Below are 59,767 nucleotides of genomic sequence, written 5' to 3'. Positions count from 1 at the left end.
GCTGTCATTCCCCCCCCGCCTGCGCTGTGCTGGGGGTCTGGCTTAGGGGTCGGTGTGCTGCTCTCCTCAGTGGCCTCCTGCCACCGTGCCCCGGGAGGCTGGGAGAAGCCCTGGAAGTACGGTGCAAGCGTAGTAGGGGGTTGGTGTGGCTCAGTTGATTTTACTTCATTTTAGGTAAGTTTTAATCTAGTGGGGCGAGATTAAAGCTAGCTCACTGCACAATCTTTAGTGTAGTTGAAGTCTGGCAGGTTAAAGTGTCCTGACTCTGTAGACTTGTCTCCACTTTAGTGTGCTGGGCTGCTTTGACTAAATCATTATCTCGGGCTGCTTCAGCTCTTTGAGACTTAGCGGCGTGAGGGACATGTAGTGTTTGTGAGGTAACTTAAAGAGCTCACTTTAGCTTTAGTAGTTTCTACTCCATCACTGTATATTTTGTAGCGCTGACTCTTTATGGAAAGAAACACACACATGTGCTCTCACCCCCCACCCCACCCCAAGAAAAAAGCACAACCCACAGTAAAACACCAAGACTTCCCCTTTCCTGAACTTTTCAGTGTGATAGTAATGGAATTCCAGCCTCAATAAAGTCGAGGTGTTTTGTGCCAGTTTGCTAGTCTGCAAGCAGAGGAGGTCTGTGCAGCACAGTGGTAATCTGTTGGCTGGCACGAATTTCTTCAGTTATGTGGGAATTTGTTAGGCTAGTTTCAAGAACTTTGTGGTTGAGAGGTGAGCATTTTGGCTGCGGGAAGCTGAGCTCAAAACAAACAGCGTGTGTAAATCTGAGACCTCTGTATGTAGCTGGTGCATTTCAGCAGGTGCTTCAGAGCTGTTTTCTTTTACCTGCTTTGGGTAGTATGCAGATTTTAAAAGACTTAATGGTTCTTAATGGTGATTTGTTGCTTACTGCATGCTTATGGTATGCATCTTAGTAAGCCATTCTAGCACTCCTCTCTCTGCTAAAAATAAATGACTAATATTAGAACAGTTAAGTGATTATTCTTACTGGTAGCAAACAAGTTCACAGTAGCAGTCACTTCTGATTTTTTTCAACTGAATTATAGAAGAGCTTTTCTGGAGATCTTATATCAGACAACCTTACTTTTTGTCCACTGCTTATTAAAAAAAAAAAAGGGCTTAGACAAGGAAAAAAGAGATACAAAAGACTTCAGTGAAGCTGATGTGGAAATTTACTTCCTTTCTAAAGCCTTCAGAAGGTTTAACTGGTGCTGTGTAGTGGCTAGTTATATTTCCTAAAGTGTTAATCACAAACTTTTTGGTTTGTTACTTCATGTATTGATATTTCTTGAAACTTATTTTCTCACTACTTTTTTTTCTAGCTGGCTTTGACTTTTTCATGACTTGCTGTTTGGAATACTACTAAATAGTGCAAATTGAACCCTTTGGTTGCTTGACATGTTTCAGAGTATTTTAGTGTAGTAATACAGCCTGTAGTGCTAAAGGCTCTTCTCTAATCGAAGCAGCTTTTATGTGCTTTGGCACTGCCAGAATACTTGAAATTACTAGGCATGCTATGGGCATTTTAAAAATGGGGGGCGGGGTGGGGTGGTGGAATTATGTAGGAGGCTGTATAACAAGACCTTACAAGCATGTAGTGATTTAATCACTTGGAACAGACGTGAGGAAACTGTACTCATATATTAAGACTAAGTATTTTTACAAACGCTGTGCAGAGAATTAGCAGTTATGAAATAGGAAGCTCGTTTGGAGATCATGAGAAGTACTTAGGAGTCAGTGACTTGGTGTGTGATGTAACATGTGAGACAGGTTATCGACAGTCTGAACAAGATGCCCACGTAACAGCACACCAAGCTTAGAGGTGCCTGAGCCCGTGTGGCCTCATGGAGTACAGTGTAAGCTGTGAAGTCTGCTCAGGAAGCTGAGTTAATAGTCCTTAAGCCACATCAATTGGTGTGCCTGCATGCTTGGCAGTACTTGAACAAGCTGACTTAAAACTAGCTGTCATGTGATTAGGGAACTAATAGCAATTGCAGCATGGGTAATAGTTCTAGTTTCTCAGTAGTGCTAGAGCTCATTTCTCTCTCTGTGCTGAGTTCCAGGTCTGTTTTGCTTCTTAAACCTTACTTCCACTCTTCTACAGGGGCTTTTTCTCAGACTAGCGCTCTTCCCTTGGAAGCTCTCATGGGACTTAGAGGTGTGGTGTTGCTTGGGAGGGAGGGACTGAACAACTTCAGACTCTTCTCTTTCGCTTCTCAGTCTCACAGAAGGCATGGAGAAAGTGTTTGAAAGCTTCCTGGCTCCCCTTTTATGGAAAGAGAGAAAGGCATCCCTAAAGAAGAATTAATACAGGAATGCTGGTGTGTTTCTTGCCACTTAAAATCAGGCTTCAGCTTGTGACTTTTTAAGTGAATGGGACAGATGCAATCTAAAATAAACGTGTAGGCTGGTAACTTAAAAATGCTTCTTGTTAACAAAGTTTGGTAATGTGCATTTGGTGTTTACTTCTAGTAAGCTTAGGTGGATCTTTCATTTTGTGTATTTGAAACAGAGTTCTAAGCTTGCCTTCAGAGTATGTTTATGAGTGCTTAGAGGAAAGCCTTGGGGCTGTGGTCATACTTTCATGGCTTACTTGCTTAGTGTCTTGTAATAACCATTAGTGTCTCCCCAGTGTCACATAGTGTAAGGTATTGTTTACTGTTTGTTTTATGCCTAGTTTAACTGCGGATAGTATCATGCCTGTAAATAATTAATCCTTTGATTTCTTAGTGAATTCCACGTATTGTTGTTGTGTAAAATAAGGTTTGCTGCTTTAATTGCAAATGTGTTTCCCCTGAGGAAGGGCTAACCTGTGACTTTCATGCTGTTATAAGGGAACTAAGTCCTAGTACCTCTTCAGATACAAGGCATTACTCTTACTGAGACCAGTTTAGCCATTTACTCTTTTTGTCTTCAGGTAATTAAACACAAAGTCTGCAAGGATATCCTTTTGTAGCAGTGACTTGTTGCTGCTTAGTTCATTCAGGCACGTGTCTTCTACTTTTCTGAGTGAGGAAATCTTAGAAATTATCTAAAGTGCCTTATCTCTGAGGAGTTGTTCAATGTCTGTAGCGTCCTTTTTGTTTCTTGACTTCTACAATAATCTTAAGAGATTTCTTCTTTCATAAAAAGATAAATATGCAAGTATTTGTAGGAGTTAATTCATAACATTCTAGAAGTATTTTTCATTTTAATTACTGAAATAATAGTGGATTATAACTATGCATAAGTCAGTCTCCTAGTAATGATGTGGGGGAGTTACCAAACTATTAAACTCAATATTTAGGATGGTATGATGCTATGCTAATTGACGCCTCTCAAATGATATGAATAACATAGCTGAGGTAGCCGTTTTAATCCACTATTGGAATAGTGGATATTTGAAGTTTCTATTAAAGACTCCTTCCTTTAAAGATAGGAGTATGGGGCTGTCATTGAAAATCTTCTGGTGTAACTACTGAGGCTGATTTGTGGTGCGGTTGTTACTTGCACTGCTAAGGAGGGGCAGCATAGGAAAGTGTAGGCTGTTTCCTCTTAAAAGAAGTGGTGAGGATGCCTGGACAGCTGCAGGCTACTAAAATGACAGAATTGTGGAGGATAGATAATAAGCTAATGGTAAGAGTCAGTACGACTTTCATAAGAGAGAATCATGCTTCACATTTGTCAGTGATTTGAGGGAGTTTGATGTGGAGAAGACTTTATACCAAGTAAATATTCCTGGTTTTAGTTTTCAAAAGGAGTTTGTAAATGTCATCATGGAAAGCTTATAAAGCAGGCTTCCATGGAATGGTGCTGGTTATTTACTTGCTTGGGACTTTTTTTTTTTAAGGAAAGTTCCTGTATGAATAAATGATAACTTTTCAGAATTAGGTCCCATTGTGTTTTGTGCTGGAACTTTTTCTTAATGGCCTATGGTTATATTGAACAGAACAAGTGATTAATAGCAGGAAGAGTTCAGTTGTACTAAACTCCTGCCTGCTTTCAGATGACCTTCACTTCTTGTGCCATGAGAAGTACTTCATGTTTCTGCAGTAACTTGAGTCATACAAGTAAAATTGTTTGTAGGTGACTATTAGACTTGGAAATACTAATTTAATGTGGATCTTCTATGTCCTGGATTGTCCCTAAGATTTGAGATATTTAGGAATTTTTGAGGTTGTTTAAAACAATTTCATTGTACAGTAGTTGAAAGCTGGTGAATCCTGGGAAGAGAAAAATGCTGTTATACCACTGCTCAGTCTGTATTTGCAGTGCTGTGTACATCGCTGTTTCCTCTGGTCCTGCCCCCCACCCCCTCAATCCTCCTCAGAAGAAGGATGCAAGTATGAAATGACCTTATTGAAGGAGAAAGAACTTAATAGAAGACTTTCAAATTATGAACAGTCTAGAGAAGTTAAGTAGGGATTCGCCTATTTTCAGGCTGTTGTACCTAGTTTGCATTTAGGTAGAAATTGTGGCCACAAAGTAGCAGGCTCCAAACAAAAAGGTAGTTATACTGTGGATCCCTCTGCTGCAAGATGTAGTAGCTATGAAGAGTTTTAGGCACATCGAGGGGTGTGTGTAGGGAGTCCTTTACTTTTTTTTCTGTGAATATATACCCTTTGGCTCAGGGGACTGGTGAGGCACAAGTAACTGGAGGCTGAGAACATTCTGGAAAGAACTATAATAATGCTTGTCTTATTCATAAGCTTCTCCCTATTCATCTGCCACTTGTATCTTATCTCTGTACCAGGTAGGTCTGATAGCTTTGGCCTGATCTGTTATGATTCATGCAATGTTTTTGTCTGAATCACTGTGAACCCTTCAAGGGATGTTGAGGTACAGTTAGTGTTGAAGGCTTGCATCAGTAATTGCCTTGAACTTACTTTAAGGTGTCTAAATAAAAGCATAACTTTTTAAAGCCTGAGATTTATATGCGTATGTCTGTCAGGTAGTGCAAAACAGTGCTTGTGTTGGTAGTTTCATTTGCTTAACTGCTCACAGATGCAGTTCCACTAGCTTATGGAGCACCTGCTCAGGCTGAGTTCTTGCTAGGCAAATTGCTGTTTCATCCCAGGAGATGTGGCAGATTGGTCTCTTCAGTACTTCTACACAAAGTACAAATTAAAAACTAGTAGAAAGTGTATGACTCGGCTATGACTTGTCTAATTTCTAGTGTTGCTGTTATGGTTTCTGCTTTGCAGAGGCATACATCTGTTCATAAATGGTAGAGAACTTTACTAACTCAAATAGCGAAGAAGCTACAGATGCTAAGTACTTGTAAGCAAGAGCTCTTTCTACTGCATGTCCTCTCTTTTTCTGCCCCTTCAAAGCAAAGGATATTCTAGGGATTCAAGTTATTGAGTGTGTGTGCACAGTGCAAAATTAGACTAGGTCTTAATTTAAGACAACTTTTTAATAATGAGCTTCCCCCTTTAAAAGGTGTAGTTTATAGGGCTGTTATGTTTCTGACAACAAATGTTGAAACAACGTTCTCTTATCACATGTCTTTTCCAATAATAAATGCAGTATCAGTTTTATTCTGCCAATAGTATAGCTTACAAAAAGCAGTGATTACAACTGTTACTATACTGAATGCAGGTGGAAATAGGTTTTGTTTGTTCTGTAGATTTGAATTTAAATACTGGAAAAGCCTGGTTAAAGGAAAAAATGTTGTTGTATACAGAGAGCCATGGTAGCAAAAGCTTAGGTATTATTGTGACATTAGTACTTTGACCAGAATGTTACCACTATATATGATGCTGGCCACATGTTCTATTGTACACTACCGTCTGTGGTCTGACTCAGCACTGTTCTGCATTGCCAAGTCCCCAGGTCTAGGGAAGAGCTATGCGGCTTGTCTGTTTAGACAATGGAAGCAAGCAACGCTGGAGCTAGATTATCTTCTTATTATTTCAGCTGATGAGGCTAACCACTCTTGCCAGCAGAGAGTAGGTGGCCATGCATATATAAAATACCAGGAGGGCTTGGGGGAAAGGGTAGAAGAACATGTTGATACTCTGGAAGGCATGTCCTGGGACTAGAAATCTATGATGCTGTGGGAGCCGGAAAGCGGTAATGAACTTTTTCTTGGCCTCCATGAGCTGAAGCCCCTTCCAGCTGATAGTTTATTTTTTTGTGGTTTTTTTTTTTCCCATTCTCTCAAACATCAGTGAATTGAAATCAGTGTGAAGAGGGGGCTGATGGTTGGTTTACCTCATGCAGAGGTCTCTAGTCTGTCTCTGAAACTTTGCAGTATCATGATGCTTTCTTTTCCTGTATCAGTATTGCAAAATATCCAAATATTTCATGATACAAGGAGCATTTCCAATACAGATGGAAAGCTGAACTCTTTTGGAACTTAATCATATATTGTTCAAACAACATGGTGTCAGGCCTTGCTATCAAACTGGTGAATAATTTAGTAGTTATTATTTGTTAGCATAGGAGCGGTATATGCTGAGTTCTGCCTAAAATCTCACTAAGGTACTTGGATAACTAATTTCATCAGTTGCTGTAAGAAACATAGATTGTCTGTTAGATGCAAATGACATTGCTTTATAGATGTGCAATAAAACAAGGAAGGCTTTTTAAAAGGTCCAAGTGTTAAATACCAATTAAGAAGAATGCTGACAGCATGTTGTTGTTCCTCTATTGATTGTGCCTGGTTTTGGTCAGAAATGTGTATTAATGATTTGAATAGCCCCTAAATAATTGTCAGATAGCTCCCAGGAAAAGTTGCTGATCAGAATCGCAGTCAGTGATAACTTTGAGGGCTTTTTTCTACTGAACTCGTTGACCATTGTCACTTGGACAGATTTCCAGCATAACTGACTTCCAGCGTTCCTTCCATAAGGTTTGATGTGTAAGTCTTGTCCTTTCCTCTAGGCTCTGGTGTTCCACATTTAGCTCTTGGGTTCCTTCCTTACCCAGCCCGTTTTTTAAACTGTGTGTCTGCTCTGTAACAGTGGTGGGGATCGGTGTTACACAGCAGACACACAATTTAAAAAAATTGTAGATGCAAGCATTGAGAACATAGGAATAATTTTTCTTCCAAATGAATTGTAGGTGTTAGCAAAAAACACAGCAGGATAAAGCTTGAAGCTGTTTTTATTCATCTGCTTAGAAATAGTTAAATCAGTTGAAATGCTTATTTTTCTTATTGGTGATTCTGATGGTCCAGCATGTTTCTGGCAAGGCAGCCTAGTGATGTGCAGACCTGTAGGATCTGAGAATAGTGTTAAATTGCTGGCAGTGGCTTGGATTTATTGTTTGACAAGCTCTCGTCAACAGATGCAAACCCAACTTCCAAATCACAGTGTTATTGAAGAAAATTACACATGGAATCATAGGGTATTTTGGTTTGGAAGGGACCTTTAAAGGTCATCTAGTCCAACCCCCCTGCAATGAGCAGGGACATCTTCCACTAGATCAGGTTGCTTTGAGCCCTGTCCAGCCTGACCTTGAATGTTTTCAGGGATGGGGCATCTACAACCTCTCTGGGCAACCTGTTCCAGTGTTTCACCACTCATATTGTGAAAAATTTCTTTTCCATTTAGTCTGAATCTACTCCTTGTCCTATTGCAGCATGTCCTACTAAAAAATCTGTCCCCAACTTTGTTGTAAGACCTCTTTACACGTGAGATTGGTCAGTGTGTCTCTTTTGGATTGAAGCTCTTCGCTGCACATCTGTTACAGTCATAGACCATCTTAAACAACTTAAAACTATTAAAACATTGAAGCTGATCAAGGAAACCTGGTTGCTGTGCTTAACACTGCTATTTGGTTTGACATAATACCTGTTCTTTGAATGTGATACATTTTTTCAGCCTTCACCAGAAAATGATTTATGAACTAACATGTCTCTTCAGTACGTTCAGAGGCACAAGGGACAGGGAGTGAGGAAGGGAATTGGTTGCCGCAATTGCATTCTCTCTTTGAGTAGCAAGTTGAGATTTTTGTGTTAGATGGCTTCTGAGAAGTGAGTGTTAATGTCTGAGGACTATAATGAGATGTTCTTGAGCCATAAAACTGCTGATCTGGGTATTAAACTATTGTTACTATGTGAAAAACATAGCTGTTCTCTCAATAAAAGACCTTTAAAGTGGCAAATGCTTTGTCTAGGGAGGTGTAGTCTGTAAAAGCCTCCCTTTACTAACCTGATGTTGCAAATAGTTAAATGCAATTTATGTGTAAGTTGCATATCTGATTGAGTCCTTCTGTTTTATACATTAAGCCCTTCTGTTTTATAACTAAGTTTAATGAGCCATTTAGATCCCTGCTTCTGTTCATATTTAGTAGTGGAAGGAGGTTTTGTCTGTTTAAAGGGTGGAAGGGTTTTTGTGTCTTTAAAAAAAGATGGCATGACGCAAAAAATAAACTGGAATTTGTGAATGGCAGTTCCTTAAATAGAAGCAGCAAAGCACTCTGATATAGGATTAGTCTCCTTGCTCTTTATTGTTGTATCCTTGTTACTAGTATTTTTTACCTTTAGTTAGAGTTACTTCCTAGATGCTGTACCTATGACCTCTATGTAGAGGCACTTGATACTTACCTGGAAGTGCATAAAATGATGTCTAGCTTAATTGTATGGCAAAGTCTTTGAATTAGTGTTGGAAAAGGGAATAAACCAGGATGAGATGTTTGCTAGAGGTACCGTACTTCCAGGAACATCTGGTAGCAGAAGGTCTGGATAACATTTTGGCCTTGCTAAAATCTCCCTTTGAGGTTTTAAGCATGCAAACATATGTGATTTGGCTTCAGTTTTAGCAGGAAATTATTGCCATAAAAGGGTCATGGGGAGCCTCACATTAAGCAAAACAGATAAGGCTGTTTTTAAAAAAAAAAAAACCAACAAAACAACCTGGCATATTAGCTTGGGCTTCTAATATACCAAAGACTTCATGCAGTGGGACAGATACTAGTGAATGCATTTCAGCTATATTTGTCCTGATAGTACACAACTTTAGAATACATGTGGAGACATCGGGGTTGTTAACTATGAAATTCCCGTCTGTACTACAAAATGAGATGGTATCATATGGCATCAAACTCTGGTCTCCTGTAAATAAGTTACAGATGGAGCATGGTGTGCTCATCCACAGTTTTTGGGCAGACAAGTTTAAAAGCAGTCCATTCACAAAGTGTGGATGCTTTAAAGCCCCGGGTTTGTCCATGTAACTGAATCTGTAAGCCTGTAAGTATATCTCTATATGTTGATGATGAGAGTCAAATAATTTGCTTTGCCTAGCAAATGCCTTTTATCTTATGTTGGTATACATTTAAGTCAATGTATTGGTATAAATGCATAACTTATATATTTACAAATGCATGTGTGTATAAGTATGTATTTGGAGGGGAGCAGGTCTGGGAGTCGCTTTTGACTAACCAGGAAAGCTCATCCCATAAGCAGTGGAATTGCATAGAGTTGCATTTCCTACTGATTCATTATGTTTCTGTAGCGAGCCCCTCTTTTGTCTAGCAACTAGCAGCTGGGCAAGAAATGGTGTGGTTTGTGTCTAATTTTGAGCTAACCTGTTTATAAGGTCCCTTCCAACCTAAACCTTTCTATGATTGACACGTATGCTGGTTGTCTTATCAGCAAGTGAGACAACTGTAAATGTTGAACTCATGCTTCTTTCTCGGTGGAGAGCATTAACTTCCCTCTTCCATCCATCTGTTGGCCTTTGGAAAATGTGATCTTGTTTGTCCTCCAAAAATCTTTTTCTATAATTATCTAAGTTCAGTTCTTATTCTAGGCCTGAAACTGAACTCTATAGGATAAAAATGTCAGAACAAGGATAATAGATATCACTTCATCAAGTAGTTAATCTATTTTAAGTGCACACTTGACTCAAACAGCTTCTGTTCTATGGTTAAGCGTTGTTATATATTTGGAGTTTCAGTCAACATTGCAAGAGTTGTGGAATTGTGGATGAAAGTTCACTATTCCAGTACTTTTTTAGGCATACCTGAATAAATTTATAAAACATACTTAAAGAACCACAAGAAAATTCTTTAACAATGGTACTAAGTGTCTTTATATTAAGAAAGAAAAAAGAAAAAAAAAAAAGAAAAGATGAATAGGAAAACTTGACCTTCCCCTGGAGCGGACTCACAAGTTTTGCTGCAGCCTGGGTTATTTCAGATAAAGATGTGGAAACTAGTTCTCAGTTTAAAATTCTCAAAGCTTTTTGGTGCTGTTGTTTAAATGTTAATTGCCATAGTATAACTATTTGCCTCCCGATGGGAACACCCTGGCCGTCCTGCCAGAAGTCAGCCAGGCAGAGCAACCTGATCTAATATTAAGGTTAGCTCCCCTTTGTTTTCAGGGGTTATATAGGTGACCTCCAAAGGTTCCTGTTGACCTAAATTACTCTATGCTTTAGTCTCCACTTAATCGTGGTTAACTGCAAGTGTCTTGAGTTTCAGGCATCAAAGACTTTAAAACTGTCTGCAGTTAAGCCCTTTCCCACAGACTGGAGGAGGGCCCTTGTTTTGGCACCTTTGCCAGTTACCCAAAAGTGAGCATAGGCATGTTTCTGTATTGCTTGTACCTTGGGAAGCAATGTGATGATGTATTATGGCTGCAAAGGAGTAACTACACTCTGCATTGATTTAACATAGATTTTACCTCTGTGCTGGAAGATGGATGGAGTGATCAGTTAAAGTGCTCAAGCACATAACTGAAATGACATAGCTTCTCCTGAGGATAGCTGTAGCAGGACAATATACCTTATTAACTGAAAATAGTGCCAAATAAGCCTGTTGGGTTTTGTTTCCTTCAAGTTAAGAAACGAACTTAAATCACTTTTGTGCTTACTGATACAAGCATGCCTTTAACTGGCTTATGTAAACTTGTTTTAAAGTGATCAACTGTAGTGATCAGTAATTGATTTAGATTACTAAGACCTTACTGACTTACTAACATCAGGTAGTGTCTTTCCAAAGAAGAAAAGGGACCCAGGTTCGCATGTTGGTTTTGGTGGTTTTTTTTTTGGCTTGTGTTCTCACACTTGAACCGTATTGTTTGCCAGTTTACCTAGTGATTAGGTAAATGGTACCCTGAATAAATCTAAAAGTAGCCCTTAGCTGTGCTATTCCAGCTAGCCATTAGATTATTTTTTTTTAATTCACAGGTAAATTCTCCCTCCCTGGATCATTGTGTATAGACTTTTGAGGTTATAATAGTTCTATCCTACTTCATGGTTTCTCTCTTCCAAAAGTCTACATCGACAACAAGGAGAGTCTTCTGTCTGATATTTCTGACTTTGGGAGGTCACTAGGCTGGGGAGATGGGATCTTGAAAGAAGTATCTAGACTCATTAATACTGTCTCGTCTCAAAAGAATTTGATTTGAAGTAGACACTCCTACTTGCCTTTCCTATTTCTGTTGAAAAGGAATTACTATCCTTTTTATAAAAGGGAGAGCGTGAGGTAGAGCATTGGCTGCATGTGAATGATGGCAGATGCTGTTCTGAATGCTGAAAAAGGCAATGTAATATGAATAGTCATATTCAACTAGAGCTTGTTAGTGATCTGATTACCATACCTTACTGAAGGAACTACTGCACTTGTACTAGTATGTTGATGTACTCTGCTTTTAAATACATTTCAGTGATTGTATTCCACCTTTTTTCCAGAAATGTTACGAACAAAAGCAGTACAAAAATGGACTCAAGTTCTGCAAGATGATCCTCTCTAACCCCAAATTTGCTGAACATGGAGGTAATTGCAGATTCAAAAGTTGTTTTTTTTCTCCTGTCATGAGTTTAAATGTATATTCAATGCTATTGGGAAAGAAGGGAGCCAGTTGCTGAGTATTATTCTGTCCTTATGACTGAACAATTAATCTGGATTTTCAGTCTTTGTGCATTCAGACCAAGTTTCCACCCTAGCTTAGTCAGAAACACTCCTGTGCAGTGGGATGATGAAGATCGAGATACATGGTGGAAGCACACTTCAGTGAAGCTTCCAAGTAAGTTGCCTTTCTAGGTTTCTGGGTCAGAATGCTAGTGTGGGTTTTTCTTACATTCCTACTTAATAGCAAGCTCAGCCTTTTTTTTTTTTTTTTCAATATTACATGAAGGTAATCTGACAATGAATTAAAAATCTTGCTGCTTTTCTCAAGTACATATGCTACATTTTCTGTACTGCAAATTGTTACTTATAAGGAGCAAAATTAAGTGTAATACTGTTGCTGCTAAGACTTGAAGCTAATGACAGAATCTGGAGAACCTGTTCTGATAAATATTGCAGGAAACTGGACAGCAAAATGTTGCTTCTGTTTACATCTGTCAGAACTTAATCCTCAGTAGGATGCTCTAGTCTTTCTGTATTACAGGGTTTCTGTTGCATGGTTCAGCCAATCTTTCCTTCTGATGCAGTGAATCTTTCTTGTTTGTCCACTGTTGAAGCAACCTAACACTGAGTGTGCATGTACCGTGTCAGTAAAATTATTTTCCTATTTGACATTGTCAGACCTTGGCAAAACGTTCAAGTAATCCTTTTCATGCTTCTGTCAGTGTCTGCTTTTTCATCGTTGTCTTCATTACTTCCCTAGAGATAAAAGTACAGTTTTCTTGTTGCCTCAAAGCTAGAGCGGCTTGTCCAGCTCTGACCTAATGCGTTTGTCTCTACTAGCATTTGTGTTTTTATAACATCTCAGTATACATCTGTCTTTTCTGCTCTTGCTGCCTCTTAAACTTTTCCAGGACAACTAGCTGCCTTGGCAGTCCACATACTACTTGGGCTCTGAGCCACTAATGGCTTTGAAGCTTGGGAGCAAAGCCTGGAATGAACAGCTGAAGCAGAACTAAGCCAATGAAATGATCTGATGGGAAGCTGCTCTGTTGTCACACTTAGCTTCAAGAGACAAGGAATTTGAAAAATTTAGTGAGAAGGTGACAAACAGATGGATTGCTGTGGCTGGACAGTTATCTCCCTGGTGTGGGAAGGTAGGAGTAGCTTGCCCTCCTTCCCACAGTGCAGCTATTATTTTTGAAGCTTCCTGATATTATTGGGAAGGTATAATTCTAGCTTTCTCTCTTCTTACAGTGTGGATGTAGGACAAGTTAAAAACAAAACAAAAACCTTGACTTATTTTGGGTCATCATTCCCTTTATGTGTACTTTTACAGAAAACAGTGTTAAACAGGTCTATCAGTGAAACTTTAAATTGCTGTTAGGGCTGACTTTGAGATGATGGTCCATTGCCATTAGTACTGGGGAAGAGACTGCAACTGGAGGAAAATCAGAATACTATGATGAAAATGTGACTAATAATCTTCTGACAGGGACCAAAACTAAGTGGTCTCTTATTTATCAAAAAAAAACCCAAAAACCTGGAGCCGCTTTCAGGCATAGTGCATGTTACATGCAAGGTGTTTCCCACAGTGTTGCTTGAATAATGGGGCAAGAGGGGAAGTAATAGTAGTAATACCTATGTATTATTTGGAATTTTGTGCCTCTTGCAATGTGGATTAAAATGCTAGAATTTGAGAAGGTCTTTACCCCCCAAATACTGTAGAAGGAAATACACTTCTCTTAACTAATGCTTTGTAAGCAACGTGTAGTAGCAGAGCTGACTGTGACAGAGATGTTTCTTATGGTGTGCCACTACCTAATGAATCTTTTTTTCTTGTTCCACCTACATAGAACTTTAACACAGACTGAGAAGCTCTCTAAAATTCCTTTAGCTTATTGTTAACTCCCTTAAAGCCAGTTAAATGTATTTATTAATTAAAAAAGTTTGTGATGTCTGTGTTAATCACATCTGTATGATATTCTGCAGTGGTCTCTTTAAGACTAATTTCAAGAAAGGAAATCCTTCCATATAGCAGTCTTCAGCTGTGCTAGGCTGCTATCCTGATCTAAATTTATCATTTAATGGGGAACTTCACTGTGTAGCAACTTCAAAGGATATCTGCACTGTGAAACTGGCATATGGGAAGTCAGAAACATAAGTATATGATATGTCTTACAGAGACGCTTGCGATGAAAGGACTGACCTTGAACTGCTTAGGGAAGAAGGAAGAAGCGTATGAATTTGTTCGTAAAGGACTTCGTAATGATGTAAAGAGTCATGTCTGTATCCTTTGTAATTCAAAACCTGATCTCCTTGCTATGAGTTCTCACTTTGGTGTGTATGATTTTGTTGCTACATGAGCGCATACTTTTGAAGTACATAGTATGGTCTGTATAGAAAGTCTAAGATAAGGTATGTACAGGGAAATTAATTTGAAATTAATTTGCAACCAAATACTTGAAATGAGGTTTTATTTTCCTTTCTGCAATTTTGCAGAACCTTTAATGAAAATGCCTTTTAAGAAAAGACCATCCATGATGTTTACTTTCTGCAGAGAATAGGTATGGCTTGTAAAATTTGGCCTTCTCTAAAGTTTTCTTCTCTTTTAAAGGTATAAGAAATCCAGTCTAGACGTGCTCTGAAAATACCTATTTTGCCACTAAATTTTAGATAATGGTTTAGGTCAACTGGCTTGGTGAGTGCTACTCTATTCTAAACTCGTCTTCCAAAAGTTTATACCTGCGAAATACTCCTAGCCACTCAACAGCTTTGGGAGTAGCTGTCTTCTGTTTAAGCCACAGGTATGAGGGTGCTTCAGATTTGCACAGAATGCCTTACTTATTCTGTATGCATTTGAGTTGGATGTTATGGGGCAAATTTCACATTAAAATATTTGTTTTTAACATTTAAACAAAAAATCTTCTGTTAGTATCTCAGCTGAAAGACACTTTTTGATGGCCATCTAGTTAAGAAAGAGGGATGGCTGTTTATACTTTCTTATATTAAATGTCCAAGCAGCTTGAGACTGGGAAAAACCTCTAAGTGTATGGAGATCATCAGAGTTACTAGAGGTATGCCACAGGACAGGCAAAGATAATTTGTGTTGTCTTGATTTTTATAAGCTGGACAGCTAAGGAATACCAAAGCAGCTTTAATGTATGCGTGTACATTACATGTAATGTAAGTCTTGTGCCTTAAATTGGGGAGCTAAAGAATCTGGGCAAGTTAGTGGAGAGTTTGGGGGGATTCTGATTCCTAAACGAAATTCCAGGGTGGATTTGATTAGCATCCCTAATTCTTGTCTGCAGTTCATGCCGACTCTGACTTCCCTACAAATGCTGGAGGGATCTGTGCTTTTTCAGCTCTAATTGGGGCAGTGGGGTGGTGAAAGGGACCCTCTTGCTGGACAAGTTGGGGTTTTTTTTTGAGTTTTAGTGGATTTTATTACAGTTTTACTGACTTGTTAAACTTAATGTAAGAAAACTACAAGGTTGTTGTTGTTTTTTTTCTGAATTCAGAGAAAGTATAAACATCTAAATCCTATTAGGCACAAAAGTGTTTTGTATTTTTTTAAGCTGCATACATAGAACTAGCTCTGACAAAGCAAGAAGTTCCAAATTCTGCATTCAGGCATGTTACAGCTCTACAGAAAACCCCCTCGAGTTATCTGTCTATGCAGAATTACTTCTCTAGTGAGCACAAGCCAGCTGATACTGAATTAATTCCAGACTAGGCATCAGGTTTGTCACAGTACTTTCAGTTGTCATCTCCTGGTAAATTCTAAAGAAATAGCAAACCTCTTTTACTATTACTGTATGTCAAGCACACCTGATGTGCTAACATAATGTCACTACCCAAATATCTGAATCACTCAGGACACTGTAGGAACACATGTGAGGCTGTCCAGAGCTGTCTACTATAATAAATTGGTGGCACTGTGCTTTATTGCCTGTTAAATGTTAAAATTTCTTAGTCTTGACTACTGTACACACTTATTTCTGAATGGGTTTATGCTTTTCTTTACTTGATTGCTTGGTGAAGAATATGATTTATGAAGGATTAAGCTGTATTACTAATTGGGTCCAAGAATGGTAATGATGCCTTATAAATTACTCAAAGTATCCTCTTAGCTTAAGTACGCTGCTAAAGTGCGCATAAGTTCTTTTGGACTGCATTGTCTTGCTCTAGGCAAGAATTTAAAATATCAGTAGTTGAGGCAGGTGTATGAAGGTGTTACTCAGGACGTGGATCAAAGTTAAATGTACTTGAACTCAAATAGGCAAGGCAGGATCTGTAGAAAGAAGTAGCAGTAGTAGACTAACTGCTGTAACTGTATGCAAAATTGTTTTGTCCCCGTTCCACCCGTTTAGTCTTAAATTGTTACAGCAGCAATCGCAGCTCTAGAGTCTTGTATCTTTTATTACTGATAAGTACAAACCTGCTTTGGATCTTCATATCTAGAACATGTTTCAGGATGTGAGTCTTTCTTAGAAAGAGGGAACTTAGTTCTGTTTCTTTGACTAATTTGACCAGGTTAACCCACTGAATTTCTTATGTGCTTTCTCAACTCTTTGAGATACAAAGTTTAGAAATCATTGTATCTTTGGAGGGAATAATTGCTTCTGTTTCAATTCAGTAGCATAAGAACTCTTAATACTTTGGTTATTAGCACTATGAGTTATGTGTAGCATCTTAATTGAAAGGGGATGAAGGATGTATATACTGATCCCCAAGATTTGCTGTGTTTTGCTGCTTCAGGGGCACATGCGACAGCTTCTTGAGACAACTTTTGAGCCACTTCCAGTTTGAAAACATAGTAAGTTCAGATTGGCTATTGTGGAAGATGTTGCCTCAGTGAGCTACTAGTAACCTGGAGTAGCCAAAGGTAGATCATGTGAAGTAATCTTTCTTTTAATATGACTCTTGGAGACTGAGGTAAACGCACACAGTGTACTGCGTTACTATGACACATCGGTTTCATGCTTTGAATTCAGAATCTTTCCAGGGTAAAAAAGGATGCTTGTGAGAGAAAAGTCTATTGAAATTACACTACTGATGGAAATCTGAGATGCTGAGACTATGACAAAGACTTTTGGTGCACAGAAATGCTAAGGTTTCCTTTTGTCAATGAATAAAATGTAACTCTGTGTTTATCTCTTACTGTAAAATCTGGAGACTAATAGGGGTTACAGATAGGCAAGAGAGGAAAAGTAAAACTTGTACACCAGTTGTATTGTTAGAATAACACACTTGTAGGGCTAAGAATTCTTACTGTAATTACAGTAGTATGTTTTAAACGATCTTTAAGGTCCTTTCCAACCTAAACCATTCTACGATTCTATGAATAACTCTTCTGGAGTTTGTGGAGTTGGGATCATTTAGTTTGTATAACAGTTTTTTGGGGGGTTATGAATGTGAAGATTTTTAAATGAGACTTACTTATTTGGAAGCATTTAATATTTTAAAAGGTATCAGTAAAGTCTGGCTACAGTAATCAAACAATTTATAAGGGCGCTGATCTTCAAAGAAGGTGTCAAGTTGGTTGGTCTGTAACACGAATGCACTGCAGTTACACTCACAATTTTCACAAAGTATCTTCCTTAATGTGCATTAGGTTGGCACGTCTATGGTCTTTTGCAGCGTTCTGATAAGAAATACGATGAAGCCATCAAGTGTTACCGGAATGCACTCAAGCTAGATAAAGATAATCTACAGATTTTGAGAGATCTCTCTCTGTTGCAGATTCAGATGAGGGATTTAGAAGGCTATAGAGTAAGTATTCTCTTTGAATGCTGTTATCATTCTCTTGTTATTCTATACCATTATTAAGTCTTTTGTTTGTAGTAATTCTATTGCTACTTCTTTTTGCTTTTTCAAAAGTGTTTAAAGCTCTTATTTAGGAAAGCATGGAAACATATTGCAGCAGAGCTCCATGTAATGTAGAGAACAGAACTAGAAGTACAATTACTCTGTACAATTTGACTTGTGGATCACTTTGTAATACAAGCTCTGGTTCTCAACTTGTTTTTCACTAAAATAATGAAAATTAAAAGGATAAGACTTAAAGCTTAGCAAGTTAGAGTGCTCACTGGTTATTGTGAAGTACTGCAAATGGTGTTTGGGGGCCAGGTACTGAAGGTGTGGGGTTTGTTTTCTTTTTTTTAAGAAACATACTGTTGTGTTTCTTTGAGTGTATGGGGAAACTTGCCCCATGATGACTGATTTCTTGAAACCCAATACTGATTTTATCATAAATAAAACCTGAAAATCCGTCTAAAACCAGAGTTAATAGTTTCAAAATGGCTGAACTGATTTATCTGTGAAAGGGAAAAGTCCTGCTCCTCTTCCATTCTGTATTTCATGTGAAGTAGAGGACTGGATTGTGGGATTTGGCATTAGTTGGTCTCCTCCACTGAGGATGTTGAATTTGCTAACGCAAGAAAGGGGAATAACTGACTGGGGGATGTGATTTGGCTCAGGAAAGGGTGTCTAAGAAGTACTGCAGCAGTGTAAGTATGAGAACCTTGTGCCTGGCATGAGCAGAGTGGGAATTTCAGTGGTAGTGAGCTCATGCTTTCTAATGGAAGCCCCTTTTCTGACGTTTCAAAGCTATATCTTTGGAAATAATTTAGGCCCTTAAGAGGTACTCTTGAAAATGACACCTTTTGTGTACCAAGAAGTAGATTTTTATGTTTTGTGCTATGACTCCTATATTTAGAATGTAGCCCCCAGATTTGAGACAGAAATGTGTTGCTCCCCCCTGTGCTGTTAGAGTTTCAAAAATCGCCTAGGGCTTTTAAAAGATCTTTTAAAATATTAGCCATAGCAGTGGTAAATCATGAAAAAGATGTAGTAACTCTTTTTTTTAACATCTCTCTTATTTTTAAATTGCTTTTCTTTCAATGAAGGAGACAAGATACCAGCTACTTCAGCTGCGCCCCACACAGCGGGCTTCCTGGATTGGATATGCCATTGCATACCACTTACTAAAAGATTATGATATGGCCTTAAAACTACTTGAAGAGTTTAGGAAAACCCAACAGGTAAGACTTACTGTTCTGGAAAGAGAATGCTTTCTGTGTAAGAGACACAATCTGAGGAATTGGTTCTTTGTAATTAGGAAGAACTAATTAGGAACCAGGTAGGAATTAGGAAGAAACTTATTTGTGGAGCTTTCTGGTTTGAGCACAAAGATTTCCCGGAGTTTAGCAGCTGATGCGAATTATACAGGAATACTTTTTCCCCTTACAAATAGGCTGGTAGGGTTGAGGATATAAGGTAGACTGATGTGGAGTAACTGGCTAGCTTAATGTTTGTGAGATGTGTAGCTAAAGGAAACCTGTGATGATCCTGTCCCTTCACAGTAGGTAAAACTTCAGAAAATACTGTTTCATGGTGGGTGTGCTCATTTGCCCTCTTCTGCCATAGCCTGGATGCCATCACGTCTCTACAAAGAATGTGAAAAAACTTTTTCATTGCTTTGTATGCATCTGTGTATTGTGCACTTGAAATCAGTGCTGGGTGTCAAAATAACATGAAAGTATAGCTGAAAATTCTTTGTTTGAGAAGATCTGGTGTTACTGAAACTTGGAGTAAATCAAATGGTACAATGCTAGAATTGCTGAGTATAACCTTTTTTTAAGAGACATTCCCATGTTCTGTTATTGGTAACTCAGAACTAAAAAGTCTGAATTAACAGAATGGAATGGATCTGTTAATTATTCTGTAACAGGGAAAGATAAAACATGTTTATAGATGCTTGGGAGGCGTGCTGGAATTATCATGTGCAGATACCAAGATATTACCTGACCTATAGATTGTGATTTCTTTTTTTTTTTCCAACAAAAATCTTAACATCCTTTGAGAACTGCATTTGAGATCTTATACAGCCGGAATGGGACTAACTGTAAAAAAGGAAATTAATAATTGCTAGGAGGGACCAGTGTTTGTCTTCATCATATATCATGGTCAAACAAAGGCTGTTGCAAGCCGGGGGTATATAGCTTAATATTTTGAAAAAGCTGTAACTTCAGTGTTGAACAAAAACTGAAAACAGGAAGTTTAAATGAAAATTGGGTCACTTCTTAAGTGTTTGGCAGCCAAAAGTCATGGCTCTCAAATGAGTCAGTGGAGCCCAATCTGAGTTCAATGTCTAAATGACTGTTGGAATGAGAAAGAGTATATAATAGATGGAAAAAAAACAGCAAATGAAGTGTAAGAAATTGGGGCTTTTTTTAAGGACTAAGAGGGCTCAATACTGATACTGACCACTTGGAGAGAATGGAAGTGATGCAGTTAATGTCGTCTTTTCCAAAAGGTTGTGTGTAAATATGCTTGTTGAGGACAGTCATCACAATAGCTCTTTAGTCTAGAGACTAAGCCAGATTTAAATACCATCTGCCATAGGTGAACATATTAAATCTGTGGAGTTTGCTGTGGAAGTTATTATAATCTTATATCTCAACTTAAAGAAATCATGAGAAGATATCAGGCTCTGATGCGATTTTTTTTTTTAGTAAAACTGGAAATATTTGGGAAACTACCATAAATAGGAAAACTGTACTTGAACTATATGAGCTGTTTAGTTGTTGCTTAGCATAATACCAGTCACAGGCAAATGGTGAAAAATCTGGTTAAGCATTAAAGGACAGAAATATGCTACAAATGTTGAACAACATGAGTTTATAGAAAATGAGGTATGTCGAGACTTTCCTCTTTTTTGAGATTGGTAGAAATAGTTTAGTGGTATATTGTGTTGTCTCCCTTAAAACACTAAAAATAAGGATGACCGCATTAGTTTAATTTCATCTGCAAATGGAGGGAGTCTTGTGCTTTGCTGTGGCAGCTCCCTTAGGAGTCCAGGCCCATGTAGAACCCCAACCACTGAAGAGAAAAATCAGTGTGTTGGGTCCAGAACAGTGAGGAGAGGCCAAGCAAACTCACACCTCAATTTTGCCACATTTTGGCTATTCCACAATAGTCCACAAATGTACTGTTTGTGCAGTCTCTGTATATTTAACAGTCCTGCACTGAAAGTGGTTGAGTTCAGGATACTCCATTGATCTTTGAGGAGGTACACTTCTTACTTGCTTTACTTTCCAAATCTCCCTTCTTCCCCTGTCCTTTGTATTCACTCCAACTCCATAGATGAACTTTTGTGACTCAGCTGATAGAATATTGCATGTGACTTTGAGAGTGGTGATGTTCAAGGTTTAAAAAAAGGATTGAAAGACTGGAGGGTTTCCAAGTCACTAGTGGATGGGAATCTTCAACAAACTGATGTTTTCAAGGAGTTTTGTGGCAATCTGTATTAGGCTTGATACTGTTTACCATTATTGTTAATGAATAAAGACGTGAATGTAATGTGAAATGCTGCTGTCATAACAATTGGTAAATAATGGTGGTGTCAGGTGATCATATTTATTTACTTGGATTACTTAGGCAGCTCTGTCCACTCAGAAGTGAATTAACACAGCCAAAACCAAGCAGTAAAACTAAGAAAAAGATCAAGGAACTGTCATTTTAGTGATTGTAGGTGAGTATTTGAAGACGCAGTATTGCAAAATAACAAAGCTAATCTAACTACAAGCTGTTGCCAAAACCAGCAGTCTTTTTCCTGTGTGCTCCCACTGCTTCGTTGTACAGCACTGGTTGACTTGTGGAGGGCTGGTTCAGGAAGCCAAAGTGACAGAAAAATAATCACTCTTTTAAAGGACTGATTGGCTGAACTGAACAACTGTGAGGTGAGAGGGGAAAGAGGAAGGGGAATAATAGAGGGAAGTGAGCTGCCTTTGTTGATCTAGACTGTGGTTAGATTGACTTAGCTTATTGTAAATTTGTCCCTCAGTGCAGGCTCGTGGGTGAAAAGCCAAGAAACACCCTTATTTCTGAGAAGCGGGGATATTCTCTACAGAGCATTGATTACTGAGAGCTCAAGACTTACTGACGACCCTGTGTTTAAAAAGTTAGAAAATGAAAAGAACAGTATGGAAGGATAAGAGGACTAGAGAAAACGCTGAATAGTGAAGGGCAGAGATTCTCTTTGTTTACTGTACACAGAAAAAAATCCAGGTGATTCTCATACAGTTTAGATCCTGGTTTTGGGAAGAATGATAGCAAGAAGATTGCTTAGTGGGGAAAAATAAAGGAACAAGTAGTCGCAGGAAGTTGAGCAACAAATGATAAATCACATTTTATCACTGACACTTTTATTCTAATGGCTAAATTATCATTGGAAATGATGAATTTTCTGTTTGTTAGTGTATCCAGATCAACACTGCCTGTCATCTGAAAGCTGTAAGTTAGCCAGATGCACAATATTTCGGTTGAAAACAGGCTATGAGGTTGAATGCAGAGATCACTGCAGGAAATATAACAGCCTGTGCTGTCCAAATTAAATCAAATGATTTAAGAGTCACTTCAGAATTAAAATTTTGGGAACCAAGGTGTAAAACAACTATGCAATTTGTTTTACTGTTGTATGTCCCATTTTTTCCTTTCTTCTTTTCCAGAATAAAACTTTTATTCTTAATTTTTATTTTATTCCTAATTTCTGCATCAGGCCCACAATTACAGATATGGACAGAAAACCTCTGGAGTTTTGGGGGTCTGCTCTTAGGTATGTTTTGGCTGCATCTTGTCACATTCTTTCAGTGACAGTTATGTTAGGGCATCTATTGTTGTAAAGTTTTTCTTTGGTTCAGGAGAGGAAGAAATTTGTTCTGAAACAGCAGAATTGAGTTCTCTTGAAAGTTGGGCATCTCTTGTGCAAGAATCATAACCCTTCTGGGGGGAGGGAGGAGTAAAGATATATTGTGCAGCAATAACAATGGAGTAGAAAAAACTTCTTGTAAAATATCTTATTCTTTATAAAATGATCTGATTATTCAGATTAAGTGCTAGGGTTATAAGCTGCTTGCCTTCTGATGAATTGCATGTTTAAATCGTTAACCTGATGAGACTTCAAAGTCTCTTTCAAAATGAACTTTTAAAACTACTTTTAAAACAGCTCTGGAGGTGACAGTAAGTGCAGTATCTTTCTGGTGGATTTGCCCTGTGTGTAAGAAGGCACTGTAATTTGATTTTTTTTTTGACGTTTCCTAATTTCTTTTGTTAGTCTTGCCAAGCCAGGGGCGCTACAAAAGTTATTTGATACCTGTTGTTGGGGTAATCTGGTTTTCTTGAAGGCCTAAAACCAATTCATGATGTGCCAGAAAACTGTGCTACTTGTGGAATTTAGATATGTGTATTGTATTGGATGGGAGGATATTTTTATGGGGGAAGTGAAGGAGAAAAAACTAAATCTGTGCTCTGTAGTTTCAGTTCTGTGGTATTGCAGTAAAGATAAGCAGGAAGACATGCTTAAATGTTTAACCCCTATTGCATGCAGCAATTCTGTGAAGCAGTTAAAAATGCTTTCCAGGTAACAAAAGTTTTTATTAGTGACTTCCAATATTTAATAGGGATAAAAATTGAGCAAAGGAGGAAACAGAAATGGAGCTGCAGACATAGGAAATATACTTCAAGAAATGAGTAGGATTTCATGCTACCTGCTGACAGTAGTATGTACAAGGTCTAGTCTTGTTCTATTTACCATCATTTGCAATAATGCCTTAACAGTTACTAAAAAAAATACTTGAATGCTATTATTTACAGCCCTGAAATTGATGTTCAGTGTCAGATATACACTTCTTTACAATATTGTAATTTAGTTATGCTGTCTTTCAGAACACTTCTATCTAAAAGGAAAGCTCACAGCTATAAAAGCTACTTTAAAAATTCTAAGAGTGTGTAAACAGAAATATTAAATATCATAAAATTGATCTGTGCTTAGGGAAGGGCTGGAAGTAGCGGTTTAGGACATGAGTCTTCTAATATGAATGTTAATTTCAACTAGTTTAATGTTTTGGGGTTTTTTGTTTAAATTATTTGGTTCTTTAAAGACCACAGTACAAAAGCTTTACTCAGGGAACAGAAAAGTAATAGTAAAACGTTTGACCAATGTGACTTCAGTGTTGCTTGCTCAGGAAAAAACAGAGTATGTACAGTCATGGGAAAGAAAATCATTAACATTTATCAAGCTCAACTGTTTCTTATCCATTTTTATTTTAAAAAAAATTCATGTAGACTATAACTGTCTTTACTGCCTAAATAGAAATTGTAGAAGGGTATTTCACATATTAAACTGTTGTATATATCTGCTGGGCATTGTCTGGAGACTTCTGCATTTGGTCTCTGAAATTCTTGTAATTTACTCGTAGTTGAAGTAGCTTCTGTGCATATTAGTGAAGAGTATTTTGTATGAAATTATTATAACTCTGGCAAGACTTTTAATTGCCTAGATACGCTTTAGGGAGTTATCCCTTGAAAGGAGTACTTTTGAACATCCTCCTGTTTCAGTTGCTGAGGTATCATTGGAAGGTGGATGACACATGAGTCTTACGTAACCTGTAAGCTAAGTCCTAGGTATGCAACTGGCAGCAGACCTCAAAATAATTACCTGTTGCTTGAAAACACTGTTAGCATGCTTGTGCACTGTACTTTCTGTGTGATTGAAGTGTAGCAAAAAGAAACCTTGGTTAGAGAGAAATTGTTTAAGTTTCCTGGCTGAAAAATTCTAGTTGTCAGGCTGCGGCCAGTATTTGGGTGGTTCATTGCTCTTGGAAATAGTTTGATCCAGAATTTTTGGTATGTTGAAATTTAGTATTGTGATGTCTCATCAATCTCCTGTGGAACTCAGGTCAAAATTGTTGTGGAGTGCGCAAGTCCTTCAGAAGGAAAAGATTACCAAGATCTTTGCAAATTTTATTGAATTGTATGAGAGAAGGCAAGGATTCTTTTTTAATTAGCTCGTCACAGTGATATGAAAAGAGAAATACAGGAATTCTTTTGAACTGTTCTCTAACAAAGGATATCCTGAATGAGTCTAATTTGGTTGTGAGTAGTGGGAGTTTTACATTTTTAATGTTTGGATGGATTTATAAATAGACCTGATATATTCTGTAGCCTGAATCTTGTGTTCTGTAATACTGCATACAGTTAAGGTACAGGTAAATGTTAACTAACCTCTTGCTTTTTTCCCCCCAGATTCCTCCTAATAAAATAGATTATGAATATAGTGAACTGATTTTATATCAAAATCAAGTGATGAGAGAGGCAGATCTATTTCAGGAGTCTTTAGAACATATAGAGACATATGAAAAGCAAATATGTGATAAATTAATAGTAGAAGAAATCAAAGGTAAGTAATTCTTTTTGCCTCAGACAATTTGTTCTAAACTTTTGCTAATGGCATTTAGATATGATAAAGCAGTAAAAGAAAAATGTTTAAAGTCTTTAATTGATTACTATAGGGAAACTGGTAACACCGGATTTACAGTTTTGTGCTCCAGTAACTCACCCTACTAAAGTGGATAGTGGGTGCAGGTAGCTTAAGTTGGGCTGACACAGGAACAGAAATCTCGGAGATGATTATATTGGTGTATGTTAGAGGTGTATATTGATGTATATTGCGTTCTGTAAATCACAGCTTGTATAACCAAGTTTTAATCACATGAAGAATACTGTTTGTAGTATGAACGCTGATTTTTTTTTTTGACTGAAGTGTGAAATTATTGTTTCCTTTTTAAGCTTTCTAATGCACTTGTATTGCCCTACTTAAGTGAATACTGAAGTTGACCTTTGATTTTTAAAGAGTCAGATGCAGACATTCAAATAATCTTTGTTTTCACAGGTTCTGAATACTCCAAACTGTGAGCTGTGTGTTTGGTAGCTTTAAGTAGCACTTGTAATACACATTAAATGCTTCTGGAAAAATAAAACCTTTTTCTAAGTATCTACATATGATTGATTCCAATTTTATGTATCTAGTTTTGTAAACTTTACTCCCATCCCATTAGTATTTTCTCATGTAATTCAGTTCTTTGCTGCATTCTTTTTAGGAGAGATGTTACTGAAGTTGGGAAGACTGAAAGAAGCTGGTGAAGTATACAGAGAGTTAATTGAGCGCAATGCAGAAAACTGGTATTATTACGAAGGCTTGGAGAAGGCCCTGCAACCCAGTAAGTTGAGATACACAGATACATTGAAAATGTGTGATACAGGATATACTTAAAACTCCTGTTTGATGTGTTACTGGTTTAGATTAAAAAGCTTTACTCTGCAGAAAACTATGCACTTTCTAATAGTGAATAAGATATAGTTGTGTTTATCCACTTTAATAATGTTCACTGACAAACTTGCATACATGAAAATAGCAACAGCAAGCCTTTCTCTTCTTGGAGCTCAAGGTGGAATTAGCTAATATGCTTACATGGAGAACGTTTCCTTGCCGCACATGAACTTGCAAACCAAATTGCAATTCACTCTTATCCAGTAGTTGTTCATCAGACTGCTATCATACACCACAACATAAAATTGTCATTCTGAAACTTCTTTAGGTGGTACTTATTTCTGCGAGCATGTAAAGAAATATTCAAATATTTAAATATAGCTTTAAATTTAAAGAAAGGCTTTTAAAGATAGACTACCTGGAAAAAAAAAAATCTTTAAGCTGACTGTTGTTTGGAGGGAAAGGTAAATAAATATGATAGTCTCTGTTATTACAATGCTAGTTCATGTGACTGCTGTTCTGTCTTTCCAGGAAAATAGCTAGTTGTCTCTTTTAAATTACAATATTGCAACAATTTATACTAAGTGTTTTGCAGTTGTAAGTTTCCCAAATGTCTACCTTTACAGAGGAATGATTTCCTTGTATTTCGCTGTTCACTAATTAGTAGAAGCTTTACTGGAGTTATTCTGATGACATCATAAATCATAAGCCCACAAGGATATAATTTGTAGATGTTATAGCTGCATTATTTCTTAACCAGCTTTCTTCTAGACAGTTTTACAGTTGGTTTTCATAAGCTCTAGGAATATGGCTTGTGATTTGGGAAATGAAAAGCGTGGCATTTATTACATTTATACAGAGAGTAGTTGCCCTTTGAACGCTTTTCCTGGTGTATCCATAGAGTTGAAGATGGTGATTATTGTCTCAGAAAACAAATTACCCAAGAATTGGGTAGTTTGATTATTCTGTTTGATATAACAAATATGTTGATAAAGATGTGTAGTTCTTACCGAAGAACCAATCTAGTAGTTTGACGTGTTAAAATCCTATGTAGATTAAAACTGTACTAATTTATATAACTAATAATGCTACTTTATTTTTTAGGTGGTCTTAGGACTATTTCCTCCCCCATGGTAAGTTCTGGAGCTCCAACTTGTGACTTCAATTAGGGCTTTTATATGCTTTAGTTCCAATCCAAACATTATTTTAGTATAACTTAGAACTGTATCTCTTGGAGCCACTGGGTAACATATTCCCCCCCCTTCCCCAACATCTGAGCTCAGTGACAAGATAAGTTGTTTTTCTTATGAAATTAAACCAGACATATTTATTAAATGTATATTGTGTCATAATCTTGATCTGTACATTCAGTTTTATTTAAACTGCCTGATCAATTTAAAAATATTTAAGCAAAATTGATCTTAATTATGTGAAAATGGCATTTCAAAGCAACAGATTAGTTTTGTTTAAGTTCTAACCACATTGGAGCTCCAAAGCATATTATGGGGGAAAGGGGAGGAGTGGGAAGAAAAAAATTTAACCAAAAAAAAGCTACTTAAAAGTTAAGGTATAAAAAGTTCTGGTGCTCGGTACTTAACACTGGCAGTGTTCTGCCCTGTTTTTGCTGCCACCAGAGGACGTATAATAAAAGCATGCTTGTATAGTACCCCATTTGTATACCTGTCATTAAGAAAAGCGATGTATTTCTCTGGATGTTTTAAGTATGTCTGAAACAGATGTATAGTGAAAAACAGTTAATTGAAGCTGTGAATGTTAAACTACTGTGAGAATGGGTCTACACAGCATGTAACTGAAATAAACCAAACTCTAGTACTCTGTGATTGAATGTGCAAGGTAATTGTTCTGTTTGCAATTTATCCTTACAGTGATTAATGCTGGTAGTTGTCTTCTACAAAGAGCGTGTGTTCAGTATGGTTTCACACAGTAATGTTTATGATTAACTGGAAAAAATAGCTTGAAATGTTTAATTGTTCCAAATCCAAACTGTGTTAAGAAGTCTAGCTAAATTAATTCTCAACACTTAAAAACATTTAGAAGAATAGATTTTTCTCTGTTACTTATGTCTATTATATTTACTGATAATAGGCACTTTAGAAGAGAGGCTTCAGATTTATGAAGAAGTTAGTAAAAGACATCCCAGAGCAGTTTCACCTAGAAGATTACCTTTAAACTTTGTTTCAGGTAACAAGTTGCATATCTGTTCTGTATTAGTTTACTTGGGTTTTTTTAAGTTTTCATCGGGTGGTTGAGTACACATTTAGTACCTATTTGTACACGTACACTCACCAGATCTATGTTTTAGGAATTGATAGAAAAAGTTGCTCTAATATGGTGATACCAACTATGTAATGTTTGTATTGATAAAACTACAGTATGCAATGGTTTGTAGACTGCAGAAATCATTGTACATAAACTTTCTGCCTCATTTAAGTTAAGAATCGTAAGTTAAAAGGTATAGGTGTAGTACACTTGAGTTAAAGCTATAGGGGTGTGTGTATATACACACCCCATACCTTTAATATATAAGCAAACTTATACTATTCATAAGCACTGAAAAATGTAAACGATACTTTTAACAGTCACGATTGCATAGGACTGATGAATTTCCTGACTTTTTTTTTGTAATGGTGATGTACCAGAAAGCACTAAATCTTTTTTGTGACTGAGTATCTTAAATTTACAACATAAACGAACTTTATGCAGATAATTTAATAAGAATAGGAACAAAAAGCAGATCTGTAGTGTTATGTACCACAAACTATTTTAATTTTATAGCGAAGTTCTTTCAGTGACTATCCTTTCAAAAGTTGTATTGGAATACAGTGTGCAAATATATCATCATTTCTGGGGGGAATATGTATACACTCTTTAAAACAGAAAGCCATGATCTTCCAAAGTAGAGGGAAGGAGGCTAAATGAAATGGTAAATCCCATTAAAAAAAAAAATACACTTGATATGTAGCTGTCTAACTGCTGTAGCTCCAGTAGAACACTTTTGGAAAGAAATATAAACTACACAAGTAAAAATTTTATGCCAACTAGGTACCTAAGCTCAGCTGCAAATTCCCAACGTATCTGCTCATGCGTCTAATTTTGTGAGGTTAGTTTTCAGTTTAGCTCACTTACTGAGCACTGCATATGTGTACTTCTAAATGCTACAGAGCATAGCTAGTCCGCGGTTTTTTGTTGCTCAGGACTCTGTGCATGCACCTTTCCTGTGTAAAATCACAAGATTAACTGCTTCACAAGAGATCTAGCCCTGAAGTTAACACTTGTGCCTTACTTAGCCCCAGATATTTCAGTTTCTTTGAAGATACAAGGGCAAATTTTGAGGCAGTTCATCTAGATTTGAAAAGCTAGGTGACAAGTAATTGTTTTTGTCCTGTAATAAAATTGCTTATGGTAATACACAGCAAACAGAAATAACCTGCAAAACACTTTTCCCTATCTTCATTAACAGTGTGTTTTGCTGTTGACTTCATTTCACTGTATGTTTTGCAATAGGTTACTGTATCATATCTGTTAGTGTAGCTTCACGGCTTATGTTCATTTAAATAGAAATATCTTTATTAACAAAGATTAGTTGTTCCTGGTACAGCAATACTCTAAATGAAAGCAAAATTCATTACTAAATCAGTCCAGAAAAAGCTCTCCGTAGACTACTTTCTGCGGTGTTTCGCAACAAATAAGAATTTTCCTGAACTGGAACTTGTGTTTCTATTAATCTGTTAAGCTTGTATCAGTCATAAAAGTAGAACTAGTTTTGATCCCATAGAAATTCATTTGCTAGCTTTACATCTATTTACTAAATGATTTCTTGTGTTTCTAAGTACAGCAGATGAGAAATCCTGTTAGCAAAAGTTAATAGTGAAATGTGAAGGTGTAGAAACAAACTTTTTTTGCAGAAACGTATCTGCAGATTTCAGGAGGATAGAATTATTGGTTAAATGAGGTTGCTGTTCCAGTGTTGTCACTGACCAGTTGCTTGCAACCAACACTGTTTGATTTAGAATTGGCTTAAAATACTTGAAAGTGCAGGCTTGTATTAAAAGGGCAGCCCTTCCCAGACCTTGCCAGCATTGCATTTTAATAATCTTGTATTAAATACAAATCAGCTCCTTGATTCAGCTGGAAAAACCACCTTTATGGAGGAAGGCCATTACAATAATTTTCATTTTTAGATTTGTTTATGTTGGTGTGGATTCACTGTTCCTGTGGACAGGTCTTTTCTGTGCCTCAGAGACTAAATTTTGAGCTTGGCTTCATGTCATAAGTGGGTGCATAGCTATATGTTTTGCATATTTCAGACTTTGTCTTAAAGCTGTTCCACTTTCTAGAAATAAATATGTACTTAATGGAAACTTGAATCTTGCTTTCCTAAATTCTGAATTGCAATTCTTCCATCAAGAATATAAATTAGAATAATTCAACAGAAGAAATCGAGAAACCGAGATTTGTAATTTTTTTGTTGTCATATAGGTGAGTTTCTTATAGTGCAAGAAAACATGTTTTATTTAACCCATGTGTAATAAAGCATGTGCTTATAGTCCAGTTATGGATCCCCATTTACAGGTAGGAGGAGTTTCTATGTACAACAGTTTATTTTAGTACAGTGAGGGAAGAACAGGAGGTACTTTTGTTAGTCTTAGTAACAGTGCTGATAATAGTAAGTTTAGGCCAATTAAGATTTGGTGGAAATATCTGAGAAAGAATTTTATATACAAAGCAGTAGTGTATCTTCATTTTGTGAATATCCATAAAACACTGTTAATCAAATTTGTTAAAGTGTTCTTGATGAATTGAAGCTTATTTCAACAGTTTTATATGTATATGTTAGGATTATGTGAAGTGTACTACTTCCTTGTTTAAAGACTTAGAGAAGTCCACAATAGAGTAGGCAGTGAAGGGTAGCAACTTCATCCCTATGCAAAGCAAATAAAACCAGTAAGAAAAATTTAAAAAACTGAAACAACTGAAAACAACCACTTCTCATCATAGGAATAAGAACATGAAAGCCAGCTGTGTTTTCCTGACTGGATATTGTCTCTGTGAAATCCTGCCTTTTTTATTATTATTTTTGAAACAGCATTTCTCAGAAAGGTGGCATACTGCACATACTGTAATTTTTACCTGAAAACATAATTAAATCAGATATTTAGCTTTCTGCTAGTATATTTTGATAAAGATAATTCTGATATGGTGCTTATCCTTCTGAAACCCAGTCTTCTATTCTGTTTCTGATTCCAGAAACAATCATATTATCATCGGAAGTCATGTCCTACTCATAAAAAATAGGACTAGAAGAGAGGTAGAGGGTTCATTTCATCCATCCTTCTTCCTCAAAGCAGGATAATTTATATCTGCACTATTCCTAACATACATTTGTCTAACTTAATCATAAAAACTTCCAATGATGGAGCTTTTACAAGATCTCCAAGGTAATCCATTCAAGTGCTTAGTTAATTCTTACCATTATAATTTCTTCAAATGTTTATTTAAATAGCCCTTGCTACATCCTCTGTAGCCAGCACTTTGTCTTTTTAATAGCTTTTACAGGTTTGAGGACTGTTACCATGTCTTCATCAGCAGTCTCTTAAACACTAGCAACCTAAGGATTTTACTCTGATTTTTTTTTAACATATTAGCATCTTATTCTTTAATAACAGGAAAGATGAAAACCCTTAATTGCAGTTTCTCAGTTACTCTATTATCCAGAGTTGCACAGCAATTAGTGCTTATATTTATACAACACTTGTAATCACTGACATATAACCAAATACACTTTTGTTTCTAGGTGAAAAATTTAGAGAACTAATGGATAAGTTCCTGAGGGTTAACTTCAGTAAAGGCTGCCCACCCTTGTTTACCACTTTGAAATCTTTATATTACAATCCAGAAAAGGTAAAATTTAGTATTTATTTGGTTTTAATGAAGTCTTCTATCTTGAATTTCTAATAGATTATCTACCTGTTTTTGTATAGATTTTCCTGTAATTTACCAATAACTGTTGCTGAACGCTTTTCTCCATAAGGTGCTATTTTGTTCTATGTGAATGATCACTTGATGGTGCTTAATATGTATGAAACTTCACTACTGTAGACAGTTGATGTCAAAATATTTGAAGTTGGATTGGTGCAGAATGCAGTGAAGTTCTTAAAATCAAAGATGACCAATAACTATTTTTGTGTACTTCGAGTGCAAGTGTGTCAGGATTCTTTCAGCTTATGGTTTATGATGTCACCAGAAGTCATGATTTTAAAATATCAAACAGATGGCTATTGTTCTATGTACACTTCTGAATTGCATGAATACATTATTTACCACATAGCCTTGTTTCCTGTTTCAGTCTTTGGCTAAAACTTCAGTGTTTAATTGTTGCACTTTTAAACTTTTACCAATTTTGGCAAAATTGTGTCACATTAGAACTGTTGTTTCAAGTGTAGTGCTTTGTTCCAAGCCTGTCAGTAAGGTATAGTAAAAATAAATTTTCAAGCCAAAGTTAGTTACTAAAATGTGTAGAAAATAAAAGAAAGATCAGAGATCAGTCTATTGTGATGTTGCTATCTTTGCCACATGCAATAAAACCTCTGGGTGTTCTAATCCATTCATGACTAGGTAAGAAGAGGTTTTATAGCTGGAAAAACCCCTAAATACATGATGCAGCTTTTTAACCAACATTGTATATTTCTTTAATTGGACTAAAATTACTCTTCTTTTGAAGAGGCTTTATGCCAGTTGTCCTAACATGAAATTTTCAATACGCTTCTGTTTAGAGAATGCATTCTGTACTGTCTCCGTGGTGGACATAATTTTAGTAAATGCTGGTATCATGTATAGTATGAGCTTTTCTACAGTGCCTGTTGCTAATGCATACTTTCCAATGTAAACTTTTGAAACTGGATTGAAATTTAGTATTTAATTTTTTGACATGATGGGTAGAAAAGATGAGGACTACCATGTTTTGGGGCAGGCTTATCCAGAAAGGTGCATTGCTGCTAGTTATCTTCATTGTATCAAATCAGCGCTGCTCAGAACTGCTGGCTTAATACCAAAAAGTAATTAAAATTAAAATCAAGAGCCTCAAAACTTCCAAATAAGCTTGGTTTTGTTTGCACTGCTAACTTCTGCAAAAGCGTTTTCCTCTTCTTTTTTGTTCTTCTCTTCCCAAGAGAGGGTCTCTTTCACATTCTACTTGGTTGTGCTTTCATGTAACTACAACATAACAGAAGGATCTTTGAAACTGAGGGAAACTTTAATTTTAGTCTCTGACAGTTAATTTTTAGAATTCCTAGAATTTAGGGAAAAGGGGGCAGAAAATTGTGGCAAACTTCATGTGTGCTACACCTTTCAGGAAAATGTTATACTTTGGTATCTAACTTGTGTAAGACGGTGCTTAATGCTAGCTTCTCACATAAGTTACTGGGATATTTTGACTGAAAATAGAAAGAATCGTAGCCAGGATCATGTCATATGTACAAGAAAATACATAGGAAATTACTGAATTCTCTACAAGTTGGGAGTGAACAGTTCCCCTTTTGTTTCTTTGGAAGCAGGTGTAATTTGGTGTAGTTGACTGCAGATGTATTTTAAAGTGGTATAGATATGACTTTTTAGGAAGAGCTGGGTTTTAAGCCTAGAGGGTTCCTTCTTTCTAGAAGTACAGGTGGGTCCAGGGTCTTTCATAAACCATGGTTTTGGGAGAAGGTAAAATAAGCAGTATTTACATTAGTGGAAGTGTTCTGTTTATATGTACTTGGACAAAAAAAAGTGCTGCAATATTTTATATGTAGGAAAGGAATATGTAAATTACTTAATTCAATACCTGCATGAATACAGAGGGATAGTGTGTGTGGGGGGAATGTAGCTTTACTTGCTCAGCGAAGATGAGGATTAAATTTCTCAGTAAGTATCTCTTAACACTTTGATGTTAAGAACACCTTTTATACCTGATTGGGGAGACCAAAAAGTAATGTAAAGAGGTACTGATTCTAGAGGAAGAATGTTGACTCCACTCTGTTTGGAGAGGGCAAGGACGAAAAAAAAGGTGGTTGTATAGAAGGCAAATGTAAGGCAAATGTTTGTCAGAAGTGTTCAGGAAAATGTTGTTTGTTATCTAATTGCTGTAAGTTAGTACTTCATACTAAATGTTTTAAATAAAAATTAATGGTATATTTTGATTTAAAAACGGATTCTAGTCTACTGACATTAGTTAGCAGTTTTGTGTGCAGTCTGACTCCAGGTACATGGAGCTGCAAAATTCTGGCACTTGCCGAGATCAAAGTGAGAACTATTCAGGGAGGTTTTAGAAACTCTTCAGTATACACAATTTTGACTCCAAATACCAAGGTTATAGGTTGGAAGTTATGCTTTGTATTCCAATACAGACATTGTTGTGATAAAGATCTAAACCAGATTTGCTGTACTTGTGGAAGTAACATCAGGAAATAAGTTGGGAAAAACTCTGATTTTTGGTCTGTTTAAGGATTTAAAGTTCAGCTGTGTTTTTATGATGATCAACTACCAGTGTTTTAGTATGTCAGAGTTGATTTGATCGAAGATCCTTTAAGCAATTAATAAGTTTGAAAGGTAAAATGCTCAACAAGTGATTAATCAAATCCACCAAGAGTACCCTGGAGGAACTTTTAACTTATGCATTGGCCAAACATTACATCTAACTCTTTATTTCAGCTACACTCATTTTTGTTCTGGGAATTGTTTGACAAAATCCCTCTCTGGTACTACTTTTTCCATACTTGTTACACTCAGAGTTGTTTCAGAGAGACTAGAAGTGTGTCCTATATCTCAGATTGTGATTCTTAAGGAAGGTTTTGTGCTGTTATGCTAGTCTGGTAAGTAGCATGGGAACTGTTCCTTGACTGCTTCTTGCTCTTTGTCAAGCCCGTTAGTCTGGGGGAATTGTAAATAGTAGAGGCTGAAGGGTGAGGGGCTTGAAGAAATTAAGCAAATAATTGTCTTGTGCCTAGAAACTGCACTGTCACTTAAACTTGGTCAAATGTATTGTATTGTGGATAGAGCTTTTGATTGTTAAAATGCTGTTTAAAAAAAAAAAAAAAACAACCAACAAACAAAAAACCTGACACCAGCTGTTGAGTGCACTTCTATACCATGCTGTAGTATAAAATGACTCTATTATTGAAATAATCAAAAAAAGACATTGAATTACGGGAGGACATATTAGACAAAGGCCAACTGAAAAGATGTTTATCACTTTCTATAATATTGACAACTGATTTTTCTACCCATAATGTAGATGAGTAAGGACACAAGTTTTTTTCTCAAGTGATAATTATTATTATGCTCCCTGTTCACAGATACCAAAGGCATGTGCTAATCGCCTCCTAACTTGCTACATTGGTACACAGCCAGATTCTGTGTCTTTCCAGCTGAAGAAAAGATCAGTTAGAGGGTGATGGAGACTGTCAGACTGAGTCGTACTGTATTTTCCAGTGTTTCATTCAAAACAAGTTTGTAGTACTATATGGAGTGTGTTCAGTGGTGTATCATTGCTAAAACTCAGTCATAGATCACTCTTTACTTACAGCATATTAGAGAAATCATTTGATGAAACACTGTCTTGATGGCTTTGTTCTTAGTTTAAATAAATATTTAATCAGTAAGAATAATGTTCATCACTGTATGTGTGTTTCAAATTACTCTTGAAGTAGTTGCTGTATGTTGTGAAGAAATTGGCCACGTCTTCCTTCTGTTATACGGCAGCCTCTAGGGAATGCTGTAAATATAGCCTGGGGCTTTTTAAATGAGAAAACTCTTGGTCATGATGAAGTAGTGTAAAGTGAGTGTGGTTACATAAAAGACAAAGCTCACAAATGGAAGAAGTACTGTAGCAGGTTCTACTTACCTGTTAGGGTTGGAGAAAGGAAAGGAAATGGCTGGTCTGAACAAGAGCTGAGACTGACTGTACGGGTTACGAGCGTTAAGGAACAGACTTGCATTTGGAGATGAGTATTTATTTTTCTCAATTGATCTTGTAATGTTTTGTAAGGACAGTGTCTTTGACTCAGTCTGTCAGCTAGCTAACTTCTGAGTTGCTAAACCATCTAGCAGACTCAAATATAACATAGAGGAACTCTTCTTGTATGGAACAAGCACAGGGAAATATCTTTTACATGTGGCAAAAGTCACAAGCAAAATGCAAAAAAAACCCTCTTGATACCTCTTCAGGAAAATTAAAATTCACCCACTTTCCTGCATAAGTTCTTACTGTAGCTGTGTGTATTGGATTGAGCTGATAGTGATTTCATTACTGTGTATTATGAAGCATGATTTTACCAAATGGATAAGAATATTCTTGATGTTTTTGTGGTGGTTTTAGGTGATTGCTATCTGTCATTCAGAAACAATTTGCTGTTTTCTGTCAAAAATAGAAAATTCATTCTTCAGAGGAACATGCTTTAATTAATCTACATGACTAAATTTTTAATTAGTTATCTACATTAATATATGGCTGCTAATTTGAAGGAAGAAACTAAGATGGGGAAAATATGAATATAGACTTGAAGTGTTTCTATATTCTGTTGGATAGTTTCATGTATTAAAATAAATGCCAGCGACTTCTGGTTCTTTTCATGAAAGTCTCATTTTAAAATAGCTTTTAGAATATGGAGCTGTTACAGAGATTCCACAGTAAGCAAATGTGCCTTGTCATGAGTTCAGTCACCTTCTCAAATACCAGCTTGTGCCTCTTTGTGCAGTTCCTCTTGAAGCACACTCTTGGTTCTCGCTGTTGTTCAAGACACCAAGAGGGAACCCTGTGAATGTCCTACTGCTCTGTGAAACTCTTTAAGTTCATTCCATGTTTGTTTCTTGGGATTTTTTTTTTCCCCACTTGTTAACTTTATTCAGATAATTTCTGTCACAAAATGGAAGAACTCTGGGGGAAGAGTTCCCTAGAGAGGGAAGGCACTCTGTGCTAAACATCTTCACGGTAGTGTTTAAACTGCGGGTTTAGTGTAAACTGTACCCTTCATGCATTGAATCTATGCCTTTAATTGGCAGGTACAGCAGATACCTAGTCATCCTGGGAGGAAGGCATGTCCCAAGCAGGTACTTGGTAGGTTTTTTCCTTCTCAACCTACATCTTCCCACATCCACTAGCACCAAGGCAAACATGGATATGGTGCTACTTTTATTCCTATCTTCTACGTTTCCTTCACTCTCCTGATAAGACACTCATTAGATCAGAAGGAAATTCTAAGGTGTCTGCATATATTCTATATTTTTGAGCAACAAAACAGCAGTGGATTGCTCAACTGATACCTCGTTGATGCCCTTAGTGTGCTGTCTTGATGATACTTGTGTCTATTCTGTTGCACATCTGAGAGTGGATTCCTGTTTCTAACCAAGAAAAAGGTTAAAATTGTCAGTGACTTCATTGCCAACTTCACTCTTGTGCTAAAAAAAAAAAAAACACTCAACCAAACTCAAACCTCTTCATGAGGCAGAATCTAGAGAAGCTCAAAGCACCTTTCATCATAATGCTTTTTTTGTCATCTCTAACAACATTCTTATTTCAAGCTCAACGCTTGTGGTAAATCTTCTTAAAGCCTTCTGAGAGTTGCTGATAAAAGTAATACGTTTTGTATACTAAGGCAACAGAGAATGGACTCCTGTGATACTTTCTTTTTGAGGGCATACGGGTGTCACTTTCATTGCATTCTTAAACATACGCATCTCAGTGAGGAGGATCAGGTTATAGAACTTTGAAACCAATTAGATGTGCACATGACCATTAGACCTGATGGAATGCATCCACAACTGCTGAGGGAGCTGGACAATGTCACTGCACTACCACTCAATTTTGGAATGGTCATCATGATGGCTGGAGTTTCCTGAGGACCGGAGGAAAACAAATGTCACTCCTGTTTTCAGGAAGTACCAAAAGGAGGATCTGAGGTGCTATGGGCCAGTCAGCTTCAACTCAATCCTTGTGAAGTTAATGGAGCAAATAATCCTGGAAACCATTACCAAACACACAAAGGACAAAGTGTGGCTGGGAGTAGGTAGGATGGGTTTATGAAGGGGATGTCATACCTCACCAACTTGATAGCCTTCTGTGGCAAAATTACTACCTCAGTGGACAAGGGGAGAGCGGTTGATGCTATCTTGACTTCAGCAAGGCTTTTGACACTGTCTCCTGTAACACAGACAAACTGTTGAGGAACAGCTTAGTAGACAATAAGGTGGACTGAAAACTGGCTGAGCTGCCAGGCTCAGTGTTGTGATCAGCAGCATGAAGTCCAACTAGTGTCCCCAGGGGGTTAATACTGGGGCCAACAGTATGTAATATCTTTGTTAATGACATGGTTGATGGGGTAGAGCGTAACACTCAAGAACCTTGCAGATGATACAAAACTGGGAGGAGTGGCTGATGCATGACAGGATTGTGCAGTCATTCAGAAAGACCTTGATGGGCTGAAAGAAAGTTTAACAAAGGGAAATACCAGGTCCTGCACTTTGGAGGAATAACCCCATGCTCCAGTTTAGGCTGAGGACTGACCTGCTGGAAAGCAACTTTGCAGAAAAGGACCTGGGGGTTCTGGTAGACAGCAAGCTGAATGTGAGCCAGCAATGTACCTTGCAGCAAAGAAGGTGAACAGTATCTTGTGCTGCATTAGTGAAAGTACAACCGTGAAGTCGAGGGAGGTGATCCTTCTCTCCTGAGCCCTGGTGAGACGTATCTAGAGTGTTGGGTCTAGTTCTGGGCTCCCCTGCACGAGAGCTACATAGACATAATGAAAAGAGTCTAGAGAAAGTTGATGAAGGGACCTGAATGTCTGGAACATGAGGACAAGCTGAGAGCTAGAATTGTTTAGTCTTGAGTAGCAAAGGCTCGGGTGGGATGTTACATGTATAAACATCTGAAGACAAGAGTGAAAAAAGCCAGATACTTCTCGGTGGTGTCTAGTGAACAGACAAGGTATTATGAACACAATTTAAAATATAAGAGAATATATGAGCAAAAGAAAACACTCTTATGAGGGTTGTCAAACATTGGGAGCAGGTTATTCAGAGAGTTGGTGGAGTTGTCATCCTTGGAGACAGTCAAAATGTCACTGGACATAGACAGGAGTAATCTGCTTCAGCTGATCCTGTTCTGTAAAGGGGGGTTGGACTATGCAGTCTCTAGAGGTCTCTTCCAACCTTAATCATTCTGTGATAGTACCTTCTTACTGGGTTTTGCCTTCAAGTCTAGGATCAGCTTGTAGCCATTGACTCGCTAGCCAGCAAGCTAATCTGCAACTGGTACTTCAGTATTGGGGCAAGTGTGTTTTATGGAAGTCTGGCAACACTAAGATCATATAGCAAACAGTGCAGAAAGGCACAATAAAGACAGACGTGCCAATATAATGAGTGTCTATAGACAGAAGCATTGAGATACCTAATCTGGGTACTTGGATTTGGAATCTTTGTGATTTTTTGTATCTGTTTACCAGCATAGCTGCTGTAATAAATTCCTAGAGCTTTGTCCTTCCTTCTCAGACTGTTCACACAGGTTAAAACAGGCACTTATCACAGAATCTGCCTTTTAGAAATAAACTAACTTCAAACACAGGTGAATTAGTGCAGACTTTCCCTTAGTATTAGCCTAAATAAGTACATGCATGGTTTACCACATGTCAAGTGAAGCATCTGTAATTGCTGCTTCGGGGTAGGTGCTTTCCAAAAGAGCAGGTTGTTTATTCAAGAGTGAAATGAGGTTAAGCTGAGGATCCTGTCTATAGATATGGAGGGATCGAATCACTGTTTCAGTGTAGTCCTCTTGATTTTTTTGGACCTAAGTGGCATGTCTAGCATCCCTGTTTACTTCTGCAGTGTTCCACAGTGCAAATTCTAATAGACAATGTAGTAGTTGTGCATTTGGTGTGGTGTTGGTGATCATGTGCTTGTAGTCTCAAGTAAAGAGAAACAGCTGTATAAAGAATACTTTGAACTTAGAAATCAGCAGTCAGTTGGCCAAGCTGTTGATGTAGCTGTTCACTGAAGTTGAGTTTGCCTTCATCTAGTTGGTGAAGGAAAAGTGGAAGAAGAGACACTGATAAAAAGTCATAATTGTGTCCAGGTTATTTCTGAGGACGTAGCTCATGTTCAACTTGAGTAGTTGCCTGCTGATGGAAACCGTTTGGTCCAGCAAACCTGTTGATGTTTGTAATGTTATGTGGCAGGGCTGGTTGGTGTGACACTGGTGGGGTCAGAGTATGCTGTGCTCTTACTCTTGCCTTCCTGCTTTAACATATAACTGTTGGGAGGTGCTCAGTGGAGCTGTTGCTTTCAATGCTTGACAAATGTCATATGCTAGTCTTTAAATGAGGTGCTGTATTTTGGAGATCAGTACTTCAATTTTTAATGACTGTTACTTATACTTGTTATCCCAAGTACCTATTACTGTCCTGTATTCTACAGTGGCCTTTTACCCCAAAATAGCTGGCTCTGAGAGGTGATAACACAAGTCGCATGACCTGTCATCTTCATTTTGGAGTCCCGATTTATATAAATTCTGTGCTAGAAAAGTTTGTGATCTTTGTATACTGTGTATAGAAGGTGAGAATAATGGGCACAGAACTTGTAGGACTCCAGCAGATGATGCTACTCAGGGAACTGATGCATGGAGTGTCATGCACTTCAGAATGAATTATCTAAGGGCCCTGACTCACAGAGAGTGGTTCACATTCCCAGTTGTCCATTCCACCCTTGTCCTTCAGTTGCTGTTTCTGCTGAAGGATCAGTGCAGATGTTTGAGTACCAGTTTTTGAGTCTGTACAGCTTTAAATTTGTACTTAGTTTTAGTTTTCTTAATATGTTGTACTACTTAGTAGCTGCGCTTTTAGCTCAACAAACAATTTCTGCAGTGGCATCTAAAAGGTGGTTGGATTGAACAGGTAAAAACTGAAAATACTGGCTGTCCTCATTTGAAAGATCCACCTGCACCATTCAGAAAAAAATCGCATGGTGTGAGAGATGCCTGTGTGTAGTGGGATCAATATTGATAGTGTGTTTTGAAGAACTGTAGTTAATACTGGAAAAAGTAGTTTCTTTTAAGAACGTTATTTAAAACATGTACTTCTCATACTGCTTTTGGGGACTTATTCACTTGATTCTCTTGATCTTGCCATAAAATACTGAACTTCTGCATCATCAATTCATAAGCATACTGTGGACATAACTTGTATTTTAAAGTGAATTTGTCATCTTTGCCACTTTTAACCATGGACTGAGTAGTAAGAATTGTAGGTGACTAACTAAAAGAGTTAATTCTAAGCAAGTGGCGTATATGGGAGGATAGCAGGGCAGGCTATAATAAAAAGGCAGCTTCGCACTACATAAGGAAACTTGTGGGTTTGTGCTTTGGGGCTTTTTACTAACAAGATATCCTGCTTTCCTCTAGAACTTTAGGAATGTTACCTGAACAAAACATGGCTTTAATAAATGTGAATATAATGGAATTTTTAATTTACGGTTGATACTTCTAAAATAGTATGAAAAGTTTCATTTTCTTGATTTGTGGAGCCTTTTAGAATAACCACTTCACTGCTGTGTGAATGAAAAGGTTTGAAATGTGACTGAATATATGTTTTATTTACATGCTAAGACACTTGGAGTGTTTACGAGGAAAATGTCTCAACGCAATACAGTCTGTGTGTACATTACTTTGATACGGGTGTCAATCCTTTTCTCTGGTATAGGAGACTTACTATCTAGCTACTGGGCTTTTCCTTTTTTATGCTACAAGTGGTTATATAGCTTTTATTCTTTGCTTAGTGCTTTAGTTTCTGAAGTTTGTTATGATTAAAAATGTGTATCAGCAAAGTAGCTATTCCCTTTGAATTTTCTACAACACTAAACCTTTAATTTAAAAAGCCTGCTATATAGTACAGAGGCTTATTAATTTTTTTATCAGGCTGATTTTAATGTAGAAATAGCAAGCATACATGGCTATTTAAACTACATTTATCATGTTGATATCTTTGTACTTGAATAAAATTCACACAGTTGGCACAGTACAAATTCTGTCAGGAAGAAACTGTAGTCATTCTTGCATGTTCAAGAAGCAAAAAGTTGCATTTAGGAGTGCCGCTGCGTTATTATGAGTTTTGTTGTTCATGCAAACTTACTGTTCAGGGTGAACATAGGAACATAGCTGTGGATCTTGGCAGAATGTTTCTGCTGGAAGCTAATAACCTGAGGTATAAGCAATTGCATGGGATATAGTAATGTTCACATTCTGTAAGCTGCTGTCCAGATGTATTACAAAGAACTGAACAGCCTTATTTGTTGTTGTTCCTGAAAAGAGAGGGATCTTGAAATGCTACCCCCACCTCCCCCAGAAGGGTTCTCTCTGTACTTGAGCAATATTCAGAAATACTCTTTGGTTCCCCATTCGTGCTGGTCTCTGTGCCCATGAGATAAAAATCCAAAGAGTGAAGATCTTCAATTAGTCAACATCAAGGTTTGCGTCGATTGTGTTGCAGGTGCGTTGGTTGATTCCGTTGAAGCTCGACATTAGTGCACATGTGCCCTTTTTCTGAGTAACTAAAAAGATGGAGACTGTGAGGAAATACTGGATGAGAGAAAATGTCTGGCTGGAAGAAACATCAGAAACAACAGTCTCAAAAAAAGGTGTAAGACTGTCTACACAGGAAGGTAGGCTGTCTCCAGTGAAGATCTTTCTTTATCCCTTTCAGGAAAGAAGGCATTTTCCTTCCTTGATGTGGAAAGCTGAAGGAATTTAAAGCAAGCTGCAACTGTTTTTGTAGTTAGAATGCCCTCTGTGAACTATTGGTGGATTGTGTAAGGAAGTTAAAAAATTAGTTCCCCTCTGAATCATTTTAAGAAGAAGTAACACTAAGATCAAACAAGGATAGCCTTTTGTTCATACTGACTTTGTTAATTCAAGTTTTAGAAAGCAGTGTCTCTAAGTTAAAATTCCAGGAGGGGAAAGCTGGTAAGTGGACTTGCTCAGGATCTGGTTAACAACTGGTACTTCCATAGCAAAAGATAACACTTCTGCTATATAACTCTGTTAAGGAGGAGTAAGGAAATTTTACAGTAAGTGGAGAAAGCAGAATCGGAAACTTCATTGTAGGTACTGCTGGGATAGGATGCTTCCACTCTGTCATGAGAATGGGTAGTGTCAGCCATCAATGTGTTTTACCATTTGGGTCCCTGAGGTAACATGTAAGCCAAGAGCTTACAGGTATAGCAGCTGACTTACAAACTACTTTATCAAGAGAGCTTTTTTAGTCTGAGCGGTCTACATTGGGAATAACTGCTCCAAATACCCACCTGAAGACCCACAAAAAATGCTTTTAACATCTCTGCTCACGGTTGCTGCTACTGATGCTCTGCTCATACAAAATTACTGGTTTTCTCTTGCACAGTCCCTAAACTTGTCCAGAAGCTTTCAAATAAAAGGTTGCTCATGAGATTAGTTGTGTGATGACCACAGTGATATCTTAGCACATTGGTTTGCTCTGAATTTGTGTTCTTATGAGTGTCTTAAAACTTGCGGTACAAACTTGTACTGCTGTTCTTCACTTCATTGTGTCAACGATTTTACGACTGGATCATTAGGAGTAATACTAAAACTAGAAAGTCAAGTGCTCTGAAATGGAGAATGCTATTTTTCTGAGTGTGTTTACATACTGTGGTATAACACAAACTTTTTGTTTGGCAGTCTTCTCATATGCTGTGGCTTATGTTACATCTCAAGTTATTAGTCTTGACACATACAATAAAGAGGGGGAGTGTTATCCATGCTTCACACATTTAAAACAGGCAGTAAGATGTCAAGGCCAAATTCTGCAGGCATTGAGCATGTAGCCCAAGAGTTATAGTTTCAGGGATGTTTATCTTCAGAAGCATTCACTGACCTCAGTTGATGTGGAATACTCAGCATGTTAAAAAAATCTGATTCTCGATGTGTTAAGGCAATAGGAAAATGAAAGCAAAAATCTGTTTTGGGGGTGTCAGTACTTTTATAGAACATTATCCCATTTCTTTCTCATTTCATTCACTCTCTGGTCTATGTTAAATGAGGCAAACAGTCTTCAGAAAAAAATGTGTAACAAAGTGCTTCGTATTATGTTGTTTATCTGTATTTCTGTCACTTTAGAGCAGCTCCTTGATTTGTACCTTGCAACTTGGTTGTCTTTAGTGTAATTCGGGCATATGACTGCTTTTAGAACAATGAGTCTGAGCTAGCCAGTCATTGCTGAATTTTAGTGTTGTTTTGCTTCTATGCTACACTTAAGTTAAAACAACTAACATTTTTTTAATATGTCAGATATTTGCAGTTCATTATTAAGTGTAGATTACTTTGGGGTGGAGTGAATTAAAAAAAAAAAAAGGGTTAACTTCAGATCCTCAGTCTTCCATATGAAGTGCTCTCCTAGCACAACTTTGATTTATCACTTTCTGCCTGTAAGAGTCTGTTTCATAAGACTCTGTCATGTCTGTAACAGTTTATCTGGGGAAAAATCATATCCCACTTACAGTCCGTTTATCCTTTTGGGCTAATTCCTAGATGAAAGATGTCTAATATTTAATCGATGTGCTTTTCCTAGAGGTCTATCTTTGTGTAACTGGAAATAGCAGATATAAGAGTAGGCTGCTTGAAATTATGCAGGCTTCAGTAGTAGACTGGCATGCTAAATTTCCATAGCTTATTTTGAAAATGAAGTGAAAGATCAGCATTTGGAAGAGTAAAATCAGAAAAGAAACTTAAAAATTAAGCCTTTAATAGTCTTATGTGCAGTCCCTAGGTTTTTCTTTTAATTTTGTGTTGTACATCTTGCAGCCTGGCCGCTGTGGCAGAGTTTTCCTGGGACAGGAAGACTGTTCTGGCTGTGGCGTTGCTGTCCTAGTGAACTCTAGGTTCCTGCATAAGTTTTCTAAATTGTGTAACTTCACTGACGGTTTTGTGAACTGCAAATCTGTGTTAGCTTTCACTTCAAAAAAGATATCCTATATAGAAATCTGATATGAACATCACATTTAAATTAGTTAATATTTATAATGCAGCTGAACACTAATGTTCATACTGTGAAGTGTCCGGTAGCTTTTACTATAGGCAGTGTGTTTGCTGCACCTAGAGCCAGTGTACATTTTCATTTAGGTTTCTTTCAGTTTTTGAGGTAAGCTAAACTTTATATTTTATACATAACATAGCTAGATGTGTAGTTGAATTTGAAAAACTATTTAATTACTTAAGTCATGTTTTTATTTTCTAAATGGAAAGATGCTACCATTTTATGGGAAAGATTTGTGCAATTCTGACAGTTCCCAGCAATCTCAAAATTAAGCCAAGTCTGGCTGAATACTACATTTTTTTCCATCCCAAATAGGTGCCTAACAGCTTGCTTATAAAGATATCAAAGGACTATTGCTTTTAAAATAACTTTTAAGGAGCTGTTTTCATATTCAGCTTGTTACATTTGAAGCACTTAGAATTCATGTCTCTTGTATTTATAGTCATCCTACTTGAAGTTTTTGTTTGACATGAGACGGGTCTCATACTTCTGATGCTGTTGCACAGCTCCAAAGGGCTTGTGCAGTTCTACTTTCAGTGTGTAAACGTACACGTGCTAGACCTTTCCCAAGCAGCAGTAAGTTCTTTATGAAGAATGTTCTTGTTGTGACTTTTTTGCCATTCTGCTTGAGTAGTCAGCTTTCTGCAGAGCTGGTATATTGAGCAGCTTTCTCCTAGCTGAGAGTTCTCCTCTGAGAATAACTCAGAAGTGCAAAGCCTGTTACATATGGCACAAAATATGTTTCTAGTGCATGTGTTCAAGGACGAAAATGGGTTAGTGCAGTCACATATGACTGGAAATGTTCTGTGGTTCTGTCAAAGTCAAAAAACAACTGCAATGTTTATCAAATGCTACTTGTATTATAATCTTTCCATGTCATTATGTTTGTACATAACGTGCCCTAAAAAAGAAATAAAGCTGTTTCAACAGAGCAAGTGTACAAAATACCATGTTAGAAGTAACTTTTTGAATGACAAATAAAAACTAAACTTATTTAGATAAATGGAGGAAGTATTTTCTTCTGGAGTTTAGTATTTCAAATAGCCTGTGTGTTCATTGGTGGTATTGACTCTAGGGAAAAAGTACCACTTGTTTTATTTCAGGAATAGCTCTTACCAGTGCTAGCAGCAATGGACAGCAACAGTAATCCTCACTTACACAGTGAGTTAGCATTATCTTGAGATGCTAAATCAGAGTTGGATTTGGTGGTGTATATAGTCAAGTGCATACAGATTACACACTAACTTACTGCAATGTGGCTGTACTGTTTGGGAAGACATGCAGTTTACTAGCAATTATGTGTATCATAAGGCACACCTCCAGACCTAATCCAGGGCGAAAAGGAGCTTTGGCTATGCTTAATTTTTAGCAAACTTTAAATTCTGAGTGTATCTGACACTGTATTAGATGTATTTCACATTTAAAATGATTACAAGTCAATAATGGAGGTGTTTAGTTGTAAGGAACCTAAACATCAAGAAAAATCTAAAAGCTAATAAAGCTCTTGTATCTCTTTTTTTTTTTCTATGAAAATATACAATTAACCAAAATGTGTGAACTTCCTCAGAGTGTAGACAGCTCTAAAGAAACTTATCTAATAGAAGGCTACCTTTTTTTACTGCTTACAGAACATGTCACTGGTTTCTTAGATGGTCAGGGAATGAATAAAATCTGTAACCTTCCCAGGTTGTGGGGTGGGTTAGTTTTTTGCCTCTTTTATTCTGTTTTGTTTAAGTATGATACCACACAGTTAATGCTTTGTGGCTAGACGGTCTTTATAATCTGGTAGCTCTTTGGTGAAATGCCTGAGAATTACGTCAGCTTAGCCACCACACACTGAGAAATGCTGAAGTTAGTGACTAACCATGATACCATAGCATTAGCTTTATAGAAAAGGAAAGAATAAATTTCTACTAGCTGGGTCAAGGTGGCCAATGGCAAGCTGACTAGAAAGGTGTTTTTTACAGGTGCTTGAAGTTGACTGTAGAATATCTAGGTTTACACTGAAAGGGGGTGCAAGGTTCTGTGCAGCTGCTTAGCGAACTATATCAAGGAACAGATCTGAATGAAAACCCACTGGGTGGTGGTTGGTTGGTTGGGGTTTTTTTTGGCAGTTGATTCTCATTTAGGTCAATTTAAAAAGACTGTGGAACTTTGCTTTAGATGTGTGTTTTACTGCAAGTGACAGATTTTTTTTGTCTTGCTCTGTGTATGCGTGAGTATACGCACACATTTAACAGTGCTTAGGGAAGCAGAAGTGAGTATTGGTGGCTTAATTGAATAAATTTAAAAATAGGTGCATCTACATCTAAACTATTAAGTTTCAAAGCAACACCTTAATTGGATGTTGTACAAAATACTACAGCTTCTTACAGAAACATACTTATATATCTTCGACACATATAGATGCTAAGAAATTTAAGGAGACTTGTGTTGAGTAGAAGGCTGCGTGTCATGTTTTCCCATTTATACTTGCATGGCATGAAGTGGTAAAATAATTTTTAATGGATTGTAATTTTTATTGTGTTCAGATGTTAGCCACAGTAAAATGTAAACAATGGAAATTCTCTGTATGAGGCTGAATAGCCTTTCACAATTGGAGTAATTTATTTGAATAGTCTCTATGGGCTTGTTCTGTGGCTCATACCTCATTGGGTGGGGTAAATACGTATGAGCTATACAACGAGTTGTGGAGCAGAAACTTTTCAAGTGAGACTAAGGAAGTTGTTGCAAGTCAGTGTATAGCTGCTTTGAGCGAAAATGGAAATATTCACTCATCTGCGTACCCTACACCTTCTGCTTTTTACACTGATAAATCTGAGTGTCAGTATCTTCTGTTTAAAGTAGCTAGCTGGGACCTTCTTTAAATAATGGAGGAACATTGCTTTAAAAAAAAAAGTGTGAGCCTTGCTGAAGAGGTTTTTTGGTTCTTCTGTGAACTGTGTAAGTTTATAAATGTTGTGATCTTAAGTATTTTTTTGTTAAATTTATGGTAAGCCATAGGAAGTAGAACTTCTTTAGGTGGCTGCTCATATACACCTTCCTGTGTGAATATACTGGAAAAGTCTGAACTCAGACCTTTTATGCAGTGCAAGTGTGCCAGCTGGCTTGTGTTTCATGTGCTCTGTTCTTTGCTGCCTCAATTAAAAAGCACAGCTCAATTCATGCTGGTCACCTCTTGGCTATAGATGAAGATGCTTCTTGTCTTAGTTAAGCTGTATCATGTGTGCGTCGTCTCCTCTGTCCCGTCCCTGTGTCTGTCGCCCCCTGCCCCCCTTCTTTCCCTCAATACGGTTAATTGAATTGATGAGCATTTTTCTCTTTGAGTCTGTTGGCAGCTGCTTTATTTGAAATTTCCTTCCTTATCTTTCTGTATTTCCATCCAGAAAGGTACGGTCAGAGCGCCCTGGATTGAAATACGGTTAATCATGTGGTAGGGCCATGCTAGATACAATAGATCATCAGAAGTGCGTCTCTGCTACCAGTCATAATATTTTTCGGGCCTCAAAGCTCACATCTAAGTGTCTGCATTTGTAGAGACAGGGACTTCAGGTTGCAAATTGACCATGTGGACAGAGTTTAACTGGCTCTGAACCCAGGATCCTCCTGTACTGTGTCCCTAGCGACCTAGAGAAGGGGGTATGGTTCCTTCACAAGCTGTCTGTCTGTCTCTTCCATCACAAGTAATAAAGTGAGCAAAAGGGAGTTTTGAAACAGAAGTATTCAAGAAATACTACTTTAGAATGTGTTCTTCTTTGTGGCATCATTGTATTCAAAGGGTTTTTTTTTTAATGCTAAGCTGTTTCTGGGGAAGGTTCTGTTTCAAATGGCGCGGAGAGCAAAGCATCAGAAGAAAAGCAAGGAACCAATTCTTTATTGTATTCCTCTTTTGTGGGTTCAGCTCCCTGGCTTTCAGGCTCTGTGATGGCTGGCTTTGCGTGTGTGTGTAAATGATTAGCACTGCCTGGGAAATGCACTGATAGTAGAGACAACTCAAGAAAGGGGTGGTTTAGTACTGTTACTGTGTGCCACTGACCAGCCATGAGCCATCTTCAGAATGTTGTCATAGAATCATAGAATTGCTGAGGTTGGAAGGGACCTTTAAGATCAAGCCCAACCATTAACTAACCTACCCTGACAAAACCACTTCTAAACCATGTCCCCAGGTACCACATCTACCCTTTTTTTAAGCACCTTCAGGGATGTCATCAAAGGCTTTCTCCAGAACTGTGAGCCAGCAACTGCTTTCTGTTTTTTCTGTCTTGACTTATTTGGTACTAAGTTCATAAATATTTTTCAGGGTCCGTTGATACTGCTTCTGTGCATTGGGAGCACCTTCTTATTTCTCTTAGATAACACCTTGTTGTAGCAAAGTCTTCCAAGTATTGACATAGCACTCTTATGGACTGTTTTTTATTATCGCTTCTGTTTCCCGTGTGGCATTTAGGGTATTACTTCAGGGTATGTACTGGGTACTTCTTTGTGTCTTGTGAAAGATACTGCTAATAACTTGGCCACAAGGACTTTATCTGTTAATGTCAACATGGTTTTCTTCTGGCCCAGGGAAAACACTTCGCCAGGGTGTTGAAAGGCTTAGTTTGTCATTCAATCTTTAGGTATCCTATCTTTTCTAGAAAATGATGACTGTTTTGAAGCCGCACAACAGGGATTTGCTTTGGGTACTCTGTATCAAAACAATTTGCAAATATTTTCTAGAATTTTGAAAAGTACAACTATTGCAATTTCTCACACAGAAATAAGGATTCTTAGCAATTCTGGTGGATGCCTCTCATGCTGTGCTGGAAAAATGATGTCACAAACTCAACTACACCCCATTCTCCTGAATAAAGAATGCTGTGCTTACTGAGGGAACCAGAAAGCTTTGCTCAAGTACCACTACTTAAAATACTGGTGATAGGAAAAACAGTCAAAATTCAATCATACTCTCAGATCAAAACAAAGAGAATGACTTACTCAGTTTTGAGACATACTTTTCAGCTATTAAAGTGGAATTGTTGCACCTTTAGGAGTTGTTTATTCAAATAAGTACTCACAGGATTCAGAGATGTTTGATTTGTTGATGGCAAATCACGTGGTGCTTTGGGATCAGTTTCTGTGACCTGCAGGCCCACTGTTGTCAGCACCATGCACACTACCTGCAAGAAACAAGTTTCCTTCAGGAAACTAACTACTTCGGTGAATTCTCTATTTAAGCATAAAGGTTGTTCAATTCCAAGTTTCAAGGACAGATGGCATAACTTTTCTTTGAAGGGCAAGAACATGTGCTCTTCTTTCTTTCCTTTATGCATCCTTTCACCTTAAGTGAAAATGCAATGTGCAGAAATATACTGCCTTTGCAGGTTGTTTTTTGCAGTCCTTCTCCCAGTCTAGATCGTCAGAACCAGCTGATAAATCAAGCTTCCCAGTGGTGAAGACCACCCATATTGACACTTTGAATCATAAGAAAATGCAGCTGTCTGACTTCGAGCCAAATTGTCAGATAGCACAATTGAGAACATCTGTCTTAGGAAACATTCTGTTTCATTTCCAGCACAGAAGACCCTTCATCCTGTGGAAGATTAGCAAGTTCATAAAGGGTATCCCCTTCTACCTGCTGTTCTCCCTCTCTTTTTCAGGCCCTTCTGCAGTAGATGTCTTTTTCCTAGAACAGAAGTCCTTTATCAATATAAGAGAAGATGTTTCTGTGAAATGACTCCCTTATTTTGAAGGAGGCAGTAAAGTTTGGCAGCAACCCATCCCCCTCCTCAGGAAGGGCTACAGTTGTCTTTAATATTGTCTGCAAACTGAAATTCAGGAAGGTAGTGCTCCATTTAACAACTGCCCCTGAAGTGAAGGGAATGCCTGTACAGGATATAGCTGGTATTCGTGCCAAAACTCAGAGTTTGAACTTTCACGCCACTGTTTGGAGGATACCTGTTTGGCAGTTCTGGTTCCTGGATGTTAGAAATCTTTTTTCTGCAACCAAAGGTTTTATGTACTGCCTCAGGATTGGGTGTCTCAAAGGAGTTGTGTGTTTGTGTGAGCCTGTGTTTGTGTAGATGGGGAACAAGAAGCACCCATACTTTCAGGTCTTCGTTTTTTCCAGTCCAAGTACTGATAGATGGCTTGTGAATATAGAATGATCCTTCTATGTCATCTTTCTCTTACAGTTTAATTCAAGAGCTTTCTGAGACAGATGAATGTGGGTAGGTTCTTGTGATAGTTCTATTTTTTCAATAGCTGTCTGCTGTAATTACTGAGAAGTAAATAGCCAGAAGTTTCTTAAGAGAAGCCTCACTGGGTCACCTACTGGAAGCTGGAGAACTGTTGGTTAATTTTCTCCTCTAGCCCTTTGTGGAAGGTTATTAAAGGGATTAGCCAGTGTTTCCACATGGGAAAGTCTTCAGCTCTCTTATGGGGCTCTCAAACTTGTAGCATCCATTGAATTCTGTTTGAAGAACAAGGTACAACTTGAAACACTGACATTTCAGAAGCTTGTGGATTTGACACAGAGGCAGGGTTGGACTATTTTCTGAGACAGCAGCATCCTCTTAAAGATACCAGTTACTGTTTTGGAATGGGTTGCAGTGGACTGTGCAGCTGTTTGAAGGAGGAGAATGTTACTCATTAAAGTAACTGAATAATTAAAATTATTCTGGATGCAGTACAGAATTTCGAATAGCTAGTCTTGAAAATTTTCAGTTCTTTTATTAAAAAAGCACAAACAAAAACCCCACAACTGCAAAACAACAACATGCAAATACTTAGCTTCTGGTATGTATGATTATTAGGCATTCCATAAGGAAACAGTCAAAGTGGTTTTCTGAAGTGTCAGTCTCCGAGTAGTGATCCGTTTGCATGATGATGATGGGCCATTTTAGTGATTTAAATGTCACTCTACAAATATTTGTGCCAAGTTAAGTGTGATCTTGTTCCTGTCCACTGTCTTTTTATTCATCCCCACTGTTTTGTATTCTTTTCGTTGTTGATGGTGTTCAGGGCAAGATAATGTAGCCCTTGTCTGTGTTGAAGTAGTGTAAATATGTATGAGTTTTGTAACAGTTAAATCTTTTTATAAAAGCACATCTTCCTAAAGTATTTCTGGGATTTGCTTGAAGATTCTTCTGCACTAATGCGTAACTAAATTTTCTTAAGACAACCACTGCATCTATATCTACAGGGCAGTGGCATATTTTCTTGTTTGGGCAGCTTTGTAGATGCATCTTGAAATTTATATCTTAGTAGCAGTATTCGAACCTTTGCTTTTGGTTGTTTGCCTTGGAGAACAGTGCAGATTAATATTAAACATGTTCTCAAGAATTTGAAAGGCAGGGACTCAAACCTGTGCCAAATATTAAACCTATGGATTGCTTCTGAAACTGCCTACAGTACCTTTTAATCTATTTGTGCAATGGAAGTGATGGTAACTTCTTACTGATTTATAATGGCAGTTGCTGAAGAAAACCCCAAAACTTAAATGTAGTGGTTGTGACTGCTAAATTAATAAGTTGAATCCTTTTTTAAAAAAAAAGTTATTGACACAGCTCAAGTCTGACCACTTTATAGTACATTACAATATTTCTGTATGATTGGTACTGATAATTCAGTTCCTTTTCTTGCAGTTGTTTCATTGAAGAAGGAAATACAGTATTAGTGTTTTGAAGGTTGTCATTGAAATAGAAGTCTGTTATAAAATTTTGCCCAACTGCTGTAATAGTAGGATAGACAATTTAATAATTTAACTTCCATAGTAAAGAACCAGAGTTTGAGCCTTTTTGAAAAATTTGCATCCCTGCTTTGTGCTAGTGCACTGTTGGTTTCATTTTTATTATGTATTTCACCTCGCCTTTGTTATGTATGTTTCTTAAACATTTCTATATTGCCTTTCTCTACCTCTATTCCTTTGTCATTCCATTCAACTTACCTCCTATATGGAGTATAGAAAAAAAAATAATCAAACGAGGATTGTAGTAGATACAAGTGATGACAAAAGAATTCTAGCCATCAGCCAGTTATCTGGAAAACAATAACTTCTCCTTAGGCTGTCCCTTACTAAAGAGGACACAAATGCTTCATAGTATAATGAGTTAAGTAAAAACTAATGCTTACGGGAAAAGGTAATTCAGAATTGGGGTTCAAGTGAATTGTGTTCCCGTTGCTTACAGTTTAAAAATATTAAGATGGGTATGCATGATACTTATTTCGGTCTCAGTTTGTATTTCTCAAATATGTATTTCAAGGCATTTACTCAAAGTTTGTTTTTATGAAACCATCATTCCCAGTTGAAATAAACTGCATAGGAATAAGAAAAAAACCCCACCATTCTGGCTTTTGAGGAGTCTTTGCTTCAGGTGGTATGGAGTGTGGAAAATGCTTTCTTAACTTTCAAGATTATTACACTTGACAAGAATCTGTACTGGTTTGTGAGCGTGCGCTGTTTCAGTCTTTACATAAGGTATAGGAGGGAAAATGAGCACTTGTCTATACTAATGGGGAAGGCTAAAGCCCATTTTCCTCCTTGCATTCATGCTGCTTAGCTCATCGTTCTTTCATAATGAAATAAAAGTTGTAGGTGGTGACCTATGAAAAGGTATGAAGTTTGAATTTTGATTACTTAAGAGGCTTCTGAAACTGGTGGCCCCAGTTCTGGAATTGGCTCCATTCTTGTCATAACAAAACCTGAGATTTGCTGATGACTTCAGTTACACTTTTGTAATACCTTAAGCTTTTTCAGATCCATGGCAAGGGAATAACTGAAAATTTTTTCCTAGAATAGTACCATTTTAAATTAACTCATGATCAGTTATCATGGTAGTTCTAGATACCTCAGATTGATTATTTATTTTTTTTTTTTACAAATTGTAAAAGGATCCTTCTGAAGAATGCTGTAGTATTTAGAAATAGTGAAAAATTATTGCCTTCAAGATGGCAGTGGTGACTCTAGAATACAAATAATAATAGATGGTAGTAAATCCAAGAAACAGATTTTACTACTAAATTTGCAGTTAGTATGGACACAGAAATTAAGGTTCATATTTCCAGATCATTTCTTCCCTGAAGCAGCACATGAACCTGGAATTATTTTCCTAAATTACTAGTGAGAGATGGAAGCATAAGCATAAAAGGGAGGAAGAAGATTCTGGGTAGTCATGAGAAACAAAGATACTGTAATTTTTATCAAGGATGTCTGCAGTAACCTACCTACCTGATTGTGTTATTTTTGTAGCTGGTGATTTCACGGAATACTTGTTTCCAAATGTGTTGTTCAAAGTAGTTTTCAGAATGACAGTTCCAGTGTAGTTTCTTGAAATGTAGAAGCCAAAACCACTGCAGAATTCTGATTTTGGAAGAACTTGTCAACTTTTAAAACATGGTACAGTTTGGTGTTCTCCATCACCTCAGGATTAGAGGATTTGATTTCACTGTTGCAGGAAGCTGATTGAAGATCCTTCAGCTAGGAAGAGAAGCTTTCTTACTGCCTCAGTGTCCCAGGTCTTTCTGCTGCGGGCTCCCCTGATGATGGAACTCGTAATTGGGCATCTGTATGCTGAGATAAAGCAGGGAGTAAATGACTTGCAACCCTGGATACAGCCACTAGCACTCACCCAAACCAGGCAGATCTGGCTCAGAGATGGTGGTGCCATTCATTTTGGTGGCAGCATTGTCTTTGTCCAGCTGTGAAGCCATACTCCCAAGTGTGCATTAGCGTGGGGGAAAAAAAAAAAAGTGTAGAGTTTGGTAGAGGTGGGATGTGTTTATTAAGGAAATAAAGGGGTCTTTGCCCCTTTACACACAGTTCACTTGCAGTCGAGCAAAGCTGACTGGTCTCAAAGAAATTTGAGTCTACGAACAGCCAGATGAGAATAACTTTCGAAGTTGCAGTGAAAAGCAGCAAGGAAATAATACTTCCTCTGTTGCACACATGCATTGCATGCCTGCTACATGAAGCAGATGCTTACTTCTGCATTTAAATTCATTTTAGAGAAGAGAATCTTCAAAGATTTTCTGAGGTAGCTGAAGGTTTCTTTTAGTAAATATATGTTTGAGGTCAGAGAACAGCTTAATGCGTTTATTTGCCTTTGTCCTTTCAGTTGTGACTTCTTCACGTTCCTTTATCACTTTGTAGTTATTTGAAGTCTAGTAACACTTTATTGTATTTGAGATTTTGCTACCAGGAACCACTTCTTATGAGATTTGCCCAGAGCTTTGCAGAATGTGTGTGTTTAAATGATTTATTACACTTTGAGGCTTTTACACGGGCTGTGTATGACTTGAGTGTGTCATCTTCTCTGCTCTCTTTGAAACAAAACGTTTGACATTTCTTGTCTATTGTGTTGAATTAGGTTAAATAAGGTAGTATCCTTCAAAACTGTATACTTTGATTTTCTAGAACACGATTTATTCTTCCTTTCCCAAAGTGCATCTTGAAGTGGATGCATGCTTTGTCAAATCCTTCTTTTTTTATGTTTTGCTCTCTCTATGATATTTTTCTTACTCTTGCAAGTGACTTTTTTAATGTAGGATCATCTTACTTTTAACCATTGAAACTTTAGGTTTTTACCATCTATAGGTTTCACCCAATTGGTGAATGTAGCCATTATCCTGCTATGCTTACACTCAGATCTTACTTTAAGTCTCTTCTGTGTTTTGGGTGTATATACACAGATCATATTCTTTTCTTTAGTATTTTTCTTGTTTTCTTAAGAGGCTGGTTACTTGCTGGATATGGCAGGCACATTTAGAATGAAGCTGCAAAACAGGCTGGCTGAGCATTTCATAAATGCTTGAAATTTAACATGGCACTTCTATGCTGTGGACCTGGTATTGCAATAGTTCGTTGTCATGAAATGCACAGATACTAACATTTGTATGTGTTGTAAATGTCAAACTTGTATAGTGTGAGTTCAGAACTGCCTAGGCTAATTCTGAGTCTTCAGCATTGGAATGAACAACAGTGTTGTTGAGAAGGTCTGATTTCAGAAAATATTAGCCTTAAATCTATCAATACATACATTTTTATGTAAATGATGCAGTCCATATTCTAGGCAACAGTACCTTTAAACAAAAATAAAAAAAAAAAATCTTTAAGAGTACATATCAGCCTGTCAGAAAACCACAAAGTCTCTTCTATATCTTCATTGTTACGGGAAGTTCATGCAGAGTCTTTTCCGAAGCACCTTTCTTCACTTGGCTCAGTTTGGAAGCTTAAAAACATAATAGCATAAATAAATAAAAATTCCAAAATACAACTTTAAAAGGATATTAATCAAATGTACTTGGTTACTTTCTGCTGTAAGCTGCCAAAGATTACACCCGTTTCCCTGCCGTATCACCAGTTAAAATGGGTGATCAAAGATAGCTTGTGAAAGGTGAAGTAAACTATATGAGGATATATCCAATTTTTTCCAAACTAAGTACTTATTTTAGTATAGTTTCTTTAATTTTGCCTAAGTATTTTTCAGTGTGTTAATCTATGTAAACATGATAAAGCATAAATTAAGTTGATTTTTTTTTTTATACACAGGTTTCTACAATCCAAGAACTCGTTACTGGTTATGAAGCCTCTTTGAAAACTTGTGACCTTTTTAGTACATGTGGTGAGTTTCTATGGTCTTATTAATTACACTGTAATTACTAATACTGTTTATGGCAGTTCTCAAGAACTGTTAAAGCACTGATACTTCTTGCAAGAAAATAGTTGTGATACCTTATAGTAAATGAATGCATTACAAGAAATATTAGGTGATTTTTTCCAAGCTTTGTTTTTTTGTGTTTGTTTTTCAAATGAAGTCTTCAACCTTACTGTAACTTTTTCCATTTTTGTTGCAGAAAATGGAGAGAAAGAGCCCCCAACAACACTGCTTTGGGTTCGCTATTTCCTGGCACAGCACTTTGACAAACTTGGCCAGTGTTCTTTGGCCTTGGATTACATTAATGCTGCAATTGCAAGCACTCCAACATTAATAGAACTATTCTATTTAAAAGCAAAAATTTACAAGGTAAGAAGTGAATTTGGACTTGTAGAATACCTAACTTATAAAAAAACTCAAGCCATCTAACTGGTGTGAATGTGTAGATAGTATTTCAGTTAGCAATGGTTATGGCCAATGGTTTACATGCGGGGTTTTTTTGGGGCACTGTTTTGTCAGGAAGAAAATGAAAACCCTTTTGTTTAGGGTTTTGCAAAGCAACTTACATCAAATTGTCATTCTGGAAAAAAATCTGAGTGGAAGGGGGGAGCAAACAATAATAATGCCTCTTGTTATTTCTGAGGGAGAGGTACCAGTAACTGTAGATTTCAGGAGCTGGTTAATAGCAGGCTTATACTGAAAGTCAAGTATTTAATTTCTCCCTAACAGCATGTAGGTAACCTCAAGGAAGCTGCCAAATGGATGGATGAAGCACAGTCTTTGGATACTGCAGACCGATTTATCAATTCTAAATGTGCTAAATACATGCTGCGAGCAAATATGGTGAAGGATGCAGAGGAGATGTGCTCTAAATTCACAAGGGTAGGTATATGGCCTCAAAGAGATGTTTTGTTTCCCTCTGGCAGTTTATTTTTCACCCATGTAACTTGACCAAAATAAAAAATATCTTTTATGAGTGTTCATTTTCAGGATAATGCTCTTACACTCAGTGGTAAGTAACTATATAGAAGCATAGAACGGTTTGAATTGGAAGGGACCTTTTAAAGATCTAGTCCAACCCTGCTGCCATGGGCAGGGACACCTTCCACTAGACCAGGTTGCTCAAAGCCCCATCCAGCCTGGCCTTGAACTCTTCCAGTGATGGGGCATCCACAACTTCTTTGGGCAGCTGGTGCCTCAATGTTCTCACAGTAAAGAACTGCCTTATGTTCCAATCTAAACCTAGGCTCTTTAAGTTTAAAACTGTTACCCCTTGTCCTGTCAGTACAGGCCCTGGTGATTTTGATTTTTTTCATGGCCCTCCGCTGGACTTGCTGTAGCAGGCCCATGTCCCTCTTGTGCTGGGGGCCCCAGAGCTGGATCCAGCTGTATGGACCCAGTAAATACTGCAAAAAATAGTTGTTCAAAGGTAGTCGTCCAGAAGTGTGGGTTTTTTTATTGCCGTACTTCTGTGTACCTCTCCAGAAATGTATCTGATGAATACCTTGTTTGCCAAACCTGCTGTTTCCCAGTAATACCATCTGAGCTAACTGTACAAGAATGTGCACCGTGTTCACTATGATTTAGCATTAACATAAATTAATTTTGACTTGAACATTTCATTCCTTTAAGCTAGCACTACAGAAAAAAATGTTGTTAAAGCAAATCCTATCCTTAAAAGATGGGGTAAGCACTTTAAATTGTATATTTTTGACGTGGAACAAAACTTAGGTTTATAAAGGCCAGACTTCTGTATTATTTTTGTAACTAAATATGAAGACGGCTGCTTGGTGTGATGTCCTGGAGCACATAAATGAATTAGGCTCTTTAATTCTTTTAATTTTAGGTATGAAAACACTTAAAAGTGAATCTGAGCTGCCTAGATATTTCTAGGAACGATTAAAAATTTGGTTACTAAAATTCATCGTGTGTGCTTGTCGGAAGTGTTAGAGCAAGAAGTACAGAACTCTAGCATAGATATTGGGATAAGATAGCATAAATCTGATCCTAAATAATTGTGTTGTGAGTTGAACTGGGTTTTCTTTCTAGCATAAAGACTATTCTGAAAATTCGGTGGCCAGCATTCGTGATATGTGGAATGTGCTTCCAGTTTGTTTATCCTTAATCTAGAGTATTGAAACTATAGAGAATAAATACTAGGATTTTTTTCTTGTAATGGTATTCCTTTATTTAGAGTAACAAGTTCTGAGAAACTTAGAATTATTCATGCTATGTGATAAAGCAGTAAATATTAGTGGATTTTTAGACTAGTGGACACCATTTATCTGACAGAGGAAAAAAGACCAAAAATTATCCACTGAACTTAAATTTTTTTTTTTACAATAATATTGTTTTCTGCCTCCACATTGTAAAAGTAAGGCTGTGTATACAGCATGAGTTAATCTTAAAAATCTGAGACACTAATCTTGTTCAGATAATTTTTATCATTTAAATCTATTCCTTTCTATCTTGGGGAGCATAGGGTAACACAAGTATTATTCTCAGTCTCTGGGTGGTTATATCCATTTTCTATTGTATTCCAAGTAGTTGAAGGATTGATTGTTTCCTACTAATGGACTGAAACTAGCCATAGTTGAAAGAAGCAGCTGGTAAATTATAATAGCAAAAAGGGATAATGACACTTATTTCAGGAAGGAACTTCTGCTATGGAAAACCTAAACGAGATGCAGTGTATGTGGTTCCAGACTGAATGTGCTGCAGCTTATCAAAGGCTAGGGAAGTATGGTGATGCCTTGAAAAAATGCCACGAAGTAGAAAGGGTAAGTAGGTGCAAACACCATCAATTTCTTTCCCAGTATTTCTCACACACTAATGAAGATATTTGCTGATATAATCAGCATGACTTTCTTTGCATATAAAGTTTCTCATATAATGGTTTTCAATAACAGGTTAATACTTGGTGATTTATTGTGATGGATAAGATGTCATCCCTAGCTATTATGTGAAAAAATATTATTTGAAGTGGAAAGGATTCAATGTAAAATATTATGTCTCCTAACTACACAACCATTTGTACATTAACTTTATGCCGTCTTTTGCCAACTGTTTTTTTTAATCAGATAATCACATTTCACTTGGCTTTTAAAGAGTGCCTAAGTCTTTCAACAATCACATTATTA

The 59,767-nt window shown here is 37.3% G+C and overlaps 1 protein-coding gene across 1 annotated transcript; it reads left to right on the top strand.

Annotated features, from left to right (window-relative positions):
• Positions 1 to 11,636: 11,636 nt before the first annotated feature.
• LOC104284147 (N-alpha-acetyltransferase 16, NatA auxiliary subunit) lies at positions 11,637 to 59,407 on the top strand (the record flags this gene model as incomplete). Its single annotated transcript, XM_009882435.1, has 12 exons — positions 11,637 to 11,721; positions 13,978 to 14,082; positions 17,414 to 17,571; positions 18,708 to 18,842; positions 24,886 to 25,039; positions 25,740 to 25,859; positions 28,016 to 28,111; positions 31,725 to 31,831; positions 56,522 to 56,594; positions 56,827 to 56,996; positions 57,357 to 57,509; positions 59,279 to 59,407. Coding segments are annotated over exons 1-12 (1,437 nt in total), but the record flags the coding sequence as incomplete, so codon positions are not given.
• Positions 59,408 to 59,767: the final 360 nt, after the last annotated feature.

The sequence above is a fragment of the Charadrius vociferus genome, unplaced genomic scaffold, assembly GCF_000708025.1.
Source record: "Charadrius vociferus isolate BGI_N301 unplaced genomic scaffold, ASM70802v2 scaffold253, whole genome shotgun sequence".
NCBI classification, from domain to species: Eukaryota; Metazoa; Chordata; class Aves; order Charadriiformes; family Charadriidae; genus Charadrius; species Charadrius vociferus.
Note: the sequence above shows the minus strand (reverse complement) of the source record. Positions and strands in the feature narration are given on the sequence as shown.